The sequence below is a fragment of the Glycine soja genome, chromosome 11 (assembly GCF_004193775.1).
Source record: "Glycine soja cultivar W05 chromosome 11, ASM419377v2, whole genome shotgun sequence".
NCBI lineage: Eukaryota > Viridiplantae > Streptophyta > Magnoliopsida > Fabales > Fabaceae > Glycine > Glycine soja.
The window spans coordinates 37,436,253-37,508,076 of record NC_041012.1 but is presented as its reverse complement, the minus strand read 5'-3'; the positions used below and the strand labels follow the sequence as shown (position 1 = coordinate 37,508,076).

At 32.5% G+C, this 71,824-nt stretch overlaps 8 protein-coding genes across 9 annotated transcripts; 3 read left to right on the top strand and 5 right to left on the bottom strand.

Annotated features, from left to right (window-relative positions):
• The first annotated feature begins 15,913 nt into the window (after positions 1-15,913).
• Positions 15,914-21,596, top strand: LOC114377448 (putative disease resistance protein At3g14460). The gene is made up of 3 exons (XM_028335957.1): positions 15,914-19,704; positions 20,649-20,810; positions 21,242-21,596. Exons 1-2 carry the CDS (start codon positions 16,149-16,151, stop codon positions 20,651-20,653), a joined length of 3,561 nt encoding a protein of 1,186 aa, XP_028191758.1. The 5' UTR covers positions 15,914-16,148; the 3' UTR covers positions 20,654-20,810; positions 21,242-21,596.
• Positions 21,597-22,721: 1,125 nt separating this feature from the next.
• LOC114376524 (cilia- and flagella-associated protein 20-like) lies at positions 22,722-51,686 on the bottom strand. The gene is made up of 4 exons (XM_028334687.1): positions 51,549-51,686; positions 23,914-24,155; positions 23,121-23,357; positions 22,722-22,983 (listed from the first exon to the last, which is right to left on the bottom strand). Exons 1-4 carry the CDS (start codon positions 51,556-51,558, stop codon positions 22,975-22,977), a joined length of 498 nt encoding a protein of 165 aa, XP_028190488.1. The 5' UTR covers positions 51,559-51,686; the 3' UTR covers positions 22,722-22,974.
• On the top strand, positions 27,244-32,201 carry LOC114376521 (putative disease resistance RPP13-like protein 1). Its single transcript, XM_028334683.1, has 2 exons — positions 27,244-31,027; positions 31,813-32,201. Exon 1 carries the CDS (start codon positions 27,469-27,471, stop codon positions 31,024-31,026), a length of 3,558 nt encoding a protein of 1,185 aa, XP_028190484.1. The 5' UTR covers positions 27,244-27,468; the 3' UTR covers position 31,027; positions 31,813-32,201.
• LOC114376526 (cilia- and flagella-associated protein 20-like) lies at positions 33,336-34,808 on the bottom strand. The gene is made up of 3 exons (XM_028334689.1): positions 34,621-34,808; positions 33,680-33,916; positions 33,336-33,540 (listed from the first exon to the last, which is right to left on the bottom strand). Exons 1-3 carry the CDS (start codon positions 34,666-34,668, stop codon positions 33,532-33,534), a joined length of 294 nt encoding a protein of 97 aa, XP_028190490.1. The 5' UTR covers positions 34,669-34,808; the 3' UTR covers positions 33,336-33,531.
• Positions 40,494-44,366, top strand: LOC114376522 (putative disease resistance protein At3g14460). The gene has a single exon (XM_028334685.1). The coding sequence runs from the start codon at positions 40,659-40,661 to the stop codon at positions 44,208-44,210; it is 3,552 nt and encodes a 1,183-aa protein (XP_028190486.1). The 5' UTR covers positions 40,494-40,658; the 3' UTR covers positions 44,211-44,366.
• On the bottom strand, positions 46,743-48,320 carry LOC114376525 (mitochondrial inner membrane protease subunit 1-like). Its single transcript, XM_028334688.1, has 4 exons — positions 47,967-48,320; positions 47,670-47,894; positions 47,310-47,420; positions 46,743-47,214 (listed from the first exon to the last, which is right to left on the bottom strand). The coding sequence occupies exons 1-4, from the start codon at positions 48,078-48,080 to the stop codon at positions 47,173-47,175; spliced, it is 492 nt and encodes a 163-aa protein (XP_028190489.1). The 5' UTR covers positions 48,081-48,320; the 3' UTR covers positions 46,743-47,172.
• A 2,169-nt stretch (positions 51,687-53,855) lies between the features above and the next one.
• LOC114376523 (protein POLLEN DEFECTIVE IN GUIDANCE 1-like) lies at positions 53,856-56,608 on the bottom strand. Its single transcript, XM_028334686.1, has 5 exons — positions 55,805-56,608; positions 54,969-55,115; positions 54,589-54,692; positions 54,057-54,145; positions 53,856-53,929 (listed from the first exon to the last, which is right to left on the bottom strand). The coding sequence occupies exons 1-4, from the start codon at positions 56,205-56,207 to the stop codon at positions 54,119-54,121; spliced, it is 681 nt and encodes a 226-aa protein (XP_028190487.1). The 5' UTR covers positions 56,208-56,608; the 3' UTR covers positions 53,856-53,929; positions 54,057-54,118.
• Positions 56,609-59,287: 2,679 nt separating this feature from the next.
• On the bottom strand, positions 59,288-63,880 carry LOC114374396. 2 transcript variants are annotated; one of them, XM_028332038.1, is made up of 5 exons: positions 63,287-63,880; positions 62,322-62,374; positions 62,080-62,157; positions 61,250-61,847; positions 59,288-60,284 (listed from the first exon to the last, which is right to left on the bottom strand). In XM_028332038.1, exons 1-5 carry the CDS (start codon positions 63,431-63,433, stop codon positions 59,634-59,636), a joined length of 1,527 nt encoding a protein of 508 aa, XP_028187839.1. In that variant the 5' UTR covers positions 63,434-63,880; the 3' UTR covers positions 59,288-59,633. The 2 variants fall into 2 exon arrangements, with proteins under 2 accessions (XP_028187839.1, XP_028187840.1); XM_028332039.1 differs by lacking the exon at positions 63,287-63,880 and adding an exon at positions 62,497-62,588.
• Between the last annotated feature and the right edge of the window lie 7,944 nt (positions 63,881-71,824).

Sequence of the window (71,824 nt, the reverse complement as noted above, 5' to 3'; positions counted from 1 at the left end):
TAGAAAATAAATTGGCTGGAGATTGATGTTCGGAAATTGAGGTAACTTGATACTCCCAGTGTTTCGTATTTTCTAAGACCTTGGATCAGCCAAACTCCAATCATTATAAGGCTAGCATGTGTTTTGTCTAAATAATTTCGTACAAAAATTGGTGATTGTGGGTGTCAGCCATAGTTATCAATATGGTGAGAGCAAGCATCCCCACTCCTGAAGGTGGTGTCACGCTCACGCCTTGCTGTCAGTGGTTGTGCTACCTTTCACAGCAATAACTATGTGAAATTGCACCAATACACAACTTTTTCTGCCTTTCACGGCCATAACTGTGTGAAAAGAGACACCACAAAAGTGGTATCATTTTGGCCCTTGGGAGGGGGGGGGGAGTTTATGAAGGGTAAGAAGTGCTTTAGACTTTAGATTTTAATCCACAATATTCAACCTCAACCCACTCATTCAACAATAGGATAAAGAAAAAAAAAATTACTTATTAAAAAACTTTTCTCTGCGGAAAAGAAAGCATAACCTAGGTTCCTTCCGTCCTTGGGTGTTGCCGAGTGGCTTGGCCACCGACAGAGTGGATCTTTGCTCTCTACAAACGTTGGGGTTCCTTCTTTGATCCTAGGGAGTTCTAACTGCCTCGATCTCTAAAGTTTTTCCTTGTTTTTCCCAATCACGTGCCGTATCACTTTTTCTCATCTTGGGCTATGAAATAGTGGCCAGTTGGAACTGCTCTTGATGGGGAAGAACAATGGTCGTCAATCGCACTCAGCTGCAAAGCAAATTATGGTGAAGGGTACTACCTCAGGTTCACGTAAATTCCAAACATCTGCTACTTCTAGTCTGGCTGGTTGCTTGGATGTTGTCCAAGCAAATCAGAATACTTATACTGCTTCACAGGATAATCTTGTAGGCAAGGTGCTCGTAAAAAAGGCAGGGACAAGTTATGCAAAAACTGATGATGTCGCACACCAAGTGTTTGATAATTTGTCGGAATGCAGTGCTGAATCTGAATCTTCCCCAGAGGTTTCTTGCACCTTAAGGGACAATGATTCAACCACTGATGATGATTCATCTCACTCCTGTGGCTCTAAGTCATCACCGCAGCTAGACGACAATAAGGCTCCCACTCCTTGGGTCAATCTTTTCAAAGATAACAGAAGCCCTTCCAAAGGTTTTGGAATGAAGTTCTCCCCTCCACCCTCTAATGATGAAGTGTTGTTGGAAGAAACTGATTTGCAACCCCTGGAAGAGGCTTGGGGACATAGCCTTATTGGCTATGTGGCTGGTCGATTCCCAGGAAAGAAAGCTCTGCTGGATTGTTGCCAAAAATGGGGAGTCAAGTTTTCATACTCAACTCATGAAAGTGGTTGGCTGGTGTTTAAATTTGAGTCTGAGGACGATCTGAACCAAGTCCTGTCCAAGATTGGTTCGCCCATTCGATCTGACCATCTTACTGCTTCTAAGGGGTCTATTTCTTTTGCTAGAGCTTTAGTTGAGGTTGATGCTTCTTTGGAGCTCATCGATGAAGTGCGATTTAGACTTCCTACAAGGAAGACTTTTGTGCAAAAGATTGAGTATGAAAATAGACCTTCTTTTTGCACTCGCTGCAAGATGATTGGGCACCGCCTCATTAATTGTAAAACTGTCACTGCAAATAAGCCTGTTCTCATCACAGCCTGCCCCACCTTGGATCAGCCACAAGTGGGTGATTCAGCAATGCCCCCATATACCAATACAGCAGGCCCCTCTGATAATCTAAAGAATGTCCAGACTAATCTGTCTGTCCCTCCTTACAGAAAACATGTTCTGGTTGCAAATCATGTTCCTGCCCTTCAGGATTCTTCTGACCTCAAAGAAACAGGGAACACTGAGTTGGATAATCCTATAGAAGAGGGGTTTGTTCAGGTGAAAACAAAACACCAGAAAAAAGGTAAAAAGTGCAACTTATAAAGACAACCCGTATTGAGGATATGCAAGCTGATGTCCAAAGAGGAAGAAATCATAAAGCTGTAACTAGGGTCGAGGAGGCTTCCTCCTGTCCGAATCCATGATCATTGCCTCTTGGAACATCAGAGGCTTTAATTTGCCTCTAAAACATCATGCGATGCAGAGCTTCCTTCGCTGCAAGGAAATTAACGTCATGGCTGTGTTGGAAACTAAGTTGAATAAGGCTTCAGTTGAGGAAATCATGAGAAGAAAGTTTGGTGACTGGCACTTCACCCATAACTTTGCTTCTCATAATGCTGGCAGAATTCTTATCCTCTGGAAGCAGGATAAGATTCATCTTTCTGTTTTGGAGTCAAATGCCCAATTGATTCATTGTACTATTGATTGTAAAACCACTGCCAAGCGCTTTCATGTTTCATTCATCTATGGTCTTCACTCCATTATGGCAAGAAGATCTCTTTGGATAAATCTGAATAGTATCAATGCTAATATGAATTATCCCTGGCTCCTCATTGGTGACTTCAACTCCATTATGTCTCCCACCGACTGTTTCAATGGAGTTGAGCCCAATGCTTATGAGTTGCAAGATTTTGCTGATTGCTATTCTGACCTGGAGTTGGGGAGCATCAACACTCATGGCCCCTTGTACACATGGACTAATGGCAGGGTGTGGAGCAAACTGGACAAAGCTTTATGTAACCAGGCCTGGTTCAATTCCTTTGGAAATTCTGTTTGTGAAGTTATGGAGTTTATTTCTATTTCAGACCATACTCCTCTAGTTGTCACCAGTGAGTTGGTAGTGCCTAGAGGTAATTCTCCATTTAAATTCAACAATGCTATTGTGGATCATCCAAATTTCTTAAGAATTGTTGCAGATGGCTGGAAGCAAAATATTCATGGCTATAACATGTTCAAGGTCTGTAAGAAATTGAAAGCTCTTAAAGCTCACTTGAAGAATCTTTTTAAGCAGGAGTTCAGCAACATCTCCAACCGAGTGGAGGTAGCTGAGACTGAATATAACAGTGTGCTTAATTCTCTAAAGCAAAATCCTCAGGATCCTTCCCTTCTTGCTCTGGCAAACCACACTAGAGGGCAGACCATTATGCTTAGAAAAGCGGAGTCTATGAAATTTGCTCAGCTAATCAAAAACAAATATCTCCTGCAGGCTGATAAATGCTCCAAATTCTTTCATGCTTTAATCAAACGCAACAGACACAGCCGGTTTATTGTTGCCATAAGGCTAGAGGATGGGCATACCACTTCCTCCCAAGATGAAATTGCCCTTGCTTTTGTGAATCACTTTAGAAATTTGTTTAGTGCTCATGAGCTGACCCAAATTCCTTCCATTTCGATCTGCAACAGGGGTCCTAAGGTTCCCACCGATTGCTTTGCGGCCTTACTTTGTCCTACTTCTAAGCAAAAGGTTTGGAACTTTATTTCTGTGATGGATAACAATAAAGCTCCTGGGCCAGATGGTTTCAATGTTTTATTCTTCAAGAAGGCTTGGAATATCATTGGTGATGATATCTTTGCAGCGGTTAATGAATTCTTTACAACTGAAAAAATTCTAAAGCAGCTCAACCATGTTATTATTGCGCTTATTCCTAAGCATGATCAGGCCTCCCAGGTTAACCATTTTAGACCCATATGTTGCTGTAATTTGTTATACAAGATTGTGTCTAAAATTCTGGCCAACCGCATAGCCCCAATGCTTGAGACTATTATTGGGGAAACTCAAACTGCTTTCATTAAGAACAGAAAGATGATGGACAACATCTTCCTAGTTCAAGAGATTTTGTGCAAATATGCCCGGAAAAGATCCTCTTCGAGATGCCTCCTGAAAATTGACTTGCATAAAACTTATGATTCCATTTCCTGGGAATTCTTGGATTGGATGCTTAAGTCCATTGGCTTCCCAGCCCAATTCTGTACTTGGATCATGGCATGTGTTTCTTTCACTTCCTTTAGTGTGACAGTCAATGAATTCATTTATGGTCACTTCAAAGGACAGCGGGGTCTTAGACAAGGGGATCCTCTCTTCCCTTATCTGTTTGTGTTCTGTTTGGAGTACTTTTCCAGAGATATGAGCAGCCTCAAGGATGATGTCAATTTTAAATTTCATCCCAACTGTGCAGGTATTCAGCTATCTCATTTGGCTTTTGCAGATGATATTATGCTTCTATCTAGAGGAGATATCCCTCCTGTGTCAACTATGTTTGCTAAGCTTCAACACTTCTGTAGGGTTTCAGGGCTTTCCATCAGCTCTGATAAATCTGCCATATACTCAACCGGTATTAGGCCTTATGAGCTTTCTCATATTCAGCAGCTTACTGGATTTAGCTTGAGTGACTTCCCTTTTAGATACTTGGGTGTTTCCCTTTTATCATCTAGATTAAATGTATGTCATTATGTTCCCTTGCTTTCCAAGATTACTGGCCTGATTCAGGGATGGAGCAAGAAATCTTTATCTTATGCAGATAAGTTAGAGTTGATCAGAGCAGTTATTCAAGGAATTGTGAATTTCTGGATGGGGATTTTTCCTTTGCCGCAATCTGTTTTGGACCGAATCAACGCTTCGTGCCGTAATTTTCTGTGGGGCAAAGCGGATATTGGCAAAAACAAGCCCTTGGTTGCTTGGTCAGTAGTTTGTTCTCCGAAAAAAGAAGGGGGTTTAGGCCTTTTTAATCTCAAGGACTGGAACCTTGAGTTTCTTTCCTGTATCCTGTGGGACTTTCATTGTAAGAAAGATTCTCTATGGGTTCGGTGGGTTCACCATTACTATTTCAAAGGGAGCGATGTGTGGAATTACAATATTTCTTCATCAGATTCAGTTTTGATAAAGAAAATCATTCAAATAAGGGACTTTATTATCTCCAAAGAGCTAAGTACGAAAGAGGCCAAAAAGAGGATTCAATTTTGGAGCACCAATGAACAATTGCTTGTTGGCAAAGTCTATGAATACATTAGAGGTGTCAAGCCTACTGTTAGTTGGTGTTCTGTTATATGGAACCCAGCAATCCCCCCTAAGATGTCTTTCATTCTGTGGCTTGCTAAAAGGAATCGGCTGCTTATTCTTGACAAAATTGCTTTTTTGAACAACGGTTTCCTCTGCCCTTTATGTTCAAATGAGGCTGAGTCAAATGCTCATTTGTTCTTTTCTTGAATTAAAATAATATTTAATTCCAATTTCCACCACCAAATTAAATATACAAACAAACATGCATTATAATGCAACTTGTGAATTGGGAAGGTATAATACATCTTTGGTGTTAGTGACATATGCTAATTTGATCCCGTGATTGGAACTTTATGAACATTGTTTTTAGAAAAGTGGAAGGCAAGTATATAAAAAAAAGGAGGCACATCCCAATAACAAAACATTATGGCGGAATTATACCAATACTCATGTCAAGGAAAATACTTTACATTTCGGGTTTAAGGCTGAGAACAAAAAGGAGTAATAGAGTTCCACCAAAAAGATTGTGTATTAATTATGAACAGAAAGATTGACAATATGGTCTGCACATTGATTGTCTTCCCTATAAATGTGAGTAGCTTGCTCTAAATCTAATGAGAGAAGAGTTTAAAATACAGTTTGTTCCATCTGCTTCTCAGCTTCCAAGAAACAAGAGAAGGGTTATTTACAGCATTCAAGCCACAGGGAATGACAGTTCCTGACCAAAGCAGTTTCAATAGCTGAGATTGCAGCCATGTGAACCGTAGTAATTAAGCATTCTCCGCTATTCATTTTCAATATTTGCAAATAAAAAAAAAATCATATCACTCTATACTTTTATATTATAATTATTTGACCATGCAACGGATATAAAAACTCCATTGTAAGTGCTAACTAAACAAATGAGTTTGTCATGTTAGGGTTGTCTATCTTACTTCGAACAAAAATGGAATTACACAGTGACATAGATAGTTAATGCAATTAATTATGTATTTTAGGACGAATTATCTTTTAAGGAATACTTTTACTCGGAGTAATTTAGACCACTCCTAGTCAAGTCCCTTTGAAATTCTTCCAAATATCCCGATTTAATCTTTAAAGAAGTTACTAATCATACTTAGAGTTTTGAACAAACCATAATGTCTAACTAAGCTTATATGTGCAAGGCTAACATTATCAGATGTGAAAATTTGGTGATGTCAAATTATAACATGTCAATAAACTATAAGAAGTTCGGATTTGAATTCTCTGCTGTCATGCCATCCGAAATATGGACTGTCTGATTTCAGTTGGTATTTTAAAGTGTATTTAAATTAAATTTATCGAAATTATTTATGAACCGCCAGATCTTAATCAAACGATTTTTATTGTTCGACTGTGTGAATGCACGTTTCTTCCTACAGCAAAGAATCCGAATCAAAGGCATTCATGGGTCGTTTGAAATACCTAAAAAGAAAAAGAAAAAGTACAGCATCTATCATGAAAAATACAAAAGAAGTTATTAATTAGTTTTCTTGATGCAATTCTCTACTCAAGATTGAAAATTAGAATTCTTTTATATCAAAATTTAAAAAGAGTCGATTTTGTTTTTAAAAAAAACTAAGGCACTTAAAGGTTTATTCAACTTGAGAATAATTTTCTTTTTATTAATATTATTTTTTATAAAAATATCGCATTATTTTAATTATATGTTTTCAATAAACACAATAATTATATGTTTTATGGACATTTGTTTGACCACATTTCAAAATGGTTGGCCTTCGACCCAGTGTATATAGTCTATCACCCTTTGGTGAGGAGACATTTTTGTATACCATTAAGAAATCCAATTTTTGTAACGAAGTAAGTTCTTCGAATTCAAAGGCACCTTACATACTGACGCCACAACTTCCGAGAAAAATTATCTAGACACCACCAAAATCATTATATTAGTTTTAATTTAGAAACGCCATAACTTCCAAGAAATTAAAAAGACAGAACCAAAATCATTATAATATTATTTTAGAAAATACGATGAAATAAAATATTAAGACTAGAAAAAAAGGGCGAGTATCTAATTAGTTAAGTAGTCTTGAATCTCCTTACTGTCACAGCGAACATACAGATGTGAGAGTTGCTATTTTACCGGGATAAATTTAAAGATTTTGGTACGGTTGTTTTTGGAACCAATAGTTAAATGGGTTTCAACACATCAAGGAAAAGAGAAGGAGATAGAAAGAGAAAATAGAAAAAGAACAGTACTAAAACTCTTAAATTTTCATTCTTAAAATTGCAGCATTTTCATCTCAGTGATACTCAGTTAAAAATCAATACAATAAAGCATTTGTAACCATATGGTTGCGACATAAAATTTTCCTTTAAGCTTGAGCAGCATCTTTCAATCTCAAGTAACACCAACATGATCTCCAATTTTCACTTCTGAGCCGGAATTAATTTACATTTCGCTAAATTTACATTCCATATTGTTAGGAACCCAGAGTGAAAATAGAGAAAAGAAAGAGAATGATTTTGTTTCTTTTATGAAAATGAACAGAGATAAAGCTCAGTTCTCAAGTGATACAAAACAAAATGCAACTCCCTTCTGTCCCTTTTCCCTTTCGCAATTGGACTGCATGAGCCACATTTACTTACAATTTTCAGCCACATTAGTAATCGCAACCATAACCTTGTGAATAAGTGTCCTTAAAACTGCATCACTTCACCAGACACCAATGCAATATAAATATAAAATAATACAACCAAAAGATATAAGGTTGGTTGAATGATTAAGGAAGAAGGAAAAAGGCGAAAGGTCCCGAGTTCAATCCAATCTACTAATAAAACTAACATTCTAACAAACTAAGATTTGCCGATAAAAAAAACAACAGAACCACAATAATCATCAAACAAAACAGCTTCTTCACATCAGCACTCTTGACCGATTCCTTTGCGGTTTGCATCATTTTCTTTCTGCCGCCTTAGCTTCACCAGCACAAACATTGTTACCTCATATACTAACCTAGTATCTTCAGTATACATCAGAAAGGATTTAGCACCCAAAAGGAAACCATTTAATGATATTTTCTTCATTGACCTCATAATTCAATTGACAATAACTGCCAAAAAAATTATTACATTGAGAGCAATCCCACTCTCTCTCGGTTTCCCTCAGATATTCTACTTCAGATATAATTCTGATCGAGGCACAATCGGACACTAAGTATGTGAACATGTCTCTCATCAATTGATTTCATTTCCATACATTAGATATTATTATTAGAATGTTTATCTAACCAAGTGATTGGGCACAAGTGATTAATATGATGAAGTTAAGGTAAATCTTTCTGGTATTATTCGAGATCGATCCTTGGCGGACCAGATTTTACTTTCCTTTCGGCCAGAGCATAAGATCTCGTTATCCTGGGCACATGTAAGGACATGTTCCAACAAAATTGGAAGATGGTTGTGCATCCTCTTCTTGCGTGTTACTGATAACAGAGGCAGAAGCTCTGTTGCCACTACTAGAAGAAGGAGTGCCCCTTTCGGCAAATGGTTTGAGCAATTATTAAGGAAAGTGGTTTTAGGAAATTTACATAATAATTTTTTAGAATTGTTATTTATTTTTTATTGAGTCAGATGTCTTATTTTAATTTAATTTATAATTTTTTTCCTTTCAAATAATATATTTTTAATTTCGAATATAATTTAAGAAACTAAAAAATTAGATTATTTCAATCGACCACTCTAATTTTTTTAACCATTCATCTCTTTCCATCTATTATTTTTATCTTTATTTTTAAATTAAAATTCAAGATTTGTGTTAAAAGAAATAGAAATTTATAACTTAAATTTATAATAAATAAATTTCAATGTATAAATTATAGTATAATTACATTTATTATAATTAAAAATTATTATATAAATTATATTTTCTATTTATAATCAATAATTTAAACTGTAATATAAATTTATTTTTAATGATTAACATTTTTTAAAAAAAAATATTAAAAAATAAAAAAGAGAATTTAAGATGATTGATAGATATTATTTGTCATATTCTTGAGTAGTGTTTGATGCTTACATCCAATAAGAGAAGATGAAGAATGTTAAAGTTGTAGTGTTTCTAAATCTTCAAATGATACAGTTTCATAACATTAAATCATAGGATTGAGGAAATAACATGCATATAATTACATGAATATAAATCAAATAGTAATGTACATACAACAGAAAGAATTACAAGTGCGTATAAATTATTTTATCAATTAATTTTTCTTCTAAAACATGGATATAATTTAATTTTTTTATATACTGATTTCTTATAATTTTACATTATATAATTTATTATTTTAAATCTAAATATAAACTTGTTAATCTTAATAAATATTGTTGTATTTTATTAAAATTTAAACAAGTTTTTTAATCGATATTTTTTATTTAGATTTTTATGTGTACTTTTAAATGTTAACAATCTAAGAAATAACATTTTGTTTTATTTTTTAATGTTACAATGTTATGATGTTATATTTATTTAATACTGTTTAATGTATTATTTAATTATTAACATTATTTTCTTAAAATCGGTTCAATTACGGTCGAAAGTGTCAAAGGAAAATAATAATGAAATTAAAAAAACATTAATGAAATTAAAGAAAATAATAGTGAAATTAAAGTTTGGATTAAATATTTTAATATGAAAAGCAATCCTACAATTGTCATAACGAGATTTTAAAGTGTAGTGTTGTTACAGTTGGTAATCAGCAACTGATAATTTTAATTTATACTTAATTAGCAGTTATATATTCATCATTAATTTGTAATTACAAGAGTCAATTTTTCCATCTGACATTAAGAAAAGTGATTTCTAACATCCCAAGTTGGCCGTATCAAAAAATTAAAAAAGAAAAGAAAAGAAAGGAGTGCTGGAAAGAGAGTATGTTCAAAAGGAGTGTGCTATTAGCATTTTTCTATTATAATTACTTATGTCATCACTGTTGGTTGATGCTGCATGCAGTAATTTGTTATGGATTGGCAACAATGGAGCTGATTGAGGATTGAGAAACCGCGAAGATGGAGGAAGAAAGAGAGATGGTTTAGAGAATGATATGGACAGATTTTGATGAGAGTCTACAAACTGATGAGATGATATTTAATTAGGTTTTAAAGAGGGTATAGCAAAAGGTGAAATTCTTTCAATAATAAAAGCAAAAAGGTGAAATAACAGAAGTATCCCACAAGCAAAAATGCTATAGTTGAAGAATTCTAGTATTCTAAATTTCTGAGGTGGCAATTTTATATTTTCTGTCTCATAAATTATAGATTATAAATAGATTAATTATTGAGGGTAAATAGTTAAATTTATCTTCAATATCGATTCAATAATAAATTGGTCCCTCAAATATAGAAAATACAAATTCAGTTTGAATGCACAAAAAGTATGATAAATTTAAAATTTTCATCTTTAAAGATTAATTTGTCTGCAAACCTAGGAGGACCAATTTAACTATTTATCCATTAATAGATTGATCAGTTAGGCACCGAAGTTGAATATTGCACCAAAAGTAGCTTAATAGTCAATAAAGAGAGTCGAACAAGGAAGTTAGTCGTTCACATATCACATAACCAAGCTGCACTTGCAATTTTCACAATCCTCTCTTCTATAATTTGGTCATTCCCTCTCCGGCCATGGCAGCAGAATTTGTTGGTGGTGCTCTTCTTTCTTCTTTCCTTCAGGTTGTTTTTGACAGGCTGGTTTCTCGTCAGGTTTTGGAATACTTTCGTGGAAGAAAACTCGATGAGAAGCTACTGAACAAGTTGAAGGTGAAGCTACGGTCCATTGATGCTCTGGCTGATGATGCAGAACAAAAGCAGTTCAGGGATCCAAGGGTGAGAGAGTGGCTTGTTGCTGTCAAAGATGCTGATATTCCAATAAATAGAATGAATGCAACGAAGAAAGGTAGAGAAAAATTATGAATCACCTTTTAGTGTAGTTAGCATAGTATAGCTTAGTCCTCTATTCGTAGCAGATGCTATGTTTGATGCAGAGGATCTGTTGGATGAAATAGACTATGAAATCAACAAATGGGCTGTGGAGAATGATTCTGAATCTCAAACCTGTACCTGCAAGGAATCGAGTTTCTTCGAAACATCTTTCAGTTCATTTAACATGAAAATTGAATCAAGGATGAAACAAGTCCTTGCTGACCTTGAATTTCTCTCAAGCCAAAAGGGTGATCTTGGTTTGAAAGAGGCTAGTGGTCTTGGGGTTGGATCAGGTAGTAAAGTGTCACAGAAATTGCCATCAATATCTTTGGTGACTGAAAGTGTCATTTATGGAAGAGATAATGACAGAAATTATCCTTAATTTGATGACAACTGACACTTACAATCGAAGCCAGCTATCAACACTTTCAATCATGGGTATGGGCGGGATGGTTAAGACTACACAGCCTGTATAATGAATGACTCTGGTTTATGGCTATGTTGTTGATAGGACAAATCAGAAAGTTTGAATTGAATGTGTGCATTCCAAATGCATTTCAGTTTTACACTACCAAATCAATCTCAACTAGCTAGGAACCATTCTTGTTAAAAGAAATAACTCAAACTATTTTTGTTAAAAACAATTATGGCTCAGAATTACCTTTGAGGTTGCAAATATAAAAAAGACTGAATAATGGACAGATTGAACACAGTCCCCGTATAAATAAAGAAATAGACTGATTACAATGATAATTGAATCACATAGACTATGCCAGAGGCAAAAAGATTATATAAAAATATGAGGACCTGAAAAAAAGGAGGGATAGAAACGAAAATAAAAATTAATCTGGGTCACTTGTTTATTTAGATTTGGGTTTGCCATGCTTTGTTGAGTTGTCTGATTTGTTGTTTTCATGATTGTCACTTTGTCAGTAAACACGTTGTCATGGCTTAAATATATGTGCAATGTTAGATCTAGATACCTTGCGTTTATTTCTGAATGAGTTAGTCACCGAATTTGACTAACTAGATTTAAACCGGGTGTTGCATGGATGATTTAATTGTTTCTTTTTCCTAATAGATAAATTACTTTTATTATTATTTGTATAACAGAAGAGATAAGTCTTGTGTATGAAATGCAAGAAGTATTGTAGCAATTTTTGAGATTTAGCTTCACTAAATGACTATAAAGGTAAATTATGTAAATCACTTACCTATTTTTTTTCATGCTCCCTCTTCTTCTTAGTTTGCAATAATTTAGCTGCATATCACGTTAATTAAGTCATTCTACATACTTGGATATCACATATATAAGTTTAAAATTTTGATATTTGATAATATTATAATGTAAAATGTTATACTTGACTCTAATTATTCGACATAGATAATAATGCAGAAAATAAATCAACTTTTGTTCCGTACAAGTATTTTTTTTACAATGTTCCTTACAAGTATTAAAAACATCTATTTTTAAATGTACATTATTATTATTATTATTATTATTATTATTATTATTATTATTATTATTATTATTAGATTTTACTTTATTTTTTATTTGATAATTTCTTCAATCATTTTGAACTCATATTTTCCATTGATGTTTTAAATAAATGATCATACTAACAAATGTTTGCCTTTATTTTTTTACTAATTAAATAATAATTAATTACAAATTAATCATGGATAATAAATGTTAATTAAATTCAATTTAAAATTATAGATTTCAAATTGTAACAATATTTTATTTAGATTTAAATTTCAAATTATTAGTTACTTAATACAGATTTGATCATGATTGTCACAATTCATCATGGTACAATTGTTTGTCTTAAAATTTCAAATTCAAATATACAATACATACTTTAATTTCACTAACATTCTCTTTAATGTATGATATCCTAGATATATATTTAAATGAATTTAAATCAATTAATAATTAAAAATATATCTAAATTTAAAAGACGAATGCATATATAATATACCAGTATTATCTCTCTAAAAAAATTAAACATACCAATATTACTTCAAATGCAAACAACATGACAAGAATCATAATAGTGACATCAATTGGCATTTGAACTTCAATAGGGATAGTTTAGCTAGCTATTAATCCCTTTGAAAAGATTGGATAGAGTTTAGCTCTACTGGAAGAAAAATAAATCTTTGACTTTACATAGCAATCCATAAAATAGCATGTTAAAATAAAGGAATTTAGAAGGAGCAGAATGATAATAGACATTATTAGACAGAGACTAAAAAATAAATATATCTTTTAAGTGGTATGAACTATGAAGAGAGAAATCGGATGTAAAAATTGAAGAGGAACAAATATGATACCACTTATCTCTAATATTTTTATTACTCTATTTTCTATCAACATAGGAGGTATAATGAGTGAATATGTTTTTTTTAAGAGGAGTAAGTGAAGGTGTTGTGATTTAATGTTCACAACATAAGGAGGACAAACTGAAAAGAAAAAAGTTTTTAGTCATTTATAATATTCAACCATAATACAACATTCATGTGGTTATGGGATGGTGTCATATGTAAAACATTTAAGAGGAGTACGTGAAGGTGTTGTGATTTAATGTTCACAACATAAGGAGTACAAACTGAAAAGAAATTTTTTTTTTAGTCATTTATAATATTCAACCATAATACAACGTTCATGTGGTTATGGAATGGTGTCATATGTAAAACAGGAGGTTGTGGTTAGCATTTGAATGTTGCCAATTGAAAAGGAGGTGGAAACCAAACATGTGAAATGGCATATGATAGATTGAGAGGTTGTGCACATTGAGATGTCATTTGAAAAAATAAGAGGAATAAGTGAAATTAGAAACATGATTGTGCTTTGCTTCAAAATACAAACACGATTTCCTCTATTCTTCCCATACACTTCGTAAGTGTTCACCACAAAAGGGGATTAGGGTTAAGGATTTGCTTCATCCTTGTTATCGTGGAGGGTTTGTTCAGATGATGTGTGGGTGTGACGTTGGGTCTTCGTCTTCATGGTTGTGGTTCATAGATTTTTGGGGTTAGGGTTTCATGCGATTGGAGGAAGATTCTGTTGTCAAAGCTTGTGATCCCAAAAGTGAAGAAGGTGGTCCACACAAGTACATCATTAAGTCTTATTTATTGTGTTTCTATTGTTTACTTTGTATTTTTGTTAGCTTGTTTTGTCAATATATGGTGGGGTTCACATGGTAGTTGTGTTATTGATTAGAATAATGTTTATTTTGGGATTAATTATTTTTTATGTTTGTTATTCGCATGAGATGTCTGCTATGAATGGCCAAATGTTTATTTAGAAATGTTAGTTTTATTTTGACACATGAGTATAAGAGGGATCCAAGTAAGGAGAAAGGAACTTGATGAGGATCCCAATCTCATTAAATTGAGGGAACAAACAACCCAAGTACCAATGTAGAAGATGTGGGAAAATTGGCCACAATTAGAGGTGTGATTTGCCTCCACCAGTTGTCGGAGAACCAAAAAATGAAGACAATATTGAGAATGGCAACACAGCTGCTGACAATATAGTTGTTGGGAATGACAACACAACACCTATTATTTAGTGACAACATGCTAAGAATGAACTTATCCCTTAACAAATGGAGATTGACAATGATGCAACAACTAATGAGGATAATAACTTGGTAAGTCTCTAATTTGTATTTACATTAGTTAACATCTTTTATATGTTAATTACTTAAAATGGTACTTAATAACATTATTATTTCAAGGAATTCAACCCAATGTTGGTCAGCTGAATAAAAGGAAACAAACACTTCAAACACAAGCTTATTCAAAGACCGTGAAAACGGAAAAACAGGCCCCACAACCACAATCATCTTCAAAGACTATAAAAGGTGCAAACCCAACATCTAAAGCAAAATCTTCTTAAAAAATTGTCAAAAGTGCAAAACCAGTACCTAAGTCACAAGCTTCATCAAACACTGCCAAACATGCAAAATCAAGACCTCAAGCACAAGCTTCATCAAACATTGTCAAGCGTGCAACGTTAGGACCTCAAGCACAATCTTCATCAAAGACTATCAAAAGTGCACAACCAAGACCTAAGCTACAAGCTTTATCAAAGATTATCAAAAGTGCCAAGTCTACACCACCCCCAGGTTCTTAATCACAACCTGATACACAAATGTCTTTTTGCGATTGCAAAGTCCACCAACTTTGTCTGAAGAAGTTAATAGCCTTCCTGTCGGGCAGCAAGAAAAACCTAAGAAGTAGTAAGAATCCATAAGTGAAATTTTTTAGACCATCATTGAAGAAGACTTTATTTTTTGGGTTGTTGGTTGTTTATCGATGTAATTACTAATTAGGCCTTTTAGGTTGGCTTTTTTTATTTGTACTTTATTAACTAAAGTTGCATTTTGGTTTAATGTTGCGAGGCTTTGTCGCCGGTCAAAGATCATGTCCAATGCTCTTTACTTAATAATTACATTGTTTAATGTTATCTAAATACTATAATTTTGAAATGTTAAGTACTCTTATTTTATTATGTTGTGACAAGTTTGTTATTGTCATTGTTATTAGACTATAAATCTGCAATTAGATAGGAACTTGATACAAATCTTACAATTTAATAGGGACTTGATACAAAATTTTGTAATTTAACAGTGATACTAAAAACTCTTCTATAGATTATTTGAAATATTATTTCACAATAATTATTTAAATTACTATTTTATGTAATAGGTAATTAATTTTTATTTCTCTCATACCTTATATTTCAAAATATAGTCTACACTATATATAATCAGTTATATATCTATAATAAATAATATTAAGTGATTAATCCGTGGGGTCACACAATAGTTAAAAATATAACATGAAAGAAAAAAGAAAAAAAAAACTTTAGTCTTTTATAAATGTGAACAGAGTTTGCTCTTCTTTGTTCAGTTGTCCAATAGGTTCCTTTCAAGATTTTGTCGGCACTTTTGTCGGCACGTTAACGTTATGCCTCAAATTATTGTTAAGTTAGCCACCCAAATTGACTAAAAGCACTAAAGTTGCTACATATTTCATTGGAGTAGATAAAGCAAGTGAAGCAAATTTGATGTGCTCCACACATTATCTGAACCCACATTATTATACTGTCCGGAAGAATCAGCAGCTACTTCTTTGCCATCAAACCTTCAAGTAAAGCCATCTCAACAAAATAGTCACTCATTCATTACCTCTTCTCACTATCTGCATTACCCTTTCTTACTTCCAATTTTCACAACCCTTCCTTCTTTTCGGGTCAACCACTTTCTTTCCAACAATGCCAGTACTAGAAACCCTTGGTGGTGCTCTTTTTGGTGCTGTCCTTCAGGTGCTGTTTAACAAGCTGGATTCTCATCAAGTTTTGGATTACTTTCGTGGAAGAAAGCTCAATGAGAAGCTGCTGAAAAAGTTGAAGAGGAACCTGGTGTCTGTCAAAGCTCTGGTTGATGATGCAGAACAAAAGCAGTTCACTGATGCATCTGTGAAAGCATGGCTTGATGACGTCAGAGACGTGTTGCTTGATACCGAGGATCTGTTGGAGGAAATAGACTACGAATTCTCCAAAACTGAGTCAGAAGCTGAATCCCAGACCAGTGCTAGCAAGGTATGCGATTTTGAATCAAGGATCAAAGATGTCCTTGATGATCTAGATTCTCTTTTAGACCAAAAGGATGATCTAGGTTTGAAAAATGTTAGTGGTGTTGGGGTTGGATCAGGATCGGGTAGCAAAGTGTCACTGAAATTGCCATCCACATCTTTGGTGGTTGAAAGTGTTTTTTATGGCAGAGATGATGACAAAGATATGATCCTTAATTGGCTGACTTCTGACACAGATAATCATAACAAGATATCAATATTTGCGATTGTGGGGATGGGTGGGATGGGTAAGACCACGCTTGCCCAACATGTATATAACAACCCAAGGATGGAGGAGGAGGTTAAATTTGACATCAAAGTCTGGGTCTGTGTTTCGGATGATTTTGATGTTTTGATGTTAAGCAAAACAATTCTGAACAAAATCACTAAATCAAAAGATGACAGTGGAGACGACCTAGAAATGGTTCATGGAAGATTGAAAGAGAAGTTGTCGGGGAATAAATATCTTCTCGTTCTGGATGATGTTTGGAACGAAGATCGAGACCAATGGAAGGCTTTACAAACTCCTCTTAAATATGGGGCTAAGGGAAGTAAAATTCTTGTCACGACTCGCAGTAACAAGGTTGCTTCAATTGTGCAGTCAAACAAAGTACATGAACTAAAGCAATTACAAGAAGATCACAGCTGGCAAGTTTTCGCTCAGCATGCATTCCAAGATGATTATCCTAAGTTGAATGAGCAGCTGAAGGAGATTGGTATAAAGATAGTTGAGAAGTGCCAAGGGTTGCCTCTAGCCTTAGAAACAGTTGGATGTCTTCTACACACAAAGCCATCTGTTTCACAATGGGTAGGTGTATTGGAATGCAAGATATGGGAGTTGCCGATAGAAGACAGTAAAATCATCCCTGCTTTATTGTTGAGCTATTACCATCTTCCTTCTTATCTCAAGAGATGTTTCGCTTATTGTGCCTTATTCCCCAAAGATCACGAGTTTTACAAGGAGAGCTTAATTCAGTTATGGGTGGCTGAAAATTTTGTACAATGCTCTCAACAGAGTAATTCTCAAGAAGAAATTGGTGAACAATACTTCAATGATCTATTATCAAGGTCCTTCTTTCAACGATCCAGTCGAGAAAAGTGTTTTGTCATGCATGACCTTCTCAATGATTTGGCAAAATATGTTTGTGGGGACATCTGTTTCAGGTTAGAAGTTGATAAACCAGACAGTATATCAAAAGTCCGTCATTTTTCATTTGTACCCCAATACAATCAATATTTTGATGTGCACGGGAGTTTATATCATGCTAAAATGCTACGGACATTTATGCCCATGCCTGCACCAGCAAGTCGTATATTTACTTGGGGTTGTACGGAACTAGTAGATGAGTTGTTCTCCAAGTTTAAGTTTTTACGCATCTTATCTTTGTTTCATTGTGACCTGAAAGAGATGCCTGACTCTGTAGGCAATCTTAAGCATCTTCGTTCGTTAGACCTTTCCAATACTCTCATAAAAAAACTACCTGATTCAACGTGTTTTCTCTGTAACTTGCAAGTCTTGAAGCTGAATTGTTGTTACCGTTTGGAGGAGCTACCCTCAAATTTGCATAAACTCACCAATTTGCGTTGTCTTGAATTTATGCACACTAAAGTGAGAAAGATGCCAATGCATTTTGGAAAACTGAAGAATCTTCAGGTGTTGAGTTCGTTTTATGTTGGAAAGGGCACCGACAACTGCAGTATTCAACAGCTAGGGGAACTCAATCTTCATGGAAGCTTATCAATTGAGGAGCTGCAAAATATTGTGAATCCCTTGGATGCATTGGCAGCAGATTTGAAAAATAAAACTCATCTTCTGGATCTAAGGTTAGAATGGAATGAGGACCGGAACCTTGATGATTCAATAAAAGAAAGACAAGTACTAGAGAATCTGCAACCTCCAAGACATTTGGAGAAATTGTCAATCCGATACTACGGTGGTACTCAATTTCCTAGTTGGTTATCGGATAATTCATTATGTAATGTGCTGTCCTTAACCTTGACGAACTGTAAATATTTCCTATGTTTGCCTCCCCTTGGACTTTGGCCATTTCTAAAGGAGCTTTCAGTTGGAGGGCTTGATGGGATTGTGAGTATCAATGCTGATTTTTACGGGAGTAGCTCTTGTTCATTTACATCCTTGGAATCTTTGAAGTTCTCCCGTATGAAGGAATGGGAAGAATGGGAATGTAAAGGTGTGACAGGTGCTTTTCCACGTCTTCAACGTCTTTCTATAGTGGATTGTCCCAAGCTGAAAGGGCACTTGCCAGAGCAACTATGTCATTTAAATTATCTAAAGATCTCTGGGTGTGAACAACTTGTACCTTCTGCTCTCAGTGCCCCTGATATTCATCAATTATCCCTAGGAGACTGTGGAAAGCTGCAAATTGATCATCCGACAACTTTGAAAGAGCTTACCATTGAAGGTCACAACGTGGAGGCAACCTTACTGGAAGAGATTGGGCGCAATTACTCTTGTTCAAATAACAATATTCCCATGCACAGTTGCTATGATTTCCTTGTAAACTTGACCATCATCGGTGGCTGCGACTCTCTAACGACCATTCACTTAGATATGTTCACAATACTCAGGGAGCTTCGTATCTGGGAGTGTCCTAATCTACAGAGGATTTCACAGGGGCAGGCTCATAATCATCTCCAGCGTCTGAGTATGGGAGAGTGCCCCCAATTAGAATCATTGCCTGAAGGAATGCATGTCCTCCTTCCATCTCTTCAATCTCTCATGGTAAATGATTGTCCAAAAGTTGAAATGTTTCCCGAAGGAGGTTTGCCATCAAATTTAGAAAGAATAGGTCTCTATTGTGGTAGTTACAAACTTATGTCCTTATTGAAAAGTGCCTTGGGAGGCAATCACTCTCTATTAATCTTAGATATTGGAGGAGTGGTTGTTGAGTGTCTTCCTGACGAAGGTGTACTGCCACACTCTCTTCTTGCTCTAGAGATCAGGTACTGTCCAGATCTAAAAAGACTGGACTACAAAGGTCTCTGCCACCACTCCTCTCTCAAGGATTTGCGTCTTATTGACTGCCCCAGGCTCCAATGCTTACCAGAGGAGGGTCTGCCCAAATCCATTTCAACTTTGCGAATTATCAATTGTCCGTTGCTCAAACAACGTTGCCGGGAACCCGAAGGCGAAGACTGGCCAAAGATTGCTCACATTAAACACGTGTTGTTACATGGTAATGATGTTGATTAAGAATTATCGTCAAACTTCTACATGCTTCTTAACACATCAGCTTTTTTTTTTTTTTTTAGATATATCTAATACTTCCTCAGATCCAAATTATAAGATTATTTATAACAATTTATTTGTCTTTTTTTTATAAGATTATTTTTTAATTTTTAGATGTATTAATTATTTTTTTCTGTATATTTTTACTTAATTATTTTTTCTACAAACATTAATAAGAGTCAATATAGGTAGAGAGATAAAAAAAGATAATTTTAAAATAATAACTTTGTAGCTATTCATCAGGTGCTAATTCTCGGCGGTATCTTTGTAGCTTTTGAAATATGATATTGTTTATATTAAATATGAAAAGGCATTCAAAAATCATACTATGCATTGAAAACTCAGTCTTGCTTTGCAGAGGTTCCTATGATGTGGGTTGGGCTTCATTTTCTGTCTCTTCTCATCTTTTTTTGCTTGATGTTCTCATGTTACTTTTCCACATATCGGTTTTTCTGTTAATCACATGGTTAAATTATTCAGTGGTCCCTATCTTATTTTAAAATTTTCAGATAGGTTTCTAAACTAAAAAAATAATAATTAGGTCCCTGATCATGTAAGTTTTTAAATCGAGTCCCTAAGATTTTTAAAATTACCATAAACTGTCATTTTCTGGCAGTTTAAATCTGCGAGATTAATAACCAGAGACACCTACTATTTTAGTTTAGGGACTTACTTGAAAATTCCAAAATAATTTAGGAACCCACTGCATAATTTAACCTAATAACATCTTGTGTAGCTTTCTGTTTTCAAATGTTTCCTTAACTTCGAAGAAACTATAAAGAATCTTAAATGAAGCAACATTTTATCTTTTATTTTATTCATCTTAGATTCTTGAAATCTACTAATGTCCATTCTTCTCATCTAATTATTGAAATGCATTTATGATATCAGGTTGAAAGAGCTGTCAACCAGGAGCTATGTTAGTACAGGATTTCCAAATTGGTTTGTACTTTGAAGATTAATCAATATTGGGAGAGTAATAGTTTGTACGTCAAAAGTATCATCAGAAATTCCAGCCACTGAATGCCTCCAAATATTCTAGCTTTGAATAAGGTATGTACTCTGGTACATATAGTTACTTGTTTCTAATCAAATAGTTACTTGTTACATATAGTTACTCATCCCTATACTGCAATCTTGTTTATTGGAAATGTTTTACATTTTTACTCTCTAGATAGCATCTAATTGTAGCATAAGTGACACCTAATATTAATGGGGGAGGATGGCTTAACTTACACAGATCAGGGATGACTTTGAGTAAAAATCTACAAAAGTCTAATAGATGTTATATCCCAAGCATTAACAGATTAATACAATAAGATTTACTTTTGCATATGTATGCATCCACTTTCTTTCACAAACTAACTACTTTTGTCTATTCCTTTTTACGTGCAACAATTTCGAACATCATTGTGCTCCACCTTGTAGTTGAATTCTGTCAAAATACATTGTTTTATTTACTGGTCATGTTTGCTGATTACCAGGAAACTAGGAAATTGGTGAAGGTCGTCAAACTCAAATTTTCTTCTGTCCATGGAAAAGATACATTGCACGATGACCAATGTCCTACTGGTGCCTTTGAAACTCCTTGAGTGCAGGTGTTTAATGAGATGCAGATTAGCTACTTGCTATCCTGGGAGATGCATGCTTATTCTAAATTGTTTTAAACATTAGTTTATGTACAGCTAAATTTGTAACAGGATTATGGGCATTGCTTTTATCGGGAATTCACTGACTTATTAATTCCAGAGCTTACATCATGCAAGTACATTTCTAAAATTTCAAATTTGTTTTCTTCTAAAACTAATGATCGTGAATTCATGATACTTCTAACTTCTTTGGGGCTCTCTTCAGCTATCTGAATCCATGTAAATACTCTATAATTATTTTCTAAACCCAAATTTTATTCATGGGTGTAGACGTCTGAATTATTTGTCAGATAAGATATTTAACAGATGAATTTTGTTCCCAATTTTTTTTATAAAGAATTGTCGTCTAAAAAAGTGTTTATTTCATTTTTCTTTTATTGCAAAGCTTTTAAATTGTTAAATGTGATTTTAGGCCCTAAATTAAATCTAACTAGAAGAGCTCCACGAGCAATAAGCAATTTAATTTGTTGCATTATAAAAGTTTAAAACTTAAAACTAAACAGAAATGCATTTCATTAATTTGCATGATGTCATTTAGTTAATGAATCAAACCAAAAGCACCATTGGCTGCATGTAGTAAATCACTCTTTATCTTTGCAGTCTCGAACTTAATGCGTTAATCTTACGTCAATTGAAATCCTTGATATTTCTTTCATTTAATCATTCTGATTCTCAAGACCACATGACTAACTGTATCTCAACTTTTGTAGCACTATTTTTTTTAGCCTTCACCGTGGAACTTAGAAACATCATTGTCTCTTGGCATTTATTTTCTGCACTTCCACCATTCCATGCTGCACCTCCCATCGCATCCAGGAAAGCCCATTACAAAATGCAGTAAGAAGTATACGATGCAATAATGATGAAAGTGCACAATACATTGCCTTGGCTCTCTTGTTATATTATTTCTTTTTGTTTTGGCCCTTTACATAAATGGTTAGTATAAAAAAACAGCAACTTTCATGTAGCTGAAGTTTAAACAAAATTCACCAAATTAAACTATTTTACTTTTTTTTCATTTGTTTGTAAATAGTCTTTAATTTTTATTTTCTTCACTTCCATACTCTTAAAATGTAATAATTAGCTTTAATTTCTAAAAACATAAAATTCTTTTTATCCCAACTTCTCTTTAATGAAGGAAAACTCAAAATAAGAACTTTGCAAAAACATTACATTAAGTTAAACAAGAGCGTATTTTGTATTTTGTTATTGATTCCCGCTACCCACTTATATTCAATGTTTATTCTATTTGAATTTATTTTTTTTATTCTTAAGATAACCAGATATTAGGCATATCTATTATTAATGCAATGCATTTATAACACTATCATCCTTTCTTTGGTTAGAAACTAACATACAAAGACACCAATCATCATCAAAGTCAACATCCAATATTAGAGACAAGCATCAGAACACCCTACACAACTTAATGTTACTTGAACGAGCAATATTAATCTAGCACAACATAGATAGAAAGTTTAGAATAAAGTCAACTAGTAGAACTATATGTAGTACGCATATAAAATCACATCAATTTCTCCAGGCTACAACTCCAAACTCCCATTTTTTCATGATTTCTGCATGATGATAAGCACAAGGTGAGATTTTACCAAAAAAAAACAAAACAGAGAGAGACTCATAACATACACTTTACAATAAAAGATAAACATAAAAAGAACTAGTCTTCCAAATGAGGGCATCTCTAAAGTCAAACCTGCATTGGAAGGTACAATTTGAACTCTGGAGGGAGTTCCTCTTCAGAGTAGAGGCGGTCAGAGAAGTAAATCCTTCTCAGGCGACAGTTTGCATGGACCTGAACTCGCAGTGTCTCCACATAATTAGTACCATATGCTCTCTTGGTGAAATCAGCCAGGTTAAACTGGATTTGATTCCACCCCTCATCCATTCTCAGTGGCATAGTGCACATGTAGGGCTTTACCCGAGTGACAGCCTATTATGACATGAAAATAAGAGAACATGAAATCATTTGTAATCCATATTTGACAGTATTTCAAAAAGAAATGGGATCCATGTATTTCAGAAAACATATCAAGATTGTTTTAGCAAAAATGTTTGTTATAATTTTCCTAATCTTTTTATTTTTATAAACATCACAGTATACCTAAAGAATGACATTGGATGATAATAAGAACTATTTTAACACTAATATTCCCCAGTCTTACGGTGATTTAAAAATGAAAGATTGTACTTAATCTCAATGCAATTCTGCACATACAAACTAATCGAATGTAGATGCAGTCAAAAAATGTGAATTTCATCTGACTCGAGGAACATAACCAAGATTCTTCTTCTAAGACTTTCTAACTAAAAAATACAATGATCCAAAAATAGAATCATGCCAAAGCATTACTATTTAGAAAATCAAAGTTCTCTATAATATTAGGTACAAGCAAGCAGTCATGCACAAAATACATATGGAAGAAATTAAAATTCTGCAAGTTGTGGGTAAACCCATTAGACACAAAAACATGGGCAGACTTACACACTTGAAAATTTGAGGCTCCAAATCGTCGTCTGACATTCTTATCATCCAAAACTAGAATCTCAAATGTGAAATACTTCTTTAGATTCTTGACAATCAAAACCAAGAATGGAAGTTTTATACCAAGTGTTGCAGCTGGGGCAGCTGGGCACCTAATGTATGTGGACTGAATATTTGATCCAATTATTTCCAGTACATTGGATTGTATGTCTTCATCCTGTGGTCGTTTAACATGGCCATTCACAACTAAACAAAGTTCAAGAAAAATCAGTCACATAATATTTACCTTGAACATGAAAAAGATTGTTCTTATAATCAAACAAGCCACAAATATTCTAACTATGAGGCCAGCTTTCATGATTTTTCCATAGGAGGGCATTTGGGTTTTTCTGAATTTATAAGAGGATTACTCAGTTGTTTTTATCTGAAGGCATGCAAAATGGTAATACACAATTATGTAGCAGCATGAGACACCTGCCAAAGAAACAAGTACCAAACCCTATCTCCTGCCGGGCTATTACAGCCACTACCAGTACCCATTCGGGTTTGGCCAGACATTTTTATGGATTTCATTGGACTATTGGAGGGTTAACTAAGTCCAATGTAGTGGACACTATCATGGTTATAGTGTATAGATTCACTAAATATGCCCATTTTGTGGTTTTAAGTCACCCTTACTCAGCTAAGGAAGTGTCCGAAGTTTTACTAAAGAAGCTTTCAAACTGTATGGCTGCTCATCATCAATAGTCTCAGACAGGGACAGGCTCTTTCTTATCAGCTGATTTTGGACTTAGTTATTCAAGATGGAAGGTACCAAACTCAAATTTAGTTTGGCTTACCACCCTCAAGCTGATGGCCAAACTAAGGTTGTCAATAGATGCATAGAGATGTATTTGCAATGTTTAACAAGTTCAAAGCGTAAGCAATGGCCAACTGTCTCAGTTGGGCTGAGTATTGGTATAACACCAATAATCATGGCACCACTGCATGTACCTGGTTTCTTTTTCCCTTAATTTATAATACAGACGATTCATTCTTTTCCACTCTTTTTTCCCGATCATTCTATATGTTCTTGAGTAATTTGTTTACAGATCTAACCCAGTCTAAAAAGGGGTGGGTCCTAAATCCCTTCTATACTATTTAGAAGTCCCACAACTCCATCAACTGATGAGTGGGTTAACCATTTAATGACAGAACAGGATCAGATGTTGATGATCTCGAGCATAACTTGATGTTGGCCAAAAATACAATGAAATCATAAGGTGACAAGCATAGAAGGGGATGTATACTACCAATGTGGAGATTTAGTTAGGCAGGTTAATGAAAAGCTAGGTCCTAGGTTCTATGTAATTGAAGTTGCCTGCTAGCAGCTGTCTACTCCTGTTGATATTCAAGCATTGCTTACCTTTCTATCTGATGAGTGATGAATGGGAGCTTGAGATACAGCCTGACGCAGCAAAGGTGCTGGATTACAGAATCCATACAGAGGATCTCACCAAGGTCCTAATTAAATGACAGGACCTTCCTGACTTTGAAAATTCTTGGGAACATCTACAAGACTGCAAGAATAGTTATCAATATGGTGATTGTGGGCAAGAATAGTTATCAATTTGTCGGAATGCAGTGCTGAATCTGAATCTTCCCCAGAGGTTTCTTGCACCTTAGGGGACAATGATTCAACCACTGATGATGATTCATCTCACTCCTGTGGCTCTAAGTCATCACCGCAGCTAGACGACAATAAGGCTCCCACTCCTTGGGTCAATCTTTTCAAAGATAACAGAAGCCCTTCCAAAGGTTTTGGAATAAAGTTTTCCCCTCCACCCTCTGATGATGATGAAGTGTTGTTGGAAGAAACTGATTTGCAATCCCTGGAAGAGGCTTGGGGACATAGCCTTATTGGCTATGTGGCTGGTCGATTCCCAGGAAAGAAAGCTCTGCTGGATAAATAAATTATTTATATCAAATTTATATATTATAAATAAATTCACTACACTAAATTTACCTAAATATTTCGTGAAGCTAGCTAAACGAGAAGATGTCAATAAATCAAAGAAATTCAAATATCTTATATTTGATTCTGCAAACGTTTTTCGAACCAATCCACTCGATTAGAGTTAGTTATTAATTATTTGTATATTTGTCGAATGTATTCTCTTCATTCCATAATTCTGTTAGTGGGCACGTTTTCATGGCTCATATACATGTTAGATGTTAGGTTCCTTGAGTTTATTTATTCATAAGTTAGTCATTGAAATTGACTCACACACTAAAGTTGCTTAATATTTTTCATTACAAGTAAAGCAACTATGTACATAAATGAAACAAATATGCATGTATATAAGATGTTTGATAGGTTTAAATATATTTTTTAATTGTTGTATTTATTTTTTTAATAAATTTTTGTTTTACATTATGAAAATAATAATTTTATTTTTCATCATTGATATTTTATTTTATTCGTTGATAAATTATCGAAATTTATATTTATTCCATAATAAATTAGTCAATTCTTTTGTAATCCTGAAATGAATTTTTTTATCAGAAAAGAAATACAAAATTTACTAATTTATTAAAAATAAAAAATATCAAAAAAACCAAAACTAAAATTATTATTTTATTAAAAACTTAACACAAAAAAAAAATTATTAAAAAACAAACATAAAAATCATATATTTAATAACGGTAAAATCATATTTGAATCTATTTTGATATCTATAAACCAGGATATAGTTCCCGCATGACATGACATACATAGCTTACATTAATATTTTAATTTTAAAAATATAGTTCAAAATTTCGTTTCATAATAATATACTGTTTTCATATTTTTATAATGACTAAAAACTCCTCTATAGATTATTTGAAATATTATTTCACGATAATTATTTAAATTACTATTTTATCTAATAGGTAATTAATTTTTATTTCTCTCATGCCTTATATTTCAAAATATAGTCTACACTGTATATAATCAGTTATATATCTATAATAAATAATATTAATTATTTAGAAATATCATAGTTTAGATATAAAAAGCTCTTAATACAAGTTTAAAAAAGAATTTGTAAAAAATATTCGTAAAATTAAGTGATTAATCCGTGGGGTCACACAATAGTTGTTAAAAATATAACATGCGAAAAGAAAAAAGAAAAAAAACTTTTAGTCTTTTATAAATGTGAACAGAGTTTGCTCTTCTTTGTTCAGTTGTCCAATAGGTTCCTTTCACGATTTTGTCGGCACGTTAACATTATGTCTCAAATTATTGTTAAGTTAGCCACCCAAATTGACTAAAAGCACTAAAGTTGCTACATATTTCATTGGAGTAGATAAAGGAAGTAAAGCAGATTTGATGTGCTCCATACATTATCTGAACCCACATTATTATGCTGTCGGGAAGAATCAACAGCTACTTCTTTGCCATCAAACCTTCAAGTAAAGCCATCTCAACAAAATAGTCACTCATTCATTACCTCTTCTCACTATCTGCATTACCCTTTCTTACTTCCAATTTTCACAACCCTTTCTTCTTTTCTGTTCAACCACTTTCTTTCCAACCATGCCAGTACTAGAAACCCTTGGTGGTGCTCTTTTTGGTGCTGTCCTTCAGGTGCTGTTTAACAAGCTGGATTCTCATCAAGTTTTGGATTACTTTCGTGGAAGAAAGCTCAATGAGAAACTGCTGAAAAAGTTGAAGAGGAACCTGGTGTCTGTCAAAGCTCTGGTTGATGATGCAGAACAAAAGCAGTTCACTGATGCATGTGTGAAAGCATGGCTTGATGACGTCAGAGACGTGTTGCTTGATACCGAGGATCTGTTGGAGGAAATAGACTACGAATTCTCCAAAACTGAGTCGGAAGCTGAATCCCAGACCAGTGCTAGCAAGGTATGCGATTTTGAATCAAGGATCAAAGATGTCCTTGATGATCTAGATTCTCTTTTAGACCAAAAGGATGATCTAGGTTTGAAAAATGTTAGTGGTGTTGGGGTTGGATCAGGATCGGGTAGCAAAGTGTCACAGAAATTGCCATCCACATCTTTGGTGGTTGAAAGTGTTTTTTATGGCAGAGATGATGACAAAGATATGATCCTTAATTGGCTGACTTCTGACACAGATAATCATAACAAGATATCAATATTTGCGATTGTGGGAATGGGTGGGATGGGTAAGACCACTCTTGCCCAACATGTATATAACAACCCAAGGATTGAGGAGGAGGCTAAATTTGACCTCAAAGTCTGGGTCTGTGTTTCGGATGACTTTGATGTTTTGATGTTAAGCAAAACAATTCTGAACAAAATCACTAAATCAAAAGATGACAGTGGAGACGACCTAGAAATGGTTCATGGAAGATTGAAAGAGAAGTTGTCGGGGAATAAATATCTTCTCGTTCTGGATGATGTTTGGAACGAAGATCGAGACCAATGGAAGGCTTTACAAACTCCACTTAAATATGGGGCTAAGGGAAGTAAAATTCTTGTCACGACTCGCAGTAACAAGGTTGCTTCAATCGTGCAGTCAAACAAAGTACATGAACTAAAGCAATTACAAGAAGATCACAGCTGGCAAGTTTTCGCTCAGCATGCATTCCAAGATGATTATCCTAAGTTGAATGAGCAGCTGAAGGAGATTGGTATAAAGATAGTTGAGAAGTGCCAAGGGTTGCCTCTAGCCTTGGAAACAGTTGGATGTCTTTTACACACAAAGCCATCTGTTTCACAATGGGTAGGTGTATTGGAATGCAGGATATGGGAGTTGACGATAAAAGACAGTAAAATCATCCCTGCTTTATTGTTGAGCTATTACCATCTTCCTTCTTATCTCAAGAGATGTTTCGCTTATTGTGCCTTATTCCCCAAACATCACGAGTTTTACAAGGAGAGCTTAATTCAGTTATGGGTGGCTGAAAATTTTGTACAATTCTCTCAAGAGAGTACTCCTCAAGAAGAAATTGGTGAACAATACTTCGATGATCTATTATCAATGTCCTTCTTTCAACGATCAAGTGGAGAAAACTGTTTTGTCATGCATGACCTTCTCAATGATTTGGCAAAATATGTTTATGGGGACATCTGTTTCAGGTTAGAAGTTGATAAACCAGAAAGTATATCAAAAGTCCGTCATTTTTCATTTGTACCCGAATACGATCAATATTTTGATTTGCACGGGAGTTTATATCATGCTAAAATGCTACGGACATTTATGCCCATGCCTGCACCAGCAAGTCGTATATTTACTTGGGGTGGTAGGGAACTAGTAGATGAGTTGTTCTCCAAGTTTAAGTTCTTACGCATCTTATCTTTGTATCATTGTGACCTGAAAGAGATGCCTGACTCTGTAGGCAATCTTAAGCATCTTCGTTCGTTAGACCTTTGCTATACTGACATAAAAAAACTACCTGACTCAACGTGTTTTCTCTGTAACTTGCAAGTCTTGAAGCTGAATTGTTGTTACCGTTTGGAGGAGCTACCCTCAAATTTGCATAAACTCACCAATTTGCGCTGTCTTGAATTTATTTACACTAAAGTGAGAAAGATGCCAATGCATATTGGAAAACTGAAGAGTCTTCAGGTGTTGAGTTCGTTTTATGTTGGAAAGGGCAGCGACAACTGCAGTATTCAACAGCTAGGGGAACTCAATCTTCATGGAAGGCTACTAATTTGGGAGCTGCAAAATATTTTGAATCCCTTGGATGCATTGGCCGCAGATTTGAAAAATAAAACTCATCTTCTGGATCTAGAGTTAGAATGGAATGAGGACCGGAACCTTGATGATTCAATAAAAGAAAGACAAGTACTTGAGAATCTACAACCTTCAAGACATTTGGAGAAATTGTCAATCCGTAACTACAGTGGTACTCAATTTGCTAGTTGGTTATCGGATAATTCATCATGTAATGTGGTGTCCTTAAGCTTGAAGAACTGTAAATATTGCCTATGTTTGCCTCCCCTTGGACTTTTGCCATTTCTGAAGGAGCTTTCGATTGACGGGCTTGATGGGATTGTGAGTATTAATGCTGATTTTTTCGGTAGTAGCTCTTGTTCATTTACATCCTTGGAATCTTTGAAGTTCTCCAATATGAAGGAATGGGAAGAATGGGAATGTAAAGGTGTGACAGGTTCTTTTCCACGTCTTCAACGTCTTTATATAGAGGATTGTCCCAAGCTGAAAGGGCACTTGCCAGAGCAACTATGTCATTTAAATGATCTAAAGATTTCTGGGTGTGAACAACTTGTACCTTCTGCTCTCAGTGCCCCTGATATTCATCAATTATCCCTAGGAGACTGTGGAAAGCTGCAAATTGATCATCCGACAACTTTGAAACAGCTTGCCATTACAGGCCACAACGTGGAGGCAGCCTTACTGGAAGAGATTGGACGCAATTACTCTTGTTCAAATAACAATATTCCCATGCACAGTTGCTATGATTTCCTTCTAACCTTGCGCATCAATGGTGGCTGCGACTCTTTAACGACCTTTCCGCTAGATATGTTCACAATACTCAGGGAGCTTTGTATCTGGAAGTGCCCTAATCTACAGAGGATTTTGCATGGGCAGGCTCATAATCATCTCAAGACTCTGGGTATCGGATTGTGCCCCCAATTAGAATCATTGCCTGAAGGAATGCATGTCCTCCTTCCATCTCTTCAATCTCTCATGGTAAATGATTGTCCAAAAGTTGAAATGTTTCCCGAAGGAGGTTTGCCATCAAATTTAGAAAGAATAGGTCTCTATTGTGGTAGTTACAAACTTATGTCCTTATTGAAAAGTGCCTTGGGAGGCAATCACTCTCTATTAATCTTAGATATTGGAGGAGTGGTTGTTGAGTGTCTTCCTGACGAAGGTGTACTGCCACACTCTCTTGTTATTCTATTGATCAGGTACTGTCCAGATCTAAAAAGACTGGACTACAAAGGTCTCTGCCACCTCTCCTCTCTCAAGATATTGCATCTTCAAGACTGCCCCAGGCTCCAATGCTTACCAGAGGAGGGTCTGCCCAAATCCATTTCAACTTTGCACATTAGCAATTGTCCGTTGCTCAAACAACGTTGCCGGAAACCCCAAGGCGAAGACTGGCCAAAGATTGCTCACATTAAAGACGTGTTTTTTTTATAAGGTAGTGAGGTTGATTATAAAGAATTGTGGTGAAAGTTGTAGAATTGCTCACGTTAAAGGCCTGTTGTTATTAGGCGAAGAAGACTGGTGAAGAGTTTAGATGTATTAATTATTTTTTTCTTGTATATTTTTATTTAATTATTTTCTCAACAAATATTAATGAGAGACAATTAAATAGGTATACAGATAAAAAAAAAAGATAATTTTAAAATAATAACTTTGTAGCTCTTCATCAGGTGCTAATTCTCGGCAGTATCTCTGTAGCTTTTAAAATATGATATTGTTTATATTAAATATGAAAAGGCATTCAAAAATCATACTATGCACTGAAAACTTAGTCTTGCTTTGCAGAGCTTCCTATGATGTGGGTTGGGCTTCATTCTCTGTCTCTTCTCATCTTTTTAGGCTTAATTTTCTCATGTTACTTTTCTCAACAATGTATTACATGGTTAAATTATTCGGTGGTTCCTTATATTATTTTAAAATTTTCAAGTACGTTTCTAAACTAAAAATAATAATAATTAGGTCCTTGATCATGTAAGTTTTTTGATCGAGCCCCTAAGATTTTTTAAATTACCATAAACTGTCATTTTCTGGCAGTTTCAATCTGCCAGATTTTTAAAATTACTTTTGCATATGTATGCATCCACTTTCTTTCACAAACTAACTCCTTTTGTCTATTCCTTTTTACGTGCAACAAATTCTAACATCATTGTGCTCCACCTTGTAGTTGAATTCTGTCAAAATACATTGTTTTAATTACTGGTCATGTTTGCTGATTACCAGGATAAAACTAGGAAATTGGCGAAGATCGTCAAACTCAAATTTTCTTGTGTCCATGGAAAAGATACATTGCTCGATGACCAATGTCCTACTGGTGCCTTTGAAAGTCCTTGAGTGCAGGTGGTTAATGAGATGCAGATTAGCTATTTGCTATCCTGGGAGATGCATGCTTATTCTACATTGTTTTCAACATTAGTTTATGTACAGCTAATTTTGTAACAGGATTATGGGCATTGCTTTTATTGGGAATTCACTGACTTATTAATTCCAGAGGTTACATCATGCAAGTACATTTCTAAAATTTCAAATTTGTTTTCTTCTAAAACTAATCATCGTGAAATCATGATACTTTTAACTTCTTTGGGGCTCTCTTCAGCTATCTGAATCCATGTAAATACTCTATGATTATTTTCTAAACCAAAATTTTATTCATGGTTGTAGACGTCTGAAGTATTTGTCAGATAAGATATTTTACAGATGAATTTCGTTCCCATTTTTTTTTATAAAGAATTGTCGTCTAAAAAAGTATTTATTTCATTTTTCTTTTATTGCAAAGCTTTGAAATTGTTAAATGTGATTTTAGGCCCTAAATTAAATCCAACTAGAAGAGCTCCACGAGCAATAGGCAATTTAATTTGTTGCATTATAAAAGTTTAAAACTTAAAAGTAAACAGAAATGCATTTCATTAATTTGCATGATGTCATTTAGCTAATGAATCAAACCAAAAGTACCATTGGCTGCATGTAGTAAATCACTCTTTTTCTTTGCAGTCTCGAACTTAATGCGTTAATCTTACATCAATTGAAATCCTTGATATTTCTTTCATTTAATCATTTTCATTCTCAGTAGCACATGACTAACCATATCTCAACTTTTGTAGCACTATTTTTTTTAGCCTTCACCCTGGAACTTAGAAACATCATTGTCTCTTGGCATTTATTTTCTGCACTTCCGCCATTACATCCTGCACCTCCCATCGCATCCAAGAAGCCAATTACAAAATGCAATAATGATGAAAGTGTACAATACAAAAGTCTTAATTGGCTCTCTTGTTATGTATTTCTTTTTGTTTTGGCCCTTTACATAAATGATTAATATAAAAAAAAAAAACAACAACTTTCATGTAGCTTAAGTTTTAACAAAAATCACCAAATTAACTATTTTACTTTTTTTTTCATTTTTTTTGTAAATAGTCTTTAATTTTTATTTTCTTAACTTCTATACTCTTAAAATGTAATAATTAGCTTTAATTTTTAAAAACATAAAATTGTTTTTATCCCAACTTCTCTTTAAAGAAGGAAAACTCAAAATAAGAACTTTGCAAAAACATTACATTAAGTTAAACAAGAACGTATTTTGTATTTTGTTATTGATTCCCGCTACCCACTTATATTCAATGTTTGTTCTATTTGAATTTATTTTTTTTATTCTTAAGATAACCAGATATTAGGCATATCTATTATTAATGCAATGCATTTATAACACTATCATCCTTTCTTTGGTTAGAAACTAACATACAAAGACATGAATCATCATCAAAGTCAACTTCCAATATTAGAGACAAGCATCAGAACACAACTTAATGTTACTGGAACGAGCAATATTAATCTAGCACAACATAGATACAAAGTTTAGAATAAAGTCAACTAGTATAACTATATGTAGTACACATATAAAATCACATCAATTTCTCCAGGCTACAACTCCAAACTCCCATTTTTTCATGATTTCTGCATGATGATAAGCACAAGGTGAGATTTTACCAAAAAAAAAAACAAAACAGAGAGAGACTCATAACATACACTTTACAATAAAAGATAAACATAAAAAGAACTAGTCATCCAAATGAGGGCATCTCTAAAGTCTAACCTGCATTGGAAGGTACAATTTGAACTCTGGAGGGAGTTCCTCTTCAGAGTAGAGGCGGTCAGAGAAGTAAATCCTTCTCAGGCGACAGTTTGCATGTGCCTGAACTCGCAGTGTCTCCACATAATTAGTACCATATGCTCTCTTGGTGAAATCAGCCAGGTTAAACTGGATTTGATTCCACCCCTCATCCATTCTCAGTGGCATAGTGCACATGTAGGGCTTTACCCGAGTGACAGCCTATTATGACATGAAAATAAGAGAACATGAAATCATTTGTAATCCATATTTGACAGTATTTCAAAAAGAAATGGGATCCATGTATTTCAGAAAACATATCAAGATTGTTTTAGCAAAAATGTTTGTTATAATTTTCCTAATCTTTTTATTTTTATAAACATCACAGTATACCTAAAGAATGACATTGGATGATAATAAGAACTATTTTAACACTAATATTCCCCAGTCTTACGGTGATTTAAAAATGAAAGATTGTACTTAATCTCAATGCAATTCAGCAGATACAAACTAATCGAATGTAGATGCAGTAAAAAAATGTGAATTTCATCAGACCTGAGGAACATAACCAAGATTCTTCTTCTAAGACTTTCTAACTAAAAAATACAACGATCCAAAAATAGAATCATGCCAAAGCATTACTATTTAGAAAATCAAAGTTCTCTATAATATTAGGTACAAGCAAGCAGTCATGCACAAAATACATATAAAACTTCGTACCCCATTGCCCGGAGGCTCTTCGCTATGCGAAGGTATGGGGGAGGGATGTTGTACGCAGCCTTACCCTTGCATATGCAAAGAGACTGTTCATGACCAACAAGTCACCAAGGCACAACTTTACCGCTGCACAAAATACATATGGAAGAAATTAAAATTCAGCAAATTGTGGGTAAACCCATTAGACACAAAAACATGGGTAGACTTACACACTTGAAAATTTGAGGCTCGAAATTGTCGTCTGACATTCTTATCATCCAAAACTTGAATCTCAAATGTGAAATACTTCTTTAGATTCTTGACAATCAAAACCAAGAATGGAAGTTTTATACCAAGTGTTGCAGCTGGGTCAGCTGGGCACGTAATGTATGTGGACTGAATATTTGATCAAATTATTTCCAGTACATTGGATTGTATGTCTTCGTCCTGTGGTCGTTTAACATGGCCATTCACAACTAAACAAAGTTCAAGAAAAATCAGTCACATAATATTTACCTTGAACATGAAAAAGATTGTTCTTATAATCAAACAAGCCACAAATATGCTAACTATGAGGTCAGCTTTCATGATTTTTCCATAGGAGGGCATTTGGGTTTTTCAGAATTTATAAGAGGATTACTCGGTTGTTTTTATCTGAAGGCATGCAAAATGGTAATACACAATTATGTAGCAGCATGAGACACCTGCCAAAGAAACAAGTACCAAGCCCTATCTGCCGGGCTATTACAGCCACTACCAATACCCATTCGGGTTTGGCCAGACATTTTCATAAATGTGAATGGTAGTAGATGTGGATTGAATATACATTACAGTAACTAGAACGACAGTTTTGCTGAATATAGAATGTGATTTTTCAACCTCCAAGTAAATGGTAGTTAATTTTATATTAATTAATTTTATTTTAATATTAGTATAGTATTTACAAATATAAAAGAAAAAATAATATCGAACAAATGACCCTACAAATTTTACATGACTACACATGCAGTTTTTTGGACTTCAAAATCGCGCACATAGAAGATAAACACCGTAAAGTAAACATAGGAAGACACAACTATGACACAAAGATATAACCATAAATGTTTCGAAAACACAACAAAAAAAAATGTAGCCAAACAGTCCCGCCACAAGTAAGCGAATCAGCAAAAAAAGTACATAAACATCGTAAAGTAAACAAACCAAGACCCCACAAAGCCGTAGTCATGCAGTTTTTGACTTCAAAATCATAGCATAATCCAAAAACGCAATATACCAAATAACAAATAAGGAAATCACAAAGTATATATACACGAACAAGATAAGCAGCGTAAAGTAAACAAAAAAAGCAACACACGACGAACCTGTACTGATGCAGAGCTAACCTGAAAATGACAGCATAACAAAAATATAGCAAAATAACAAATAAAAAATTACGATCACAGCAAGCCATCTTGGCCAAAAACAAAAGGCAGATGCAAATAGGGTTAGTGGTCACAGCAAGCCATCTCTGTTCTTCGCACACCTCTCTTCTCAATCCCCCTTTTTCATTTTCCACTTCAGGCTTTAAAAAAGACTTTTTGTCCTCGAAGGCGCGCTTAGAGCGAGTAAGTGAATTTTGGCTTAACAAGCTAGGCGCGCTAAGCATCAGAAAAGACAAACGACTCGCTAGGCGAGCTGATGACGCGTTGGGCGCGTGCTTGCATGGCAGTTTCCCTTCAAGATTCCTCTAACTCGTTAAGCGAGCTAATGTCTCGCTTAACGAATGATACTCGCTAAATGCATGGGCCTCGCTTAGCGAGACACTAACTGCTGCACCTTCCAATTTTCCCCATTTTTACTTGAAATTGAAATGGAAATTGCATTAATTTCATGTGGAGAGTATCTACTGAGCAAATATTAAACTAAACAAGCAATTATTTACAATCCTACAAAAATAACCAAAAATTGGGGAAAAGATAAACATTTTCTAAAACATTTCTATACAAAAGTTAGTTATAGATGATGACTAACAATAATGAAAATGGCAAAACAAACCCCACATCCACAAGCTTCTTCAAAGACTATCAAAGGTTCAAAGCCAACATCTGAAGGACAATCTTCTCAAAAAAACTATCAAAAGTGCACAACCAGTACCTATGCCACAAGCTTGATCAAACATTGCCAAACGTGCAAAGTCAAGACTTCATGCACAAGCTTCATCAAACACTATAAAGCGTGCAAAGTTAGGACCTCAAGCACAAGCTTCATCAAAGACTATCAAAAGTGCACAACCAACACCTAAGCCATAAGCTTCATCAAAGATTGTCAAAAGTGCCAAGTCTGCACCACCACCAGCTTCTCAATCACAACCTGTTACACATATGTCTTTGAGGATTGAAAAGTCCACCAACTTGGTGAGATTTCAAGTGATGGTGAACATTATGTTGTATGTGACATTAATTTTGTTAGTTTATTTTTGTAAGAAAATTTTGTTTTATTGGGCGAGGCAATAACTAACAAAAAAGTCAAGTGATTTGAAAGATCAATACCTGTTGCATGAATAGCCCCTAAGGGGATCCAAAGTCTGAAAAAGTTAATTTATTATTGATGTAATTCAAAGGAAAATAATGCAATCGACAAGATTGACTGAATTATGTACGAGATTAGCTTTTCCAACACAAGCAACATCTGGTATTGTCGCTAGTCTTGACAAGGTTGTTTTTTTAATTTGGTTTAACAATCTTATTTGATTGAACCCTTCTCCTTGATATAACAATGTTCAATACTTATAAACTTTTGATTTTTAGGTTGCTCAACAAGTAGGAGATAGAAGGGTTGTGGATAAGGTCAAAGTTGTTAGACCACCTAAACTAGTGACAAGAAGCAAAGTCAAAAGTAGGAACCGTGTGTATCAAGAAGTTAGTAGCCTTCCTGTTGGACAATAAGGAACACCCAAGAAGTAGTAAGGGTTCATAAGTGAAAATTTTGAGACCATCATTGGAGACTTATTTTTTGGATGGCTGATTGTTTATCGATGTAATTAGGCCTTTTTGGTTGGCTTTTTTTTAATCTATACCACATTAGCCAAAGTTGCCTTTTGGTTTAATGTTGCGGGCTTTGAGATCATGTCCAATACTCTTTACTTAATAATTACATTGTTTAATGTTAAGTAATATAGTTCTAAATTGTTAAGTACTCTTATTTTGTAACTATGACAAGTTTGTTATTGTCATTGTTATTAGACTATAATTCTACATTTTGATAGAAATCTCTTACAAAACGTTTCAAATATTAAGGACCCATCACAATCATTTTTTTTTATTATGAAGCAAATATATATTAGGAATAAAAAATATATTTAAGTTAAATTTATATATTAGAAATAGATTGATCACACTAAATTTGCTTAAATATTTCATGAAGCCAACTAAACGAGAATATGTCGATAAATCAAATAAATCCAAATGCGTATCTTATATTTGATTCTCCAAACGTTTTTCATAACCAAACCCCTTGATTAGAGTTAGTTATTATTTGTATATTTGTCAAATGTATTCTCTTTATTCCATAATTCTATCTGTTGACACGTTTTCATAGCTCATATACATGTTAGATGTTAGGTTCCTTGGGTTTATTTATTGATAAGTTAACCATCGAAATTGACTCATGCACTAAAGTTGCTTAATATTTTTTTATTAAAGTTAATATGCAGAGTAAATCAAGAATATACATAAATGAAACAAATCTGCATGCATATAAGATATTTGGTAGGTTTAAATATGTTTTTTAATCTTTAATAAATATTTGATTTTTGTATTTGTTTTTTTAGAAATTTTATTTTATTTTGAGTATTTAATAAAATAATAATTTTATTTTTATTGTTAATATTTTGTTTTAATATATGATAAATTAACGAATTTTATGTTTATTTTTTGATAAATTAGTCAATTTTATTTTAGTCTCGACTAATAATAAATATTTTTTTTATCAAAAAATAAATATAAAATTTGTTAATTATTGATAGGTTTAAATATGTATTTTAATCTTTAATAAATATTTGATTTTTGTGTTTATTTTTTTTTATAAATTTTGTTTTACTTTGATTTTTTAATAAAATAATAATTTTATTTTTATTGTTAATTTTTTTTAGTCTTTGATAAATTAATTTTATTCTTTGATAAATTAGTTAATTTTATTTTAGTCTCGACTAATAATAAATAAATTTTTTAATAAGAAAATAAATACAAAATTTATTAATTTAACAGAAAATAAAAAAAGATATTAATGATTAAAAATATGATTATTTTATTAAAAATTTAATGTAAAACAAAAATTTATTAAAAAACATGAAAATCATATATCTATTAATAATTAAAAATATATTTTAGTCTATTTCATATTTTATAGCATTATCCATAAATTAGGATATAGTTGCTGGACGACATGCATAGCTTACATTAATATTTTAATTTAAAAAATATAGTTCAAAATTTCGTTAGAGTAGATAAAGGAAGTAAAGCAAATTTGATGTTGGCCACCGAAATTGACTAAAAGCTCTAAAATTACTAATATTTCATTGCAGTAGATAAAGTAAAGCAAATTTGATGCGCTCCACACATTATCCGAACCTACAAAAATTGCAATTTAATAGAACCTCAGAACAATGTTATTGTTAATCTTTTATTTTATTCGTTTTAATTTAATTTAATTAAAATGTGATATCATATAAAACACACATTAATATCTTATTTCATGAAGCCATCTAAACGAAAAAATGTGAATAAATTAAATCAAAGAAATTCAAATGAGTATGTTATATTTGATTCTGTAAACGTTTCGGAAATCATATCACTTTATTAGAGTTAATTATTATTTATATATTTATTGAATGTATTCTCTTTATTTCATAATTATATTATTTAACACATTCTCATCATGACTCGTATATATTTTAGATGTTAGATTTCTTGGATTTATTTATTGATAAGTTAGCCATCAAAATTGACTCATATACTAAACTTGTTTAATATTTTTTATTATGATCAATAATAATGAAACAAATCTGCATGTATATAAGATTTTTGATAGATTTAAATAAATTTTTAATTTTTGATAAATATTTAATTTTTATATTTATTTTTTAATAATTTTTTTACGTTGAATCTCAGTTAAAATAATAGTTTTATTTTTTATCATTAATATTTTATTTTATTCTCTAATAAATTAATCAACTTTATATCTGTTTCATGATAAATTAGTCAATTGTTGTTGTAATCTTGATTAATAATAAATGAATTTTATTTTATTAAAAAATAAAATACAAAATTTATTAACATATTAAAAATAAAAAAATATCAAAGATAAAAAATAAATTAATATTTTAATAAAAATTCAACACAAAATAAAATTTATTGAAAGACAAACAAAAAAATCATATATTTATTAACGATAAAATCATATTTAAGTCTATTTGATATCTATAAATCAGGATATAGTCCCGCATGACATGCATAGCTTGCATTAATATTTTAATTTAAAAAATATACTTCAAAATTTCTTTTCATTATAATATACTGTTTTTATTTTTTTTATAATGACTAAAAACGGTTACTATAGATTATTTGAAATATTATTTCACAATAATTATTTAAATTACTATTTTATCTAATAGGTAATTAATTTTAATTTCTCTTATACCTTATATTTAAAAATATAGTCTACTATATATAATCAATTATATATCTATAATAAATAATATTAATTAATTAGAAATATCATACTTTAGATATAAAGAGCTCTTAATACAAGTTTAATAAAGTATTTATAAAAAATATTCGTAAAATTAAGCGATTAATCCGTGGGGTCACACACTAGTTGTTAAAAATATAACATGCCAAAAGAAAAAGGAAAAAAAAAGTTTGAGTCTTTAATAAATGTGAACAGAGTTTGCTCTTCTTTGTTCAGTTGTCCAATAGGTTCCTTTCACGATTTTGTCGGCACGTTAACGTTATGTCTCAAATTATTGTTAAGTTAGCCACCCAAATTGACTAAAACCACTAAAGTTGCTACATATTTCATTAAAGTAAATAATAAAAGAAGTAAAGCAAATTAGATGTGCTCCACACATTATTATGCTGTCGGGAAGAATCAACAGCTACTGTTTTGCCATCAAACCTTCAAGTAAAGCCATCTCAACAAAATAGTCACTCATTCATTACCTCTTCTCACTATCTGCACTACCCTTTCTCACTTCCAATTTTCACAACCCTTTCTTCTTTTCTTTCCAACCATGCCAGTACTAGAAACCCTTGGTGGTGCTCTTTTTGGTGCTGTCCTTCAGGTGCTGTTTGACAAGCTGGATTCTCATCAAGTTTTGGATTACTTTCTTGGAAGAAAGCTCGATGGGAGGCTGCTGAAAAAGTTGAAGAGGAAGCTGGTGTCCGTCAATGCTGTGGTTGATGATGCAGAACAAAAGCAGTTCACTGATGCATATGTGAAAGCATGGCTTGATGACGTCAGAGACGTGTTGCTTGATACCGAGGATCTGTTGGATGAAATAGACTGCGAATTCTCCAAAACTGAGTTGGAAGCTGAATCCCAGACCAGTGCTAGCAAGGTATGCGATTTTGAATCAAGGATCATAGATGTCCTTGATGACCTAGATTCTCTTTTAGACCAAAAGAATGATCTAGGTTTGAAAAATGTTAGTCATGTTGGGGTTGGATCAGGATCGGGTAGTAAAGTGTCACAGAAATTGCCATCCACATCTTTGGTGGTTGAAAGTATTATTTATGGCAGAGATGATGACAAAGAAATAATCCTTAATTGGCTGACTTCTGACACTGACAATCATAACAAGATATCAATACTTTCGATTGTGGGAATGGGTGGGATGGGTAAGACCACGCTTGCCCAACATGTATATAACAACCCAAGGATACAGGAGGCTAAATTTGACATCAAAGTCTGGGTCTGTGTTTCGGATGATTTTGATGTTTTGATGTTAACCAAGACAATTCTTAACAAAATCACTAAATCAAAAGAAGACAGTGGAGACGACCTAGAAATGGTTCATGGAAGATTGAAAGAAAAGTTGTCGGGGAATAAATATCTTCTGGTTCTGGATGATGTTTGGAACGAAGATCGAGACCAATGGAAGGCTTTACAAACTCCTCTTAAATACGGGGCTAAGGGAAGTAAAATTCTTGTCACGACTCGCAGTAACAAGGTTGCTTCAATCATGCAGTCAAACAAAGTACATGAACTAAAGCAATTACAAGAAGATCACAGCTGGCAAGTTTTCGCTCAGCATGCATTCCAAGATGATTATCCTAAGTTGAATGAGCAGCTGAAGGAGATTGGTATAAAGATAGTTGAGAAGTGCCAAGGGTTGCCTCTAGCCTTAGAAACAGTTGGATGTCTTTTACACACAAAGCCATCTGTTTCACAATGGGAAGGTGTATTGAAAAGCAAGATATGGGAGTTACCGAAAGACAGTAAAATCATCCCTGCTTTATTGTTGAGCTATTACCATCTTCCTTCTCATCTCAAGAGATGTTTCGCTTATTGTGCCTTATTCCCTAAAGATCACGAGTTTTACAAGGATAGCTTAATTCAGTTATGGGTGGCTGAAAATTTTGTACAATGCTCTCAAGAGAGTACTCCTCAAGAAGAAATTGGTGAACAATACTTCAATGATCTATTATCAAGTTCCTTCTTTCAACGATCAAGTAGACAAGAGTGTTTTGTCATGCATGACCTTCTCAATGATTTGGCAAAATATGTTTGTGGAGACATTTGTTTCAGGTTAGAAGTTGATAAACCAAAAAGTATATCAAAAGTCCGTCATTTTTCATTTGTACCTGAATACGATCAATATTTTGATGGGTGCGGGAGTTTATATCATGCTAAAAGGCTACGGACATTTATGCCCGTACCTAGCCCAGCAAGATATATATATACTTGGGATGGTAGGAAACTAGTAGATGAGTTGTTCTCCAAGTTTAAGTTCTTACGCATCTTGTCTTTGTCTTTTTGTTACCTTAAAGAGATGCCTGACTCTGTAGGCAATCTTAAGCATCTTCGTTCGTTAGACCTTTCCCAGACTGGCATAAAAAAACTACCTGATTCAACGTGTTTTCTCTGTAACTTGCAAGTCTTGAAGCTGAATTATTGTCACCTTTTGGAGGAGCTACCCTCAAATTTGCATAAACTCACCAATTTGCGCTGTCTTGAATTTATGCACACTAAAGTGAGAAAGATGCCAATGCATATTGGAAAACTAAAGAATCTTCAGGTGTTGAGTTCGTTTTATGTTGGAAAGGGCAGCGACAACTGCAGTATTCAACAGTTAGGGGAACTCAATCTTCATGGAAGGCTACCAATTTGGGAGCTGCAAAATATTGTGAATCCCTTGGATGCATTGGCAGCAGATTTGAAAAATAAAACCCATCTTCTGGATCTAGAGTTAGAATGGGATGCGGACCGGAACCTTGATGATTCAATAAAAGAAAGACAAGTACTTGAGAATCTGCAACCTTCAAGACATTTGAAGAAATTGTCAATCAGGAACTACGGTGGTGCTCAATTTCCTAGTTGGTTATCGGATAATTCATCATGTAATGTGGTGTCCTTAAGCTTGAAGGACTGTAAATATTGCCTATGTTTGCCTCCCCTTGGACTTTTGCCACGTCTGAAGGAGCTTTCAATTGAAGGGTTTGATGGGATTGTGAGTATTAATGCTGATTTTTTCGGGAGTCGCTCTTCTTCATTTGCATCCTTGAAAACACTGGAGTTCCGCCGGATGAAGGAATGGGAAGAATGGGAATGTAAAGGTGTGACAGGTGCTTTTCCATGTCTTCAACGTCTTTCTATGGAGTGTTGTCCCAAGCTGAAAGGGCAGTTGCCAGAGCAACTATGTCATTTAAATGATCTAAGGATTTCTGGGTGCGAACAACTTGTTGTACCTTCTGCTCTCAGTGCCCCAGATATTCATAAATTATACCTAGCAGACTGTGGAAAGCTGCAAATTGATCATGGGACAACTTTGAAAGAGGTTACCATTAGAGGTCACAACGTGGAGGCAGCTTTACTGGAACAGATTGGACGCAATTACTCTTGTTCAAATAACAATATTCCCATCCACAGTTGCTATGATTTCCTTCTATGGTTGGACATCTCTGGTGGCTGCGACTCTCTAACGACCTTTCCGCTAGATATGTTCCCAATACTCAGGAAGCTTGATATCTCGAAGTGTCCTAATCTACAGAGGATTTCACAGGGGCAGGCTCATAATCATCTCCAGACTCTGGATATCGATGAGTGCCCCCAATTAGAATCATTGCCTGAAGGAATGCATGCCCTCCTTCCATCTCTTGATCTGCTGAACATAATTGATTGTCCAAAAGTTGAAATGTTTCCCGAAGGAGGTTTGCCATCAAATTTAAAATATATGAGTCTCTATGGTAGTTACAAACTTATGTCCTCATTGAAAAGTGCCTTGGGAGGCAATCACTCTCTAGAAAACTTAGTTATTGGAGGAGTGGATGTTGAGTGTCTTCCTGACGAAGGTGTACTGCCACACTCTCTTGTTAATCTATGGATAAGGGAGTGTGGAGATCTAAAAAGACTGGACTACAAAGGTCTCTGCCACCTCTCCTCTCTCAAGAACTTGCATCTTCAAGACTGCCCCAGGCTCCAATGCTTACCAGAGGAGGGTCTGCCCAAATCCATTTCATTTTTGCGCATTCACAATTGTCCGTTGCTCAAACAACGTTGCCGGGAACCCGAAGGCGAAGACTGGCCAAAGATTGCTCACATTAAACGCGTGGATATAAGGTAGTGAGGTTGATTATAAAGAATAATGGTGAAAGTTGTAGATGCTTCTCTATTGCCTGCAATTTACTAAATAATTGTTTTCTAAACTTATTTTTGCTTTCTGCTTGCTAGACGCCGCCGCTCTGTTATTTATTATTGAACAAAATAATTGTTTAATATAGTTTAAAGTGATTGATTCTGCTCGATAAAATCAACACGTCACTCCTCTTGAAAATAAAGTCGAAGTGATATTTCTCTTAATGTAATTAAACATTATTTAGGGGAAAAAAAATGGATTTGTCTGGTCAGACTAAATGAAATGTTTAAGTAATAAAGGTTTGTAAAATTTGATGACAGTAAGGACAAATGAGGTATGCAATTCTCTTTAGTGGTTGCAAATTACTATATGCTAACTACAAGCCTCAAGCTACTAGATTCTGAAGTCTTTTTTTTTTTTTTTTCTAATTGAAACAAGTTGATACTCAATAACTTGCCTGGACAATTTTTCTTTGTTGAATTTTGCAGTGTGTAGAACTTTATAATCTATTACTATGCATTATAAGGAGCATAAAAAATATTAAGAGTAAGGCTATTTTCGAAGTCCTAGTATGAATTAAGAATAAGACTATTTTTTTGTCTATCTTCTTCTAGATGGATCACACTAGGATGCTTAAAAATATTAAATTGAACTGAATTAGTGACAAAATAATATAAAATGTGATTAAAAAAACTACATGATTTTGCATAAAAAATTGAACTTAATTGTTCTATAGTTTAGTTTTTAAAAATTTGAGCTGCTCTAAAATCAAATTGTTTGAATTAAATTGAATTGTAATGAGATTAAAAAAATGTAAAAAATGTGCTTTAAAATAGGATGTTTATTGAGAATAATTCAAACAATTTCAAACACTTCAAAAACAATTCAATTAAGTGCTTTAAAAAATATTTACTTTAAAATATTAATTTATTTTAACTTTTAAAGTTGTTTTTTCAAACTTACCTCTTTCATCCACTAGAGCGTAAACCAAAAAGACATTTTTATATTTTATTTTCTCTCAAAATATTTAGTGTGAACAAGTTTATTAAACATGTTGAAAGAAAGAGTGTGAACTAATTTTAGAGAGATGATAAATAAAGAGAAAGAATAAATTATGTTTTTCATTCTTTAACTTTTACAAATTTATTATTTTCATCCTTGATTTTTTTGAAGATTAGTCTTAGTTCTAAAACTTTTATTTTATCTATGGTTTTCATCTATTTAGACGTTAACGGATGACTTAACACTTGTTTTATCATTATTTTATTTTATTTCATTTTCTAATGATTTACTTTATATTTTTTTTCTTTTTTTTTATATTCAAGTTTTGTCCCTCCTACTTCTTCTCCCTCATCAATAATTTTTTCCCAAGACAACCCCGCTGTTACTACTACCCCTTCTCCTCCCCTCCCTTTTACAATTGTGATCATGACTATTTCACTGAAAGCACTCCCTCAACATGACAAGCTTCTTGAGAGCTGTTACTACTGCCATGTCTCGCTTATTGTTAAGGTCATCCTCATCTTTACTTCTTACCTTGTGACACTTGTTTTTTTTTTTTATTATCTTTCTCTTTAATTTCTCCCACTTCCCACCAAAATAGTAGGGATCTGGAGTAAGTTTAGTTTTTGTAGTTTGTTCTTCTAGGTTGTTGGCAACAAAAGGTAACAAATGCCCTTCATGATGTTGGTGACAATGAGGTTTTGAATAATGATTTTTTTTTTTGTGCAAAGGGATCGTCGTGTTGCTATCATAATTCGATTGTGATGAACCCCATGAATCACATGACAGTGATAGGGAACTTGTGAGAGGTGGTTAAGGGATCAAATGGGTTTGAAAAGAGAAATTGTGAGATCTATTTCGTGGTAATGATGAAAGTTGACAATGATTTAAAGATCAACTTAGGATTTAAAGATTCACTATCCATGGTCATTAATTTAACTTTACCCACTAAAAATTGAATCTTCGTTAAATTTGAAGAATGATATTTACCTCCGTTTTCATGAAATTTGAATAATTAAGCTTAACTCCAAGTTTGTTGACCTAATTTGTGTTTCCATCTTAATTTGAAATTGTGCATATGATGAATTTAGATTTTGGCTAATAAATTTTGTGCTTGAATTTAAAATTGGAATATAGCAATCTTTGACGGGTTTTAATGTAAGAATATGTTCAAGACTTTTTAAATAAATTATTCATGTAATTTATGGCACTTTTAGTGGCTAGAAAATGTAATAAAATAAAATAATAAAAAAAATGATCATGTCACCAATTAGCATCTAAAATAGATAAAAATGAAGAAAAATATGGACGAAATAAAAGTTGAAGGACTAAGATGAATCTCAAAAGGGTTAGGGACGAAAACTAGAAATTTGAAGATAAAGGACAAAAACATAGTTTGCTCAAAAGAAAATTTTATATGAACAAAAATCAAAACATGATCATCTTAGAGGAACTAAAAGCATATTTATATTTATGCCTACCAGTATATATAAGAAAAGAGCAATGGGTGAAAGTGTCCAATCATCAAACCAGCATTTCATATATCAGCAATGCAATGGGCCATTATAGTCGAAGACCCTTCTTCAAAAGGCCGAAGGTTTTCAATAAGGATTACATAAATTCTTCCATCAAAGCCAATTGGACAACCATACTAGATATATTAAGGATGTGCTCAAACAACAGAAAATTCTATGTTCCATTTCTAATATCTGAGTAGATTCTTATGATCATCTACTACTTGTCATTTACTTCATGCATAAAAGATAAATTGCTTCGTCAAAAAAAACTGCCCATATTATAACAAAATGTGGCAATTTCAATCTTTGGTGAGCAAAGTGCACCAGTCTAGGGAATAACTACAGATAGGTAGGGTTTGCCTTTCAAAATTTAACATACAAAGCCATGCTGCAAAAGATTGTAGCTTCCAGAAAGAATGCTTTGCTTCGGATCATTTATACCAGAAAGGTCCAAATTTTTTAAGTGGCGTTAACTACATCCAAAAATTATAAGATCAGGGGAAGTTCACAGAAGAAAAAAGGAAGCAAATGCTTGTGTGGTGAGTCATCATATCATACACAAACTTACCCTCCAGAGCATCTTGCCATCAATAAGGTCATAAGGAACAGGACCAAATTTTCTTGAATCATTGCTGTTATACTTGTTATCTCCCTCAACCCAAACGGCACCCTTTGGCACCTATAGAGGGAAGGCATACTTAGACAATGAAATCTCCAAAACACATTCAGCGATGGAAAAAATTAATTATCGTCAAAATTCTCTAGACCAAAGGCCATCAAATATCAAGCCAAATCTTAATGTGAAGAAGCAAGGATGCCAGATACCAGTCATCCCAAAAATAACAAACGAAATACTAGCAAAGCAAAACCCATACTCAAAATGATCACAAAAAATGAGAATTTAATTTTCACAAGAAATTGACCATACCACAATCGTCTTAGACTTATCACTGTTATCAGGAGAGGAAATGCGTGTAAGACTATCACCCTCCAATCCAACCACACGTTTGGTCATAAAGTGCCTAGGGTGTTGAGGATTGCGCAAGACTACAATATCTCCACGAGCAACTTTACCAAACCGGGGTGAGATCTTTTCCATTAAGAACATACCTGATTTCAAATCGATTGTAGGAATCATGCTAGGACCATAGGTCTGCAGCAGCACTAGAAGTGGTTACTTGATAAAATAGAATTTAAGACGGGTTGACATAGAAATCATGCTTACCACAGCAGGGGCGATCAGATAGGTTTTGGTAACGCGTATAAAACAGTAGAACTTAGAAAACCTCCATCCTGCTTTAATAATAGGCTCAAATGCCTCCAGGTTTCTCAATATCATCACTACCGTTTTCCTCTGCAGGTACAAATCCCAAATACTGTTATCCTAAGTGGAAAAGAAAACAAGTGCTCTGATCACCATTAGCAAACCGAAAACATGTCAGATGTGAGTGTTAGTATGCAGAAGGATGAATAGCAAGGGTTTTGCAGCAGATGAAGTGTGGGTCAGAGATAACGGTGGTGTAGGTGGATCAAATGGTGTCAGATAACTAAGATGATGGGAGAAAAGAAAATTGAGAAAAAGAACAAATAAAAAAAAGCATGTATGTTTATTGTTAGCTCATTATATAACACAGAAGCAGCACTATCACATTATTTTCTACCTGACAAACCAAATTCAACTTTTTCTCAATTTTTATTGCAATGTATCAATCAAACAGCATCAAGAAAGAAGTTATATTTTACACCTTTTCCAAATTCCAATCAGACACAAGCAACATATCCTAGTACAGGGCACTTTCAATTTACAAATGAGCATAAAAAATTATAAACCAAGTGACTTGACACAGATCAGTTCATGCTAGACAGTGAAAATCCCTAATTGGAGAGCAAAACCACAGACAAAAACAAATTCTTGTGATCCAAAACCATTCATCAAAGATCGATTAAGCTACAAGTATTTACAGGTCACAAGCTCAGCATTCACAGATAAAATCCAACAAAGAACCTCTCTGTGTGTGTTTCGTGTGCACGTGTCCACGATTGAGAACATACATCAAACACAGTTTGCAATCTAAATCAAACAACCAATTTACACAGCAAACAAAGTGATTATTACCAATAAAATCAAGAATAAACATCCAAAATGTACCCAACGAACAACAGACATAAGCAGCGTGAGTTCTTCTTAGTTAGGGCTTGCATATATAGCTAATTAATATATTGTTATGAAGAAATTAATATCTGCAAATGAATATTGCAGAGATAAATCTCAAATTGCAAATTCGATTGCGAGGGGACTTACTGAATAATAGTTGGTGCCCAATCGAACGCAGTCGCAGGGATGTGGTTCAATGTGTCAACATCAGGAATATGTGATAATATAGGTTTGTTCTCTTGGTCAGCAAACTTGTGCCAAAAGATGCACAAGTTATAAGTTCCCAAGGATGCTTGTAGACGTGATCCTGTGTATATGCTTTCACCATTATGCTATTTCTTCACTCAATTAAATCAACACACCACACAAAAGTTCTGATTTTGGGTTTAGCCGCCAATAAAGGAGGAATTTCACTCAAGCAATTGAATCTGACAGGGGAAATGAATAATTAATTCATCAAGCTTGTTCAAATCAGAAGTTAATATCAAAGAAATTAAATTAACAGTTAAAGAATCAAGTCCAGGAAAAATAAGGAACGAATGAGCTACAAAATATAAAACTATCAAGAGGTAGACCCTAAAGAAACGTGACTATGCGTCGAAAGCAGCTACCGCAGAAATCGAATTCACAGAATCAATCGACAATGCACTAATAATAGATATGAGCTATATAAGAAAAAAAATGGGAGCATACCGAATGTAGAAACGAAGAATGTTGCAGGGAATCGAGGGTTCAAAAATACAAAGATACAATAAAAGATTAAAAGGAGTGTGAAGTTACCTAATCGGAGGCTCTGTAGTAACGAGTGCCCATTGCTATCTCCGCTCAGATTGCGCGTTTTGGTCAAAGTCCCATTATTACGGAAACCTCCGATCCAGAAAGGCTGATAGGTGCACCCCGCATTTTTTGAAAATGCCAAAACTGTCCCTATGCTTTCTTCGCATTTGTGTTGGGTGTGTAGGAGGGTGATTCGTAAATCGTACGGATCAAGTTGATCCGTAAGGTTAATACGGATCAAGTTGATCCGTATGTTGATATTAAGCATACTGATCAAGTTAAAAGATTTACGAATCAAGGATATTTCAGTCTTTTCCCCTTAAATGTTGGATGCACCTAGCATCAGTCCAAAATATTTCACCAAATAGGTTGCACCACAAACTTACGGATCAAGAATTTGGGTCACCAACACTAACATCTTGCATACATGATGAGACATACATCCCAATACTCCAGTTTGATTACGAGCACCAATTTCCTCTACAAAGAAACAAGATAACGAGCTCGTGCTTTGCACGGTTGAACCCAAAAATGCTTCAATTTAAAACACCAATTTGCAGAAAATTTGCATCAAATCCACAGCAGTTGAGAATGAAAATGAGTGGCATAAGGAATTGACATGTGGGCCTTTTTGGATAGAGTTGAAAAAGTATAGAAAATTTACATGTAAAGAAACACATTTTCGTTTTTCTCGTTAACAAATTCTTGGCTTAGTGTACAGCGATACAACATATGATACGGGACGAATGAAAATGTAGGAAATGTTATATACACAATCATTTATAAGCCTCAACTGCACAGCTTTAAGCCTAAAGAAAATTCAGTCCTTAACATAAATCTTACTGCCCAGGCTTCAAAGAACTGTCGCATGAGCATAATTTGAAGTGTATGTGCTTCCTTGGTGCTGAAAGTTACAACTTAAAGTAATGTCAAAATCAACCCAATCATCAACCTAATCAAAATACTAGATCTATGGATCAAAAGTCAAACCGATAAATCACTTATTGATCCGATATATATAAAAAATTATATATATATATATATATATATATATATAGCTAACAAAATGTGATTGATTTATAGTCTACATTCTAATATATAATTATTTATTATTATAAACTATTTTATTAGGTGTTATAATTAAATTACTAAGAAAATTCTTCTTATTTTCAATGATTTAGTAAAAGTTGTTAAATGATCATGAACAAGTCTAGTAAAAATGTATAAAATACATAAATGTTAAATCATATCAAGATCAAGATAATAATGATTAGTTATTATATAGTTATCAATATCAAAATAATATTATAGGAGCATATTACATGCAGTATTCAATAATCAGTTATTAATAGTTTAACATATTTTAGGAATTGTAAAAAAAAAAAAAATCAAACTTAAATTGACTGACTAGGTTAAACCAGACCAATCCGGTCTAAGTCATCGGTTTTTTACTAAACTTAATTGGGTCAAACCGGGCGGGTCACTTGTATTTCTGATCTGAAATCTTAATCAAAACCAGTTCCCAGTCCAATCAGCCGGACCAGTTCGGTTTTCACAACTATGCTTACAAGGATTTCATCAATAATGCACAGCCAATAACTTAATGTTCGTGTTTTGGAAAATTGTTTTCCTACTAACAAAGCTGCAAAAGAGGAACCCATACAACCTCACCTTCAAGTTTAAAAACTAATCGGTTGAACTTCAAGCTATTCTCGTGTGTGTCAAGCGCTGACAATGAGTCCAAAGTCAATACTTTATCACAGGTTCTTCCCACATGCACGCATAGGAATCCCACAACAGCAGACTACATTAATTTAGTTGTGTTCCATAAGTTAATCTGCATGAAGCTTTCTCCTTTGACAGCGATTGACATACCATCTGGCATGCTTCCGTAGAACCATGCCAATTAGAACCTTGAGGCTTGTGAGCATAATGTAGGTTATGGCTGAAAATAACAGAATCCAAAAAAGCCTCCATGGAAGGGGATTGTAAGGAAGGCTAGCAGCGTAAACTGGAGCCAGAACTCGAATGACCTAAGAACAAGAAAATGGGGAAAAAATAAACAGACATTCAATCAGCAACCGTAAGCATAAAGCAGGGAGAAAAAGGACACTAAATTCATGCTTACCACACATGCCGGAGCAAGGGGTACAAAAGTCAACTTCTTCTTTGCATCCTCAGTTTGCATATGTAGAGTCTAAAAGCAAAAACAGCAGTCAGTCATATATTCTAAAACGTCCATCAATGAAATACACAAAAAGTCACGGCAAATTGTAACACAATTTACACAAAATTAAAGATCCAAAATTTCTTTATTCTTGACACGTTACAAGAAGGCTTTCCCAAATGCTAATGCTGTTCTCTTTGTCACACAAAAATACATGCCTATACACACTCCACTGTAAGAGAAACTGCTACAAATGATAAATAATTTTCACGATAATAATTAATGAGGAGAAAAGGTTTCAAGGCTTATCCTGGAGCATATTCAAATAATTGTAGATTATAGCCATTATTTGTTTTACGAGAAAATTTATTTTATGAGAACCTATTAAATTTTAACTTTCTGTTTGTTTAATGTAAGAACTAGAAGTTAGGAACTCAGGAATCCATACAGTCCCTTTCTCATCAAAACATGCTGCAAGCTGCAGCTAATGATTTCAAAAACACTTGCAATTGAGTATGGAAGATGCTGGTACATTTGAGTATGATTCACATGAATCCACTGAAAATTTAGGCTTTGAATTGTGACTAGAATAAAATAAACAATATTACCAAAGTGGTTCCAGCTATTTAGGCCCTTTTAAGCAGTAATTACTAATCATATTGCACAGCTAACATCCACACGGAATCAAATTACAATACCTGTTTACACAGGACTTCAAGAAACTCAGAATATGCAACAGGTGAAATGTTGTTGAATTTGGCAATGAATGAATGCTTGATCACATCTATAGCCATTTCAAATAGATAAACCAAGAGGATGTTCTGCACCACACAAAATAACTGTGTTAGGGGCCAGACCGAGCCAAGCAAGGACATTTATTTCCACTAGATAAACTTATGCAATATATATTAGGTGCTATAATTTTAAATAATCTTACACTGATAAAACTTCCAAACCAGGGTCCTTCTGCCTCCAGAATATTTTGAGCCAAAACAAATAAGACAAATGCTGAGATGTGGAATCTCTCTATGGAATCTGCTAGTCAGCAATAAGATAAAGGGACAAAGAAAATAATGAAAGAATGAGACCAAATAAAAAAAGGGATACAAAATGCAATCAAAGAAAAAACAACTACTGTAAGAAAGATAACTCACCAGAGTACACCATACTGTGAACATTATCCTTACTATATCCCTTGAACACATAGCTTTTGATCTCAGAAAAATTATTTGACACCAGCAAAGCTGGCAGAGCATTGTAGTGAGAAACAATACAGGCTGATAAAGTGATTGCCTGAACTAATAAGATAAAAGAATGAACAAGTACAACTAGTCAAGGAAAATAACCAGCATTTTTTTTTTATCCCTTGCCTTCATAAGATGAAATAATTACCCGAAAAAAAAATTATCAACCCCAAGAAAAAGGATATTTGAAGCAACAACAGCTAAAACTTGGTCAGAAATAAATCTCCATATCCAGAATTTCATACTTTCTGTTTCCGGGGGACATCTTGCAAATTCTTCTGCTGAATGAAATAACATTGGCAATACATCCCCAATAAAATTTTGACATAATTTATCAAATATCTGCAAGAAGGTTCAAGGACCAGTCACTATAAGTTTCAGTCCAAAGTTGAGATAGTTATGATATGACCCTTATGCAATCAACATAAGACAGAAGACCAAAAAAGAATCCTCTCACTCCTAACTCCTAAGCTTACAATTTGAGTAGTTGTGATTTGTCGAATGAATTGTTCAAATACCAAAAGTCCCTGATATAGGTACCAATATATATTACACCATTCATACTTTCATGATTCTCAGTGCAAAATTCCCCTCTTCCATATCATGGCATATCCTCTTGGTTACACAAGTTATGGCTCACTAACTATGGAAAAAATTCCAAACACTAAAGCTAATTTGAATATTCATCTAGATTTACAATCAGAGGTCCAGAAATTTGTCATGTATGGAGATCTAATTAAAACCAAGGTTCAAAGAATAACTTATGCTCACCTCTAACATGTTGTAGATCACATACAATTTGATTGTTTCTTGACCACGGATCATATGATATATTAAGCTGATATCTAAGACAAGAAAATTAAAAGCAAGGAGCTTAAAACAAAATTTCTATAAAAATGTAATGAACTGAATGTGATCAATGTAAAAAGGAAATATATAAGATAAAGCTATGGAAGCATACTATCATTATACCTATTTGCTGCAAAACAACGACTCCACAAATCATAATAAGAAAACAGCCAAAATCTGACAACTCAATTGTAGATGGCCTCTTGAACTTCCTGCCATGAGCATTATAAGGTCAGAGTGTAAAATTGAAAATCCTGAAAAGCAGCCACAAATTTTAAAACAGAACACGAACATTGGTAGAAGAGCATACAAATCAAAGCACAAAAATTAGCATGTTGTATAAAAAATGGGAGATTGGTTCAAATTCTTCAGCAAACACAGGACCAGGGCAGGGCAGCTATAATAAAAAATTCAGGCATATATCATTTAGAATGTCTCGTTAAGCCAACTGTTTAATATGGGGAAAAAAATCACCCTGTTCTCATTCCCTAAAAAAAATTATGATTTCTGAAAATGAATGCTAAAAGGATTGCACTAGATGGACACTGCTTAAATTACAACCCTGAACCAATGAAATTGATACTGCAGGATTAGTCCACCATCTAAATTCACAGTCACAAGCATACTCAACATAAAATGACGAAAGGTGGCGAACCTTGTTTTCAGAAGCCTCCAAATAGTCATCACTATCCTTGGGGGCATTATAGTTAATAATGACAGAAATGAATTGAAGCAGACAAAGAAACCAACATCTATAAGCTGCAATAATACATTCCACGTTTGAGAAACCATGACAAAAATGTAGAATGTCTTAATGGAAATACAAAGCCATAAAATAAGTAATAAGCGGTTGGACAGTTTCAGGTTACACCCTTTCCCCAAAACTTCTACATTTTTTTCTGATCGGTTAATTATGAAGGAAAACTACAGCATCTAAACACTGGACTGGAGTATACCCATAGATGACATTGTGAACTGCAAACAAAGTTCCTTTTTATTATTATTTCTTTTTCAATGAATTAAAGGAAAGTATACCAAATACCAGTTCACATCTCCATGGCAAGCGGAAGATAGTGTCATACACTCTTTCTCGTCCCTTTTCATCCCCAACAGTTGTAGTGCTGCAGACAGAATTTCCATGGAGCACTTTCTCCAAAAAGGATGACACAGGCGACCTCTTTGCTGAAACAAGTTGTACAACATAAATGCCTTAACAAAACAAGACAAAAATTAAAAGGCAGGCAACAAACCTATTCAAATAATCAACATACAAATGAAAGATAAGAAGAGAACAGGACACAACATTTCTTTCACTCACACACACTACATTACATGCATTCACATAAATTATAGTAAATAATCTATTTAATGACTGTTGTCCAATTGAAAATCGTGGTGTATTGTAAATTTGTGAACTTTTGCAATAACTAATTTAAAAGTCATGACAACAAGATTTGTGATTGATTGATGGTGTATTTTTACATAGAAATTAAACTCTTACTTAAATATCAAGAAAGAACTAACATAACAGAGTTTTAAAAACTATTGCATGTTCGGTATGTTTGGTTTGCAATTAGAAATGTTGTGATACGTGTTCCAATGTAAATCCAAGGATAAAAAAAAATTTGAATGCAAAAACAAGAGTCATCATCCATTGACAAAATTACTTTTGCCTCAAATGTAATTTTGCACATGAGTCCCAAACATATTTAAAGCACTACTTGATTTCCCTGTCTGTAAAAGACAGGACCAATCACATCGCATCCATGCTATTGCAAGCATAAAAAATAACTTAAAGATACAAAATAAATAAAAATCTTAAATTAATGGATAAGAAGCATAAATACTGGTACTAGCAAGATTCTACTCACGAATCGAATCATTTCCCAAAACACGCTTTAGCTCCAACGATTCCACCGTCTCCGTCACGTAACCGTCACCAACTGCCGTAACTGCCAAATCTACAAAACTATCGCGACCGTTCACGCTTCTCTGCCTTAGCTCACCGAAACGAAAGCCGTCGCCGGCGGCAGTGGCTTTACTCTGCTCGCACGCAACAGCAGCGTCATGAATGTGAGTGTTGAGCTGGTCAGGGGCATCGGTGTGGCTGGTTTCGAAGGAAACGGAAGTGGAACCGACGGTGGCGGTGGCGGTGGCTCTGCGCTTGCGCTTCTTTTTCCGGTGAGGAAATGAAGGTTGGGGTTGCGGTGGTTCCTCTGGCGCGCCACGGTGTCTCATTTTGACTTTACCGAATCGGTCATGTGTTGTGCACATGCATTTTTAAGACAAAAATGCCCTTATCTAGAGAATATGGCCCCAAAGGTGCAGGTGCTAAAAAACTATCCTTTGAATTCCAAGCTCTTATCTTCTAAATAATTGACGAGAGAGGAAGAGAATCAATTAACAAGTAAAGACAAAAAAAAAAAGAAGAATTTACCAAATTGGAATGGCAACAAATAGTGTTTGGGTGATGAAAAGAGGTGGGGCAATGCTTCAACACAAACAACTATGATCATCATCAACCTCAACCTCATTACCCCTACTCTACTCCATCATCGTCATTTGGTGATTAAACCACCAATATTAGTAATAGTGATGGCCAAGACAAAAGAAATGTATTTTAAACGAAGGGGACATGTATGAGGTCAGTTTATTTTTTATTTTTTTTTTATATTAACAAGTGTTTTTTATAAAACAAAATTATCACCTTAAATTTTATTATTTTATTTGTTTTTAAATAAAATATTTAAACACAAATCTTAAAATTTATTCAAGCAAAATCAATTTTATAAAATTAAATTTATTTAAAATTAATTTTGCAGCCAAACACTCAATTAATTGTCGTTGACTATTCTCTAAGCTTTGAATTCCCCAAGTCGTAGTAGTATTTTATTTGAGGGTGTTTTTTTTATATTTATAAATTATTATATTATAACTAAAATTTACAATCGATAAACATCTCTGGACATAATTGTATTCTGTATTTGTAATCAACAATTTAAAATTTTAATATGAAAATATTTTTAATTATTAATAATTTCTTTTAAAAAAACATTACATTCTAGTTGTGATGCTATTGTGTAAAATAAACATTTATAAGAGAGAAAAGAAAAAAAATATTAAAAATATCTGATCAAAAGAATAAAAAAGATTACACCTTAAATTACTGAGGTGTAATGTTACACAAGTAGATAGAATTAGTAAGAGTGTAGACAGTAGTCACTTTAGACTCAATGCTCATTAGTGAGATCAGATATGCTTCATTGATAAGTCAATTCAAATTAAAATATTTCGATTATTGGTTTAAAAGTAAGAATATATATATAAAAAATTAAAATAAGAAAGCACGACAAGCAATTAATTGAATAAAAAATAGCATAAATATTTCAAAGCACTAGTTCTTTTTCTTTTAGTTTTATTTTGTAAAAAAAATTAAACATATTTTTTATACTAATAATATATTTATTTTCAGTTTACTATCTATTTTTTATTATTATTTTATTATCTGATAATTTAAAACTTTTAACTTTTAGCATCAGTTAATAATTTTAGTTAATTAAATAATAATATAACAAATTAATAGAGTATTATATCACTAGTTAAGAAGTAATAATATGATAAACTAACAAAATGACAAGTCATCACTTAATGAATTTAGACTAATTATATATATTAAAAATAAAAATTTGAAAATAACAAATAGTGAAATATAAAAATAAATTATTTAAGCCAAAAATAAAAATTAAGACTGTATCCTCCACATGCACAGTCGACAGTGGTACAACGTATACATTGAATATATATAAGTAATATTTATGATATAATGTATGTTACAGGGCCAATGAATTATGAATGTGGTTGAGTTTCGAAATTTGTTCATGTGAATTAGTTTCATCTATGCTTCCTTTATCACTATATCGAATTCTTTTCTCCACCAGTTTAATTGTGAAAACCATTAACAGAGTACAAAGAGAGAAATATGGTTTGGTTTCTAGCATTTCTTGAGAAAGGACAACAAAGAGAATAATATAAAAAAAAGCTGCGCACCATATGTACCATAGTTCATAAAGTGGCTTCATAAAATGGTTTGGTTGGACTAATCCTTAAGGGAATATATACTAAATAAGTGTCTAGATGAAAGAAAGATTCTTCAGGAACACAGTGATACTTCTGTTGGACTTGAGATAGAAAATAAAATAAAATTAAATTAAAAAGGTGGTTGTTAGTATATAAGTTTTTTAGGAGAAAGTGGCATGTTCACATCAAGTGGAACTCTTTGGTAATGGATGCATGATCTATAAATCTACAAATTATATACTAAATTTTTTAAAATTAAGGTAAAAAAACACTTTATTCCCTTTTAAGTGATTAGTCTACTTGTACTTTTCACTTTCATATTAAAATTCAGCATAAGACCCCCTAATTTATAATAATTTATTGTAATTTTTCCTTTACATCTAACTTAAAAGTTAATTATCATGGAATGTACTATGCATTTGACTTTTGACTACATAAAATATACTTAGAAGACAAAAAAAGTTCACATATCAAAACTTATGAACAACTTGGACATATCTAACCAATAGTGAAGAAAAAACAAATCCCAAAAGGGAAGAGTTAACTTGATAGTTGTTAGTGACAGGCACGAAGACAAGTGACAATCAAGTGGTCTATTGGAATTGGCTCGTGTTGACTCTTCAATTTGCATCACAAAGAGTCTTTACAGACCAATACAAACAAGAAAGAACCCGCTAGTGTACACAGAGTCTTCAATTTGCACTCAAAGAATTTGAAATGGGGCCTCCACCCAACTCATGCAAGTTCCTTTCTTTTTCTTGCCACAATTTTTAAGGACATAAAAGGTTGAAGCATTGAGAAATCATATAAAGCAACATCTATTAGCTGAAGAAATCAACTTGGAGCATCTAGGTCATAGTAATTTTATCTTCGAATACATTTTTGTAACACTAGTCATGTGCACATTAATATATTCCATTAAAACTAAATTTTAAATTAGATCTAAAAGAAATTTTTCAATAAATTAAAATATATTTTGCTTAATCTTAATATATAATGAAAAGTACAACTAGACTAAATAATTTAAGATATAATTACTCTTTAACCCTAAAAATACCAGTTTCCTGCTTTTCTCTCCTGCTGATTCATTTGTTCTTGGCCACGAGCATTGGATGATTAATTTGGTAATCCAATTCCAATATTTTTTGTCTTTAACTTCGACACATTAACCATTTATGCTCAATCACTTGATTAAATTCTGATATTCAATAAACTGAATCCTTATACCAAATTAATCAAAGGAAGAATAAACAAAAGCAGACAAGTAATCACGAACATGGAGTAAAATAATGACCTGGTGTGTTGTAATACGCTAATTCATAACTTCCTGTGGATTTAAATTAGTATACTTCTCTTTTGGTAAAAACAAAATTTGCATTTACAACTTGCCAAAGATTTACCAGAAGTACCTACTATAGTTTGAAATTTTGTCTAGATTGGTTACTATAATTTAGAACTTTTTTTAGTTCATAATTGTAAAACTACTTAAATATCATATATTTGAAGTAGCCAGTACTTTCCCTGGTGCAGTTCCTTCTGATTGCATGAAACTTCATCCTTCTGAATGCAAACCAAAAAGAAAGGGTTTTCTTTGTACAGAGACCCTTCAAGAGGGCCAAACCCTCACTTTGCTATCCTTTTCCTATCATTCCTTGGTGTTGCATTTCTCTTGACTGCACTTTCATGTCCAACCGTTCTTGTTCTACCACCACAAGCTTTCTTGATGCTTAAGGATTCCACTGAAGGTGGAGAATCCACTTTGTTAGCTTTCTTAACTGCAGCTGAGACCCTTTCAGCTGGTATAGTATCTACTTTGTTAGCTTTCTTAGCTCCAACTAAGACCCTTTCAGCCGAGCTGCTGCCACCAGCTACCTTTGCAACAATCTTGCGGTTACCAGGGCGCATGCTTCTGACTTTCACTGACGAATCACGTACAGGCGATGTAGAAGGCATGCTTCTGACTCTAGCTGAAGAATCACGCAGATACGATGTGCTAGAACGTGTGCTTATGACATTCACGGAAGGATCACCCACAGGTGATGTGCTAGAACTCTCGAGTTTCTCCGTCAATGTTTTGATGACAAGGTCTCTAAGTTGTAGACCAGTTTTGTGTTCACGAGTGTTCTTGGAGTAGAACACTAGAGCATTGTTGCTCAGGAGTAGCAAGTCTCTTAAAAGTTCTACCACGGACTTGATTGTTCCGTTGTGGATTCTTGACTTTATGGTGTCAAAATCCACATGCTGCCGGATCAATTTCTCGTATCTTCCTTGCTTCTGTTATAATGAATCATGTATCAGGGCATATTCCTTGTCTCAACTCAAGGCTTAAATTAAATCCTATTTGTTATAGCTAAACAATTTCAAAAGGAATAACATGAAAAGAGCCAAATGCTTGGTTTCAGAGGTGAAAATGGAGTAATGAATGGAAACTATAATTTTTTACTTGTAGAAAAACGTTTAAAAAGAAACATAAAGGATTGTTGAAATTTATATTTGCCTGTATTGCCTAGTATCTGTGCAACTATAGAATAAAATGTATTACTCTCTAATTATTATACTATCTTAATTGGTGATTGTATTTAATAGCTGCGTTTACCCAAATATAGAAATGGAATATTTAAAAAATGCACAGTAGAAAATGTTTAGTGCGAACTATTGTACTGAATTTTACCTATATTTGGTCCCCTCATAAGAAGGAAAGTATTTATTAAAGGGGAAATACAAATGCTAAGTTGTTAAGCACTTCATCTACATTCTTTCCACTTTATTCTCTAAGATCATCTCCAATGGCAGTTCTTGTGAGGCTCTTAAGTTTGAGAATCAGTTCTTACTTAGGATCACCGTTGGAGGAAATTGACATGACTTTCAGCTATAAGAATCGGTTCTTATGATTAAAAAATAAACATTTTGTGAGACAATGTGAGACTCATTTTAAGTTCTTACATGATTGCACCATTGGAGTAAAAGGATTTTAATGTTTTTAAATCAAATGTGGCAAGATAGGACCCATTAAAATGAGTCAAGAACCTTAACTCTAGGTGCACAATTGGGGATGTTAAGTACATGATTATTTTATGTTTCTCTCTCTCTCTCTCCCACTCCTATTCTTTTCATAACAAGTGCACCCTAAAGAATAACGAACACCACAAATCCATTAGTCTATAATCAAAAGCATTACATGGTGAGAAAAGTTAAAAGCCAACTATAGAAGAATAGAATGGGATATAAGTTGCACATACCTGGTTATCATGCTTATAAGTGAAGACAGAAGCACCTTGAACTACCAAAAAAGAATCTAAGAGCTCCATCAAATCTTTTATTCCAGCCGTTTTCAAGTTTGCATTCTCCTCATTCACACCAGAAGATTTAACAATCTCGCCACAGTAGCTGAGAGAACTTTCTTTACACACATCAGCTGAAAAATCACTTTCTCTTACACTTACTTCGTTAATACTTCTGCTACAATCCTTCCTCTTTCTCTTCCCTCTCGGTTTTTTCAAACACCCTCCATGTTCTTGATATACAATGTTAGCCAACTTATCTACATTCAAAACTTTCTCCTGCTTAGTGGACCCTGATGCTTCAGGCTTGGTCGCCACATCTTCACAAGATGTTGCCGGAATCTGGCATTCATGAGTCCAGTTTGTCTTAGTTTCATGTGTGAAACTCCCTGCAGATAACCCATCCTTTGACATCTCTTTTGGAGAATCGTTAACTCTATCCAACTTATGAGAAGGAACATTTAACTCTGGTTCAGCCGAGCCATTGTCAACATGGCAATCATCTCTTTTCTCATCCCTTCCAGCCTTAAGGGTTTCAATCTTCATCTCAAGGGACCTGAAAACAAAGATATTGTTGAGTATAACATGCCCTAAATGCTGGCAATCAGAACTGTGAAAAGTGATCTCTACATTAGCTCTTGTGGTCAAAATTGCTAAACAGTGAGATTTTTTAACATTTCAGTTAGAAAAAAGCTTGAAAAAAATTTGAGATTCGTTGTGTTTCAAAAACATTACTTTGCTGTCTTACTAAATCTCAGCATGCAAATAAATACGGTCATACAACTAACCCAATTACTTCCTCAGATTGCTTCAAATCTCTCTTAAGCTCTGCCACTCTTTTCTTCTTAAGCTCCTCGAACCAAGACCTGGAAATATCGCGTTACCATAAATACAGTGAGATATAACACAACTTATATGCCGTCTTCAGAGTGTATTTCATTAAGTCTAAAACTAGATATGAATGTATTACCAGATTGGGAAAATTTAAATTGAGAAAGAGAAAGAAAGAAAAAGAAACAATTATATTTACGTGCACCCCCCAGGATACTGGAAATTCAACTCTTCATATTTGGCTTTACAAACCTGCAAAAAAGAAATACCTCAATCAGAATGAAAGTTCATCAAAAATGATTTTCCTTCACGTTTTGCAGCAAAGCATGAAGAGAGAGTAGTTGAAAGGGCATAGCAGTCCCCAAGGCCTTAACTATGAAAAGTTGAAAACTAAATAAATCCTATGGAAAAACATTGGCTTATGTTTCATCAAATAACCAAAGAGCATGCAAAATTGATTTAACTAATGCAAAATGAAAATGCTATAATCACATGCCTTAATAGCACAACTTCTAGTTGTGCCTCCTAAATGACCCATTTCATTATTATTGGATTTAATGATTTATATATATGTGCCTTGTGATGAAAGAAGAAGAGAAGGGGTCTCCTAATAAATAAATTAAAAAAAAAAACATTTCAGAGAGGTTTGGCCATTATGAAATGTCAATTATTATTATCACACATCAGATTGAGCAATAGGTTTGCGCCAACTCAATCAATCAAATGCAAGTGATGATGTAAGCATAGTAAAATACTACTAATTCATTAAAGTTAACAAAACAAATTGCACTTGAAAACCACCCATTCCCCGCAAAACACGTTTGCAAAATCCAACACACAACAAACACAGTTTTTTTTTTCAAAAAAAATATATTTTTTTATCATTAGAAATATTTATTATATTTATTAAGCATGACGTGGGACCCAAAAAAAGTCTAGTCTAAAAACCTCATTGACTAAATAAATTCATTTTATTTTATATACATTTATAACAGGATTTTAACAGTAACTATAATAAAAAAAAAACTATAGGTCAATGAGTCAGTCAATAATGACCCGTCATCCGTAACGGTTTAGAGGTTGAACCAAAAATTAAATCTTAAAGAGAAAATAATAAATAAATAAATAAATAAAATTTAATAGTAATTAATATAATATAATTACCTCGGGTGTGAAAATGCATGGTGAAACGGTTCGGGTCTTGAGTTCGGCGGCAATGACGGTCCAATCTCGGGTTCCGTGCCGGGAAATCGCTCCACCAAGGAGAAGCTCCTCCCAGGTGCTCCACGTCACCATCGTCTCCTCTTCCATCGCCGTACACGTGTACGTTCCAGATTAAAAAATAAAACGACCAGTTTCTTTTTTTTTTAATAATTTAAGTTCCCCTAATCCTACGCTCCCGGCTCACGTTAGCAAACACCACCCTCGTCAAAAAAACGCTACTCCCCCGACTAGTCCCACGGCGACGGAGAATGATAATAATAATAATAATAACAAAATAACAGACACAACGGAAATGGAACGAGGAACCAGCTTTTTGCGATGTAGTGGGTACGAGGTTGTTTCCGGCGGAGAATTCAGGAGAGTGGCAGTTTTTTATTTTTGGTTGTGTGAAGAAGAAAAAAAAAATTAAACGTTAGGAGATGATGGAAATTTGAGAGTAGGAAGTGTGAGAAAAATAAAAATGAAAGGACACATGATGATACAACAACAACAATGGACGATGACAATGGGGAATGTCGTGTAGGCTTTTGTATTTTCAATTTTCAATTTCTCAAAACTAATGCGTCTCTCTCAGTCTTATATATTTGGGGATTTTTTTTAAATTACCTCTTTGCCCCTTTCTTACTTTTTAGTTTTTCCTCATATTATTCTTTATTGGTTTTGTCTTTCGCTATTGCGCGCTTTTGCCCACTGGGATACTTTGGGGTGTCCCAAATTTGAATTTCCGTGGTTGAATAAGGACAAATTTATGGTCTTTTGTGTAATTATGGTAGTTTTCATATCATAAAATCTACTTTTATTGTTTTTCTATAAATTCTCTTCCTTTCTTTATATGATAATTATTACTAATAGTATTATATTATTTTTATATGTTTTTACTTCTTTATAAATTAAAATATTAAATAAATAACGTTGAATGTCTTTAAAATTTTAAATACATTCAATACTTTAGTATGCAAATCGAGTAAAGAGATATAGAAGCATTTATAGTTGTTTCATCCGGCAACCGTTTAAAAGGGTATTTTTTAAAAATTTATCAAACGCGGATAAAATTTAAATTAACATCTCAGAAGAAATAATAAATGATAAGATCATTTATGACTTCTGAATTAAAAATTATAAATAAATTTATGACTTTTTTTCATTAAAGTGGTAAAAAATTGTAGGACTACAATTTTTTTTAACAAGATTTTAAAATTGTAAAGTTTCTTTTTTCACACGACTTTAAAGTCATAATGAATTTTTTTGTTTTTTTTTATTAAAGTCGTAAATTATTTTATGATTTGAATTTTTTTTTTATACGTTAGGTATTTTTTTAGAAATCATAAATATTTTTTATTCAAATTATTTAATGAATTAATATATGATTCTTTTTTTAGTTTTATTTAATATTTTATATTATTTTATTTAACATTTTTTATATTTAATATTTTTTATGTTTTAGTAATGTTAAGGATTATTATTTGTTATGTAAATAAAAAAAATTAAATTTAAATAAAAAAAATTAAAATTTACCTTTTAAAAAAAATTGATACTAATATTAACAAATCATATTAACCTATAATTCATCAAATAATATTAATTTTTAAAAATACAATTAATTTTTACAATTATCATTAAGTAAATTAATAATTTCGTATAATAGTATTAATTTATTTTATTTTATAAATTATTTTAATATCAACAACAAAAAATAATTTAGTAAAAAAGTAGTTGTTAAAATAAAAATAACATAATATATTAATATAAATTGAACAATACAAATTAAACAAATCATAAAATTAAAAAGTAGAAAAAAATTAGTTGTTATATGGATAGTAACTATAATTATGTCTCTCAGTTTTATACCATGAATATTTTTTAACCCTATCTAGAATTAATTTGTTCATCTCATTATCTATACGACCAGTGATTGATCTTTTTCAAGTATTTCATCGCTTCGAAGCACATGTTGCAACTATATGCGAGAAAAAAATTTGAAGTGACGGAAAATTTCCACAATTATACCACCATTCATTCAATTTGATATTATATCATTGCTTGTCACCCAAGTATCATATATTTGTAATTTCCTAAACCTCAAATATTTAAAAAAAAATAAAAATTAATATTATTTTATAAACTATAAGTTAATATTATTTTTTAATATTAGTAATAAAACATTTTAATATTTTTGTTAAACAAAGCACATTTCAATATTTTTATTTAAATTTATTTTTTTGCATTATTTTTTTTAATTTAGAAAACAAATAATAATCCTTAACATTAATAAAAAATATTAAATAATAAAAAAAGAAAACATATATTAATTCATTAAATAATTAACTATTTATGATTTTTAAAAAATACCTTACTTGCAAAAAAAGTTGAAGTCGTAAAATAATTTACGATTTCAATAAAAAAAAAAGAAAAAAATCAATCACAACTTTAAAGTTGTGTGAAAAAAAAATTATGACTTTAAAGTCATATTTAAAAAAAAAAGAAGTCAGTGATTATTTTTACTACTTCAATAAAAAAGGTTAGTTTATGACTTTTAATTCGAAAATTATAAATTATTTTCTTTTAGGATATTAATTTAAATTTTACTCCTATTTGATAAATTTTTTAAAAAATACCCTCTTTTGATCTATTGCCCTTATCTCATCAATATTAAATGCATTTAATACCCCTTTAAGAATATATATGCATTTAATCTTTTAATTAAATACATTAAATTATATTTACTTGTTTTGAATAATTTCTTCATAAAATACTAAGAAAATTTGTAAGAAAGAACAATAATACTATATTTTTTTCATACAAAAAAAATACTATTTTCATTTTTGTACATTTATTTTTTCTCAATTTAGGCCAGGGTCGTGTGGTTCCTGTGTTTCTCTTTTTATTTGCATCATCACGTCTGGGCTGTTTTTTTTTTGTTTTTTTTCATTTCACGTGTTGGAGCACACGAGTAAATGAGATTTACACACTTTTATGTTCATAAAAATTTTATGTGTGTAAATAATTAATAACACTTTAGTGGAATTAATTTTGAGAAAATATTGGCTTACTTTAAAAATATATATAATTTAATAGAAACAAGTAATGATTTTTAAAATATATTTTAAAGTGTTTGATACAAATAATAGTTTAAAAACATTGAAAGTTGCTTGAAGATTTTATTTTGTTTGACATCTACATAATGAAGATTTCATATCCAATAAGCTTTAAATAATGTGTATTTGATTTAATTCAATTTAATTTTAAAAAATAAATTCTCGTTTTGATTACTAGTTTTATGAAAGAAAACAGAAAAACTCAAATAATTAGTTTCGTGAAAGGTCATTACAAACATAAGACATTTTTATTAAATGAGCAAATAATATATGCATTAATGATATAAAGATCTTTCACCCTATTATTCATCACAAATTATCATATATTTCCTCTTTTCAAGTTTTAGCCAAAAATATTATTCAAAGCTAATTATTTTTTTCTACAATATTCAAAAGTTAATTATCACTTTACAAAACAAATGAAGTATTAATTATCATTTTCTATGGTATATCTTTAATGGAAGTAATTGTTACTAAGCAATTAATTAAAAAAGTCAATCATATATTAAGAAGTTACATGATAATTTTTAGGAAATTTAAAATATTAATTATATTTATTAATAAATGTGTCAAAATTTTAAATATAATTTGAAAGGAATGAAGTATTATATTAATTTTATAATAATTATTTTTAAAGTTATACTTATTATAATTTCAGTTGATCATATAAAATTTCTACAATAACAATGCACAAATATTAACTCTTAGACTAAATTACATAAACATGTTCTGTGATTTGAAGACCTCTCTTCTAGTTTGACAGTTACTTTTATCATTTTATTAACACCCATTACTTAACAGAATATAATAAAATTAATAAAACTTTGAAATATATTTATGTATTTTTGATATTCCATTCTCTCCCTCTATCATTCGAAGGATCTTCTTAGAAACCGGTGGAATTTGAGCTAGGTTTAGGGGGCTCGAGGGTTATGCGGCGAATATGGGTTAGGGTCACGGTTGTTGCCGGGGACATGGGCAATGTTGCAGAGGTTGCCGAGGATGGAGTCTTTTACCCTTTTCAAACAAGCATGTACCAACAAAAATGATTTTTTTAACTTGAATGTTCCCCTTTTCCACTCCTCTGCTGCAACTAATTTACCCTTTTTTTCTGTTTGGATGTGGGTTTTTTAATTTTTGATATCTACTTAAATTGTTGGAGCATGGGATGAATGGTGGTTGTTTTGAGTTTTGTTATAGAGTTAGCGATGGTGTTTTCTTGGAGGAGAAAGCAAGAATGATGCTTATCGGTGTTGGTTAATGTATGGTGAGGGTGTCGTGTGGGTTTTTTGAGCTAATGAAAGAAAAAAGTTTGGCTTTGTGGCTTAAGGGTGGAAGGCACGTGTGTGTGTGCTAACAAAGGGAGAAAATTAATTCTTGTCATGGGATTGTGGCTTATGGAGATGTCGTGGGTTGTATGAAATAATTGGTAAAAAAAAGTGTTGGTTTGGTGAAGAAGAAGGAGGTGCTTATTAAAAGTCTATGCAATGGACATTATTCATTTAATTAACTTAAACATTTAACATTGAATTGCAAATGATAATGCCCTCTCAGTATTTCCTATGGCAATGTTCCAGATCCGATGCAATCCTAAAATTTGAAGGAAAAAAAAAACACTTAGAGGACATACATAAAATATTTATAAATGGACTACATGTAATTTGGATTTAATTCTCTCAAGTAAGATACTGGTTCTAATCTCATGGATAAAAAAAATTATTACAAAAAGAAAATACACTAAGATGATCAATCAAATTTTTTAATGAAAATTATTTCTCAATAAAATTGATAAATATTTTATACCAATTATATGCCAAGAAATTAAAAATACAATATATGGGTACAAGTTGTTAAAAATATAAACACAATATATTATTATCACAAAATATAAATTTAATATAAAAAATAAGATCAAAAGTAAAGCAAAAACTTCTATGTTTTTATAAGTCAGCTTTAGTAATTGTTGATATAATAAAAATAAAATATCATCATTAGAGATATCCCATTAATTTGAATATATTTTTTAAAAAAAATCATTGAAGCGTGTTGGTTAAAAATATCGTGAAATTTCCAAGAAGTATCTGTAAAATACACACAAGATATGGCAGTATTTTGTTCATTACCATCTTTGGAGTGTAATTAACTAATTAAGCATGAAGGCTATAAACATCTGAAATCTACTATTGAGAAGGTTTTACATGTAAAAAGGTTAAAGCATGATTTACTGAAATTAGTTAATCTTGTGACAATGAATATTTTTTTATTATTAAAAATCACCCTCATCATTCGGTTTGGGATAAAATTATAGGAAAAATTAAACAGAAGTTAAAAAGTTAGTTAAAAACTAAAAAGTTAGCTAATAGTTAAAGGTTTGAAGTTGTTAACTGGAAGTATTATATTAAAAGTATTTCATAAAATTAACCGTTGAAATAATTAAAAATTATAAAATGATAGAAAATAATAAAATTATAATTTACTTAAAAAAGATAATTAGAGAAATGAATAAATATAGAGGATAAAAGTGGGAAAAAAATACAAAAAGGTAGAAACTAGTATTTTAAAAAATTACTTTAAGTAGCATCGGGAAAAATACTAAAAATTATTATAAAAAACTTATTTATTAAATAATCAAATAAATTTTCCAACTAATAAAAAAAGTTAAAAACTAAAATATTTTGTCGAATAATATTTTTTTTTTACAAACTCTATGTATATTGTGTCAATCGAGCTACACTCATTAAACTTTTCCAATGAATATTGTGTTTCTTTTCATAAAGACTCATGTAGACAAAAGATCGATTTAATCATTCAGTTTTTATTATTATTATCAAAAGATATAACAATACTTAGAAGATTGATATGCAAGGGCTAAATGATTAGTGTGTAACATGCTTTTTACTGACAGAAGTATATTGTAAAAAGATTGTATGAGCTGAGGTTTTTAGTAAAATTTATCTTTTTTTTTTCAAGTTTGTTTGAAGGAAAACAAGTTGAAATCTCTTTGGTTTGTTTTTTTTTATTGTTTTCATTTCTAAACACATTAACCTATTGCAAATGAATTTAGTTGGTCTTACTAGAATTTTAAGTTTAATTGGTCAAAAATATGGACTAGTCATCATTGATAACTTTTCTTTACATGCACGAGTATGTGGGTTTATTTCTTTTGCTGTAAGAATTGGTATCATTCAATGTCTTTAGATATTATGCAAATGAATTAAATTTGAAAAAGTATTTGTATTTTAACTATCTTTTTTGTCACAATTTTTATTTTAACTAGCACAACTGATCATGGTAAATAATTTTAAAATAATTATTTCAAAGTCTTATTGTGAAAAAAAGTCTTTTCAGAATATCTAGGCAAAACTAAATTGTTGTAAAGAATAATAAAATCTTACAAAAATTTAATATTGATGTATTGATAGTGTAAATTATCTAATTATAATCCATCGTTAATATGAATTTATAATATTTATTATAAAAGTAAAAAATATTATCATGACATGTTTTGATCAGATGAAAACACACTAACAGTATAATTGTCGAATTATAATTTGTGATTAATATGATTTTTAAAATAATTATTATAAAAATAAAAAAAACTTATTTTACAATTGTAATTGAATGAAAATGTAAAAACTTTTTACATTGTGGGTGTATAATTTTTTTCTCAAATAAATACTAAAATGTAATTTTATCCTATATTTGTATTTTTTGTTTTTGTATTTTCTTTTACAGTTTTTCTTGTTTTATGCTAACAAATGCATTTTAAGGAACCAAAATAATTTTTTTGAAATTTAAGGGACCAAATTGAAATAATAAATATGAATAAGGGATCAAAATTCTATTTGTCTTAAACATAACATGGTATGTCCAACATAATATTGATAGGTCTTGTAATATTGAACAAGAGGAGGACTAGCAATACATTTTCTAACATACTTTTATCAGCACATAATTTACTGTTGATTCAAATTATTTTAAAACTACAAAATTAGAAGATAAACTCATTAAATATGATATGAGACTGATCATAGTTTGTGATTTTCAATAATTTTTGGTAAAAAAATTCAACATTTCATATCTTCATACGCTTGTAAGTGTTTTATTCTAACATCAGGGAAGAAACTAATTGAAAATTTTAATGCTAAGAAAAATAAGATAATCTTTATTTGACAGTCAAATCTATTTAAGTCGTATAGTTGTGTAACTATAAAAGTTTAGTTGTAAAAAATTCTATTTGTTGGTGTTAGATTCAATGTTGGACTAATATCGAATAAAATATTAAAAGATGCTTATTTTAGGAATTTGATTATATTCTTGAAAATGAATATTATTTTCAATAAAGATGTTTGGTAAATACTTATTATTTCTTGGAATTTTTAGTTTAAAAAATATTAAATAAATAAATAAATAAATAAAATTAAATAAGAGGAAAGTGGAGATTTCCATAGAAACATAAGATTTTCATCCTTTTAAATGAGAATAGGAAGATGAAGAAGGTGTGTAATATAGTTTTCTAAGAATGAGTTATGTATAAGAATAATTTTTGAAAACTTATAACAAACATAAAAATATAACATTTCCATGTTAATAATTCTGAGAATGTGTTTTTAATCCATGAAACAAACATACTCTAATAGTTGAAGATCGAATATGAAAGACAATCTTATAGAACCAATTCTTCCACACAATCTAACCAATCCTAGCTAAAGAATCCATTAAAAAATATTAATAAATTCAATGCATAATCAATTTATATTTGTTTAAAATTCAATGCTTAAAAATCAATTTTTTAATTTGTGAATGAGATATGATTTATGAAAAAACATGGTATTAAATAATTAATATAGAGTCTGTCAAAAATATAAGTAATATAGTGAACTAGCTAGTAAAAAGATAATATAAAATTAATTCAAAGAATAAAGAAATTATTTTTATATTTTCATTTGATTATAAATTATTGAATATAATAAAATTGTTAATTTTTAAAACAATTACTTAAAATCATATTCAAAACAAATTTTAAGTAATTAGTCGTGTAAATGCTATCAACAGTAAATAAAAATAAAAATAAAATATTATTATAAAAATATTATATTAATAATATAACTCTATATTTATATGCATCCTTGCCAACATTGAGTCTAGACTTATTTTTTTTAGATAGCATGTATTTATTATAAACACTAATTGTATTTGAGTCATACAAGATTATTATAAACATGAAAAGTAGTTATATATCCTTGACTTGCACTTGAAATAAGCTTAAACAATAACTGTGTTTGAATTATAATTGAAAAAATGGAGTTTTGATTGAACTCGACTTTATAAATTTAAATTTAGTTAAAAATAAGTTTTTTTTAAAACTTGATTTATGTTTGGA

Coding starts and splice junctions, on each gene's coding strand:
- LOC114377448 (XM_028335957.1), top strand. CDS start 16,149: ATGCCAGTACTAGAAACCCTTGGTGGTGCTCTTTTTGGTGCTGTCCTT.
- LOC114376521 (XM_028334683.1), top strand. CDS start 27,469: ATGCCAGTACTAGAAACCCTTGGTGGTGCTCTTTTTGGTGCTGTCCTT.
- LOC114376526 (XM_028334689.1), bottom strand. CDS start 34,668: ATGATAAGAATGTCAGACGACAATTTCGAGCCTCAAATTTTCAAGTGT. Junction 33,917..34,620: donor AGCCTCAAATTTTCAAGTGT/GTAAGTCTACCC, acceptor ATGTCATAATAG/GCTGTCACTCGGGTAAAGCC.
- LOC114376522 (XM_028334685.1), top strand. CDS start 40,659: ATGCCAGTACTAGAAACCCTTGGTGGTGCTCTTTTTGGTGCTGTCCTT.
- LOC114376525 (XM_028334688.1), bottom strand. CDS start 48,080: ATGATATTGAGAAACCTGGAGGCATTTGAGCCTATTATTAAAGCAGGA. Junction 47,421..47,669: donor ATAAGTCTAAGACGATTGTG/GTATGGTCAATT, acceptor TTCCCTCTATAG/GTGCCAAAGGGTGCCGTTTG. Junction 47,215..47,309: donor ATGGCAAGATGCTCTGGAGG/GTAAGTTTGTGT, acceptor TTTTGGATGTAG/TTAACGCCACTTAAAAAATT.
- LOC114376524 (XM_028334687.1), bottom strand. Junction 23,358..23,913: donor TTGGAGCCTCAAATTTTCAA/GTGTGTAAGTCT, acceptor ATGTCATAATAG/GCTGTCACTCGGGTAAAGCC.
- LOC114376523 (XM_028334686.1), bottom strand. CDS start 56,207: ATGTGCACAACACATGACCGATTCGGTAAAGTCAAAATGAGACACCGT. Junction 54,693..54,968: donor GAGATGTGAACTGGTATTTG/GTATACTTTCCT, acceptor GTATTATTGCAG/CTTATAGATGTTGGTTTCTT. Junction 54,146..54,588: donor TGGAGGCTTCTGAAAACAAG/GTTCGCCACCTT, acceptor TGCTCATGGCAG/GAAGTTCAAGAGGCCATCTA.
- LOC114374396 (XM_028332038.1), bottom strand. CDS start 63,433: ATGGAAGAGGAGACGATGGTGACGTGGAGCACCTGGGAGGAGCTTCTC. Junction 62,158..62,321: donor CAGTATCCTGGGGGGTGCAC/GTAAATATAATT, acceptor CGATATTTCCAG/GTCTTGGTTCGAGGAGCTTA. Junction 61,848..62,079: donor CAATCTGAGGAAGTAATTGG/GTTAGTTGTATG, acceptor CTTTGTTTTCAG/GTCCCTTGAGATGAAGATTG.